This window comes from Lagenorhynchus albirostris, chromosome 9, assembly GCF_949774975.1.
Source record: "Lagenorhynchus albirostris chromosome 9, mLagAlb1.1, whole genome shotgun sequence".
In the NCBI taxonomy this organism is placed as follows: domain Eukaryota; kingdom Metazoa; phylum Chordata; class Mammalia; order Artiodactyla; family Delphinidae; genus Lagenorhynchus; species Lagenorhynchus albirostris.
The window spans coordinates 47,038,722-47,110,613 of NC_083103.1; the positions used below are offsets into that span (position 1 = coordinate 47,038,722).

Here is a 71,892-nt window from a genome sequence, read left to right on the forward strand (position 1 = left end):
TGTAAGGGAAATGAAGGGCTAACAGGGCTGGTAGACCCAAATGGGCTTAAATGTTTGGGTACGGAGGATGCGGAGTACATGGGACAGACGACCAGAGAGGTTACAATGGGATGGCAAACATGAACGAAGTCGGCAGGCGTGGCAGATGAAGAACCAGATGAGACAAGTTAGTTCTTACAGAGATGATCATGGATCAGACACCTTCCTTCCCCTAGAAGATAGGATGATACAGAAACCCCTGTCTCTCAGGAGTTTAGGAAAGAAAGGCGATGGAGAATAACAGGGATCCCCAAGACCACCCCCAGGTTTGACGACTTGCTAAGAGAACTCACAGGGTTCGTTATACAGTTGTTACTCATTGCTATCATTTATTATAGGGAAAGGATACTACGTCAGTGTCCAAAAGACCACCCTTAGGCTCAGTGATTCACTAGGACTTGGCAGGGCTCAGGGAAGCTCTTATCCTCCTAGTTATGGTCTATTACAGCTAGAGGATTCAGATTAAAATCAGCCAGGAGAAAAGGCTTTGGGGCAAAGCAAGAGAAATCACGTGCAAGCTTCCAGTGACTCCTCCCTGTGGAGTCACATGAGAGCACATGCGATTCTCCCAGGAACAATGTTGCCAACGAGGGATCGCACCCAAGCCTTGGTGTCCAAGGTTTATGATGGAGGGTTAAGTCATATTGATGCGCCACGCCTGTATGACTGACCTCAGCTGCCACAACAATTTCCCTGCCTCCCCAGAGCAGAAAGAGTTCACTACATAAATCATTTTCTTAGGATAAACTTATCTGGTCAGACTGGTGCAGCATGGCCCAAAGCCTCTTGTCAGCCAGCATATTCTAAGGGGCCAGAGGTTATCTCCAAGAAGCCAGGCTAAGGACCAGTCCTGAAGACAAAACTTTCTTTGGAATGTGTAAGGTTTGAGCAACCCAGGCCTGCTAAGTTAGTCCTTTCCTGCCCAGATGCAAAACAAAATCAGCAGAGAAAAAAGACACATGGGATGAAGCCTGGAGGAAACCAGGCATGAGCTTCCCCAGGGTCCTCTCCCAGTGGAGTCACACAGGACAGGCTAAATGCCCCAGCAACAAGTTGTGACATCTGTGAAATGCCGTCTACCGGAGAAGCTCGCTGAAGACTCAATGCCCAGGGGCTTTATTGGGGGCTGGTTCCTTAGGCACCCTTTGCCTAGCACATACCAAAAGTTGGAATCCCCAAAGAAAGCATAAACCATATTTTTTATAAACAGATTAGGCACAGTGAGCCATTCTTATCAGGAAATGGGGGGAACCCTCCTGAAATTCAAATTCCCAGATGCTAGCCAAGGGCCTAGCGTGCAAGCACACATTCTCAGACCTGCTACGTTTACTCTTTTCTGTGTAGGAGGAGAATCCTGAATTGACTATTCACCAAAGCAAGATAGAGCAACTTCCAGAAAAGCCTGACCCTGAATTGGCAAGATTAAATTTTGTCATTGGTAGAAGTGAGTATTAAAGGGCTGTTTGTAAGAGGAAAGGAGAAGGAAAGTTGTAATTTTGCTTACCTGAGCTTTATTACTATGGCATTTGTATTCAAATACGTAATTACAAATTGTATTAAAAAGCTATGATAAAGTAGCGAATGCTCTGAGAATGTAAGTGCAGGAAGGTGGGATTCGGGGAATTGGTCTAGTCTGATGGGATGCAAAAGGGCTTTCCTGAGGAAGTAACATTTGAGCTGGGATCTGAATGATTAACATAAGTTAATTAGGTAACGTTGGGGATGAGAACATTTCGGGCACAGAGCCCAGTGTGAGTAAAGGCCCTTAAGTGGAAAGAAATATTGTAAGTTTAAGAAAAAGAAAGGGGCTTCCCTGGTGGTGCAGTGGTTGGGAGTCCGCCTGCCGATGCAGGGGACACGGGTTCGTGCCCCGGTCCGGGAGGATCCCATGAGCCTGTGCTCCACAACGGGAGAGGCCACAACAGTGAGAGGCCCGTGTACCGCAAAAAAAAAAAAAAAAAAAAAAAAGAAAGGGTAACACTGGACCTGGAATCCATGGCCCAAGGTTGGTGGTGGAGGGAAATACAGCTGATGCAGAGGTCTGGAGGCAAGTGATGCAGACCCTTGAAAGCCACGAAGATTCTGGTCTATATCCTAGACCAGAAGTCTAGGATGGGAAGTCATTGAAGGATTTTAAGCAAGGTGGCAACTTGCTCTGATTTGCCAGACCTTGGGGTGGGCACTGAGAATGTGACATGGACTCCTCTTTGACTGGCTCACAGGTCACTGGCCTCTGGCCTCTCCCTTGGGTTCAGACCAGCCAACTAGTTTACCTTATTGGCCCTGGACATTGAGACGACTTGCCCCCATTAGAACTCACATCGACAAAGTAATATCATACCTTTAAAGCAGCCCCTCTCACAGTTTGCAGAAGGCTTCTCTGGATACTGCCTTCAGAGTTGGGCGATGGGTTAACAGATATTTGGTCCTGTCAAAGACATCCGTGAGAGATTTGGTCCACACCAAATGGTCCTTGATATTTTGTCATATTTGGCGCTGTCTAAAATGTCCATGGAGACTTTCGGTCCACACCAAAAGGTCCTTGATATTTGGTCCTGTCCAAAACCATCTGGCAGGGACCAAATATGCTCAAGGATGTTTTTGTTTTTTGTGCGATACGCGGGCCTCTCACTGTTGTGGCCTCTCCCGTTGCGGAGCGCAGGCTCCGTACGCGCAGGATCAGTGGCCATGGCTCACAGGCCCAGCCGCTCCGCGGCATGTAGGATCTTCCCAGACCGGGGCACGAACCCGTGTCCCCTGTATCGGCAGGCAGACTCCCAACCACTGCGCCACCAGGGAAGCCCAACTCATGGATGTTTTTGACAGGACCAAATGTCCTGCAAAGGGGCTAAGAGTCCCAGCTTGAGTTAGATGTTGCTTGTAACTCAGCAACATCAATGACATTGGCTGCTCCTGCTAAAACGATTCCATTGACTGAATTTCAGACTTAAATGTGATTTCCAGTGATGTTTGGAATGGGCCCAAGGGGCAGTGCAGTGGAGGTGGGAACCTGTGCATTCCCCTGAGGAAACGCTGATATGCAAAGATCCCTGTGTGCATCACTGCCTTGGAGTGCAGGTGGGGCTGTAGGACAGGCGCTCTTGGCTCAGAAGTGGCCAATGGAGGCACACTAGTAGCTTTGGTCAGCGCAGGGCACTGTGCCTGGTCCCACCGCAGTTGAAGGTGTTGGCTTCTGGGCCAAGACCTTAGCAAACTCTACTTACCTGGGCAGAGAACCCCAGAATCCTAGCCCCCTTCAGCACTGGTGGTATCAACCACCTCTACTGTTAAAAGTGTGTATCGGGCTTCCCTGGTGGCGCAGTGGTTGAGAGTCCGCCTGCTGATGCAGGGGACACGGGTTCGTGCCCCAGTCTGGGAAGATCCCACGTGCCGCGGAGTGGCTGGGCCCGTGAGCCATGGCTGCTGAGCCTGCGCGTCCGGAGCCTGTGCTCCGCAACGGGAGAGGCCACGACAGTGAGAGGCCTGCCTACCGCAAAAAAAAAAAAAAAAAAAAAAAAAAAAAGTGTGTATCACTTAACCCTCTCTCTTTCGTAACACATGCTTTAGATTGCAGAACTTCAGAAAGTACCTTCTGGCCTGGGCGTAGGAACCCTGAGCTCAAACCTTGCCTTTGCTTCCAAATCTCCCTGAGGCCTTGTGTAGGTTTCTTCCTCCCCAGGTGTGAGTGATACCTGGGTTGCTATGACAATAAGTGCTCTTGGAGTCAAGCCCTCTGCAGCAAATGCTGGTGGTGCCTTGTGCCCCCTCCCCAGACCCACCTGATTTCAGTACAGCTGTGGTGGAGAGTTCCTGTGCGTATCACCAGCATCCCACCTAAAGAACCTGCCACAGTGTTTCTGCTTTTCTGGCTCAGGAATTTCTCTTTAGGAAACACAGTGCATGGACAGCCACAGGTGCTGCCTGGAAGTATAAGAGAGTTATCCCAAGGCAAACACCCAGCTAATGGAGAACTGGTGGTTGGCCTTTCTACATGGCTCTTCATGGAGTCTTTGCAAGAGTACACCTTGGTTGCTACAGAGGTAACCAGCTCCTGTGCTCCGCAACAGGAGGGGCCACAACAGTGAGAGGCCCGCATACCGCAAAACAACAACAACAACAACAACAAAAAGAAACTGTTATTTTTTTGTAGCTTCAGGGCCAAGATTCCTGAAAATCAGAGACTAATCCCCTGGGTGATTGAGAGTATAATGCAAATTATATTCTCAACCACTCAGAGTCTCGTTAAAGAGATTGGGGTTGGGGAGGACCTGAAAACTGGGATGAGGGCACGTGAACAGATTTTGATGAAGGTGGGGGCCTTGAACCCCTAAATTATGCTGAGGCTCCGTTGCGGGTAGAAAGAGCTCTTCCTCTCCTGGTATGAATATGTTTGTGTATATATTAAGCGATATTTTTCCTTCACTTCTCCCATTCCCTTACCATCTAATACGAGACGTGTAAATAGTAATCTAATTTCAGGATTTAAGTTACATGATATCAAAAGGGGCATGTGACTCAGCTAGAAGGGATATCACTCAAAGATAGACAAAGGTCTCTGTCCTCTTTTGGAGAGTGTGTTCTCCTCTGCTTGAACCCTGTCTGATACACAGTTGTAGGCCCATGGAGAGCATATGTGGGAGCAGAACTTGAGGCTGTTGGGCTGGGACTGGGGTGGGGAGAATTTACTGACCTGGGAGCACTCCCCCATGATTCGGGATTGAATGCTCAGGCAAGGGCAACGGGAGCTGGTCTGACACATTTGCTGCGATCACTCCCTAAAGCTTGGATATGGTGATGGCCCTGCAGTGAGGTGTGTAGAGGACAACATTGGTGCTTTGCTCCGATCCTTTTGGGTCCCTTTTTCCTGTTCCTATGTGTGTCCTGCCCACCTTTCACTTTCACCGACAGCTTTTAGGTACTCTTGCTTCTAAAATCCAACTCCTGCACCTCTTCCTCAGAGGACTGCCTTCATACTATGAAGCTACACAAAGAGCCGTGGGTACCTAGGAATTTACTTCCACCCTGGGTGGCCCTCGCCTAACACCTTTTAGGTGCAGGGGTATGAAAGTGCAGCATCCTTGCCTTGGGCACGTACAACACGGAGGTGTAACTTGTGCTCCGGGGCCTCCCTGTGGTCTCTGAGATCACATTCTTGCTTTACTTCCGTGTCCTCCTGCACCCACTCCTTTCCCTGTCTCCTGCAGAGGCATCTCAGCAGCGTGCTGGAGCCGACCAGAACCAGAAGCCAATCGTTAGCATCTCTTCTCAACTCCATGTTCAGAAAGGTCCTGTTGGTAGCTTTAAATGGACCATGGTGGGAGCATTCACCACGGAGTGTTCATGGAAATGGGCAAACGCTACAAATCAAGGCTTTCTTTCCAAAGAGCCAGTTGTTAATCATTTACCATCACACCACACGTTGGCAGTTACTGAGTGTCGGGGGGCTCGGGGAGGTAGGTATGTTGGAATGGATTTATTACATGAGACCAGACAACCCACTATCTCTTTTTAGTTCTAAAAGCAAGAAAGGCATTTTCAGCAGGTTCAAGCTGAGGTCCCAGCTGCCCTGACTCTTGAGTTCTATGACCTGAAAGTCCAACAGTGCCAGAGGCCTCTGTGTTAGATGGGAACACTGTGTGGATGGAGTCTGTGGGAAGTTCCAAAAGGAGACCTTTCAGGTTTGAGAGCTAAGCCACGCCTTCTGCAGCACAGAGCTACTCGTTTGAAAAAGCAGCTCATGGTGTGCCACCAGGCCCAAGTACAGCCTGCAAAGACCTGAAAATGGGACATCAAGACACCGTACGACTAGAAATGCCCACTGCAGTCTGGGCCACCAGCCATAAGTTGGCCTAGTCATGAACTGGGCGATTATGTTCGCTAGTTCACCAGTCTTGAAAGGATGCTTCATTGTGTGATGACCATGGTACTTTTAGGTCAGGCTCAGAGGGCACAAGTAAGCTGCATGGAAAGGTGGCTTAGACTCCACGTCACATACCCCTGTTGCACCAACCTGCTCCCTCAGCTCACGTTCACGCATGTGGGGGGTTCCCGACCACGACAGCTGTAGGAGGAAAAAATCTGAACCTGGCATATGGATGGGTTGGCTTGACACAATGGTACAAACCAAAACTGAATTGCAGCCATACCGCACACCCACTTGGGACAAGTGCTAAAGGTGAGTGGGTGGTGAGGGAAACCCTCCTCGTGGGCAGTACACTTGGCCATCAACTTTGCATGTAGGGAGGCGTGGCCTGAGGTGAGAATATACATGGACTTCTGAGCAGTGGAGAATAACTCAACTGGTTGGTCAGAGGCCTGGATGAAGGAAGATTGGAATACTGGAGAAGGAAGTCTGGGGGAAAGGCGAGTGGATGGACTAATAGTAGAGGCGTCAGATTGGGCAGATCTTTGTCTCCAGTCACTGCTCATCAGAAAGCAACTGCTGCTGAAGAGGAGGCCCTCAACAACCAGGTACACAGAATGACGTGTTTGGTGGCTACCAGTTGGTTTCTATCCTCAACCAAGGAAGTGCTTGGGCCCACGAACAGAGTGGGAAGGTGGCAGAGATGGAAGCTCTGCATAGGCCCAATGACAGGGATTCCTCTCACCAAGGCTGATTTATTGATACCTACTGCTGCTACTGAACACTCATCGCAGAGGCTGGATCTCATTATGGTGTCATTCCTTGAGGAGACTACCCCAGCACTCGGCAAGTTGATTGCATCAGACTTCTTCTCCTTACTGGAACTGAAAGCTTTTCTGAATATGGATTTATCTTCCATGCTGTAGCGTTTCTCCAGTGACTTATAGAATGTCTCATTATCAACCTGGGATCCTGTAGAGTGAAATCTCAGCTGAAGGGTGTGTATCATGGTAAAGCACTGTGACAACGGTTCTGTAAAACAAGGGGTCTTACCATATACTTCGTTACCTGGCAGCAGAGGGTAGAAAGTGGGAATGCCCTCTTAAAGGCTCAGCCAGGGAGCCAGCTTTAGGATGACACCCTGTGGATTAGGACACTGTCCTCCAGGGTGCAGTATATGCATTAAACTATCAGCCGATATACAACGCTATGGCCCCGGTAGTTAGAATACACAGGGCCAAGAAGCCAAGGGGTGAAGTGGAACTGACCCCTTTCATCATCACCCCGGGGACCTCCTTGCAGAAACTGTTTGCCATTTCTGCGACTGGCTCTGTTATATTAGAGGACCTGACCCTGTGGGGGACATCTTCCCCTGGTTAACATGGGAAGCTTTCCATTTTGGGCTCCTCGTGCCAGTGGGCCATGAGGCAAAAAGAGAGTTATCATATTGGAGAGAGCAATCATCCTGACTGTCCAGAAGAGATAAGGATACTCTGCATAATGGGGTCAGGCAGGATTCACCTGACACCTGGGTGCTGGAGTGGCTCTTGGTGCTTTCAGGCCTGGTGATGACAGTGACTAGGCAATCACAGCCAACAAAGCCTGATGACGGCAAAGAAGCCAAGGGCTCAGACCCTCAGGACACGCAATCCAGACCAGCGCTGGCTGCCGGGTTTTGGGAAGGAGATGATGAATATTAATAGTGGCTTAGGAGCAACCACAGCAGGGGAACTATATTCCACTGACTCTCCTGTTGAAAGTTTTTTTTTTTTTAAACACAGCTTGCAACTGACCACTGCCTTTAAGAGTCAATGACAGAGTGGACTTATTGTGGGTCATGAGCAGATCTGAGTGATACAAAGGGTGTACCTTCACAGACACTTTCTGTTCCCTGTGCCATAGCCCATAACCTCCCCGACTTCAGCACAGCTGTGGTGGACAGCTCCTCGCACAGCGTTCACAGCCCACTGCAAGCTCTCCTTATCAGCTAGCGAAGTACGCTCAGCCCACCTGTAGATGCAGCCTGTAAGCATGAGGAAGTTAACCTCCTAAGAAATTCTCCAACCAACGGGAGAACTGGTTAAATGTCCCAGCCTTCAAGTCTTTCAGCGGGAGAATTCTCAGGGGTGTTTTACACAGCTCCTTAGAGAAGATTCTCAGTGGAATGGAAACGACCAGCTTAATACCATAGATTGTATGGCAGGCTTTCCTCCCTTCCTTGTCTCCATTCACTTCTGCTTCCTGGAGCATATTATGGGCTGGTTGTTTCCCTCCCAAAAGATATGTTGAAATCCTAAGCCCTGGTATCTGGAAACGTGACCTTATTTGGCAATAGGGTTCTGAAGATGTAAACAAATTAAGATGAGGCCCATAGGGCGAGCCCTAATCCAATATGACTGGTGTCCTTACAAGAGGGATGTCTGGAAACAGACCACGAGGAGAATGCCAGATGACAACAGGGGCAGAGACTGAAGTGCTGCAGCTGCAAAACAAGGAACAGCTGGGCTACCAGAAGCTGGGGAAGGCAAGGAAGGAGCCTCCTCCAGAGGCTTCAGAGGGAGCACGGCCCACAAACCCCTTGATTTCAGACTTCCAGCCTCCAGAACTGTGAGAGAGTAAGTTTCTGTGGTCATGAGACACCAAGTTTGTGGTACTTTTTTATGACAACCCTAGGAATCTAATACAGATTGCCTTCCCCAGCAACTACCTTCCCCACGAGTCCTCGTCACATGTTTTACTTTCAGGGGACCCACACTATGTATGTCCCCTCTCCAGCTGCATTTTGGGGTTTCTCAGCTAACCCTTACCTTGATCCATCTCTTGCACCCCAATCAGCCAGGTAGTCAGTCTTACCTGGGACTGTTGGGACGTGATCCTGCCTGGTACCATATCCTTTCTTCCAAGCTCCAGAGTTTGGTGAGGGTCCCTCACTCACCTGCCCAAAACTCTAGTAACATACAGAGAGGCCAGGCTCTTTCATAGGGTGCCCGGGACTATATATGAGCTTTGGTACCACTCCTTCCCTGGCTGGAAAGCCCCAGAAACTTCATTTTGGTGGTCAGGGCCTGGGTTTCTCCTGGAAAGTGGAAGCTCCAGGACTTTTGTATAGAAGGGCTTGTAGATTACAATCTGATTGGAGGGAGAGTGGGCCCTAGAAGATTTACTTAAAACTGTGTTTCCAAACCATGTTTTGAAAAGAAGTATGCTTATTTGGAGTGATATTGGGGTGGGCATAGAGTAAGATACTTGGGTGTCATCACCCTATGGCTCAAAGGTGACCAAGAGAAGAATCTCCAGCAGCTGTGGTCACTTACCGTGTACCCATCTAGCCTCTCCAAAGCAGAAGGTGCTTTTTCTTTACCAGGCCCTTGGAAAACTACTCAGAAAAAGGAATGTAAACCGGCAACCAACAGACTTTAAGTAGCGCAAGGGCGCCCTCTGGTGGCCACGACTCAGAAAGCCTCAGACATAGAGCAGTGCTCTCAGGGAACAAAGTGGCAGAGGGACCAACATAGTGGGACATGGAGACCATTATAAGACTGATGGCCATCATCATAAGACAGAGACATAAACACAGGACTGGCAACTCGAATAAGGTAGAAGATAGACCAGGAAGGATCAGACAGACCATCATGGAACAAACGGACTTAATCACAGCCTAGATCATCACCAAATGCAACTGTTTTCCCTTCTGGGAGACGTCACTGGGACAAAGGGGGACATCTGAAATTTCGCTAACCCTGTTAGAGTTTGCACTACTGAAAGTGCATGTATTCCTAGACATTACAGTAAGTGTAAGAGCAACTCAGTTCCAGCAGTTGGGCCCTGTTTGAACGTTCCTGGAAATGCTGACCATGGCTAGCACGTGGGAGAAATGCTAATTTCATCTATGCTTGGAACCTGACGTCACAGTCATACGCTGTGCCAAGCAAACTTGCAGTAAGAAAGGGCTCCTTGATTCTTCAAGGAGGCCTGAGTGAGACCTGCTGTGGAGTAGAGCCTGGCCATTGCTGGAAATTCTGTGGGTGCTGGAAGGTGAAAAGGTCTCTCTGCCTAGAACGAGCTGAGCAGAAACAAGCAAGACGCCAATCCCCTGCTGAAGCCCTTGCCTCAGACTCCCTGCCTCAGGGGGTAGGACGGCTCAGTTTACCTGTTCATCCTTCTTGACCAGAGCAAGAATCCAGTTAAGACCCCACACCTGCTGCCTTCAAGAGTCCACCAGTGGCTGTGGGCCATGTTCTTCACGGGATCCAGAGCTTCCTGGTCTTGCCAGAGACCTCTCCGTATCGGCCTCCCAGCACTCTCCTGGCCCACCAGGGACAAAGCTCTAAAGTAATTCTCTCTCTTGGGACTCCAGCAGAGCCCAAGGCCTCTCTTGCAGCCAAGGAGCCCACAGGCTCAAGAGAGCAGATAGGCTGGAGTTAGGAACAGGGAACCGTGTCCGGATTTCCACGTCCCTAGACTCTCCCGTGCTCTCCAAGGCTACTTTGATTGAGTTCATTTTTACTGGGACTCTGGTTTGGGCTGATGGAGGAGAGTTTTATGGTGATTATGGACCCATGGAGGGCAGAGGGGGATCATATTGTCTCTGGTCCCCTCAGCTTCCCACTCCCTCCCTCCACAGTGGAGAAAGGGCAAGAGGAAGCTGGGATTTACTCTCACAAAGGTGTCCTTCACATGCAGAGGTTGGATGGCACTGTGTGGGCTTCCCAGGTGACAATGTGTGCACAAAGTAGGGGACACAGATCATCCCAAAGAAATGGAAAGCCAGACATTCATGTCTGCACGCAGTTGTTCACCATGAAATGATGTTAGCACAAGACCGGAAACAACCCACAAGTCCAACACTAAAAAATTGTTTAGAGCTTGTCCATGTAATAGAAATTTATGAAACTATTCAAAATAAGGGTTTTGAAGGCTTAATGGCATGGATAATGAGTACTTTATACTGTTTATTTAAAAAATTATTTTATGAAATTTAGTTGAAATTTCAAAATACATAATCAACCCCAGGTTCAGAGAACTTGTGAGACACGCCAGACGACTTCTGGGGAGGATCTGAGCAAGCAGGTGACCCCACAGAGAAGGCAGGGCAACAGAAACTCTGTCGTGGCTGTTATCACAACTCAATTTTTACCTCTAGGCTGCTGCATCCTTGGAAACACAACTCCCTATAGACAGGCCATTGTAAAATTGAGTAATATTTTGATCTTCACCCCACTTTCTTCAAAGCTCTTCCTGTTTTGTGTCCAGTCAATTCCCAACGTCTTTCAAGACTGAATTCCCTCTCTAGTTCTCAGGCAGATTTAAGCATGCCCTCTACTGTGCCTCCCCAAGATTTGTTCCTATTTCTTTTACAGCAATTATTCCATTTTGTCACAATTGTTTATTTTTGTGCGTCTCCACTCCGAGACTGAAACCCATAGGGGGCAGAGAGCACAGTTCATCTACTTCTGTATCCCCAGAGTCCTACACTAGGTCTAGGGTACACTAAATATTTGCAGAATAAATGAGTTAAACAAATGACCTGTCTGGCGTGCTCCTTCCCTCCAGCCCCTCTCCAAAGGATCCCGGTGCCCCTGATGAACTTACTATGCCCAGAATGTCTCGTGCTAATTATTCTACAAGCCATCCATTCATTTATTCACATCCCATACATTTACTGAGAACCTAATCTGTATATGGGTTGCTCTGGGAGCTAACAGCCAAAAGAACAGACATTCCTTGCTCTCAGAGAGCTTGTGTTCTTACAGAGGATAAACAGACAAGTCCAAAATGGTGAGACAGATGCTAAGTAGGAGGAAGTTGTGGGATCGTGGTACAGGAGCACCTTCCAAGAGGAGTCAGCATCCAGACTAACCCTGAAGGAGTAGTAGTACTAAGCCAGCTAAAGGGGCTGTGTTCTAGGCAGAGGGCAGAGCAAAGGCAGCCCAGGCTGAGTGTACGGGGCAGAGCTGGAGAGGCAGGCGAGGCCACGATGAGCCTACAGGTTGTGGTAGATGTCTGACTTCACCCTGGCAATAAGACATCCCTGAACTTCATCTGAGGCGTGTGCTGGTCGGATTTACAAGAGCAGTGCGCCTGCTGTGAGAAGGGGTGGAAGAGGGGGATAGGGAACCTGTTTTCCTCTACTCCACGCTGACTACTCACATCAAACACTTCTGTGACCAGATATGCAGCTGATTTCCTCACACCAAGCAATGCCGATACCAGCTGAGCGTCCTCTGGTCTAATTCAGTTCTGCCATCATCTACCTGGAGACAGCGCCAGATCCTAAGGCTAAAGACTCAGTCCCACAAGATTGCTCCCCGCCCCCCCCATTAAGATACCAGTCACAAGGCCAGGTTGGCACCAGTGCTTCTCATCCACCGGCTATAAACGCGAGGCTCCCACAACGCCCTCCTCGGGTTTAATTAACTTGCCAGAGCAGCTCACAGAACTCAGGAAACGTCTACTTACCATTTCTGCTTTGTTCCAAAGGATATTAAAGGGTATGACTGAACAGCAGATGAAGAGGCACACAGGGCGAGGCCTGCAAGGGTCCCAGGCACAAGAGCAACTGTCCCTGCGGAGTTTGGGGCACGCTATCTTCCTGGCACGTGTCTTGCTCCTGGACACATTCTCGTTCACCAACCCAGCTCTCCAAACTTTGTCCTTTTGGGCTTTTAATGGAGGCCCCATCACACAGGCACAATTGATTAAACCTGTGGTCACTGTGATGCAACCTTCAGCCCCTCTCCCCACCCTGGGCGCCAATCACATGGTCAGTTCACATGGCAACCAGCCCCCATCCTGCGGTTATCTAGGAGCTTTCCAAAAATCACGTCATTAACATAAACTCAGGTGTGGTTGAAAGAGGCTGGTTAGGAATAACAAGAGTCTCTTGACATCTTTGTATGTCTTATCACTTACGCTTTGACAACTGGGGACATGGTTGCATCATCACCTGAGAAAGTGATTTGTGGGTGAGGAAGAGACAATCAATTCAATATGAAAAGTGCTGAATTTAAGATGCTTCTGAGACATCCAGGTGAGAGATATGATGTTCATTTAACTAGTCTGGAATCAGGAAACCAGTTCTGAATTTGGGCCGGAGCTGCAGCCTGGGCATCTTAATCAGTCCCAGGCTTCCCTGAGCTCCTCCAGGCAGAGGACCCAGGCCAGAACCCTGGGGTATGGAACCGTTGTGGGGAGAGGTGTCAGAGGAGGAGGGACCAGTTAGTTACCAGATGTCATGCCCAGACACACCCTGCAGTGTTCTCAGCACAGGCACAACCACATACAAAGAGAACGTGTGAACACACATTTCACAGGAAAGACAAACTTGTGCACATATAAGCAAAGGCTGGGGGAAAAAGCCAGCATCCTTTTAGGCACAGAGGAGTGTCTCTGACTTATGAACACCTCCACAGACATGAGTGGGCAACGATGAAGTGACACTGGTGACACTGAGCCTTTGCACACCCTATTTTCTGTGCATAGAATGCCTTATTTTCCTCTCTCTTCTTTTTCGGTCTCTTTTTCATTCTTCAAGTCCAGCTTAGATTTCATTCCCTAACTGGAAGCTTTCCATGACCTACAACACCTTGTGATTCCCAAGGTGATGGTCTCTTTACTTGTCTGTCCCTCCCATAGATTCTAAGCAGGGACCAGGACCTTTTGCTTAGCACACTGGTTAGCATTTGGTTAAATATTAACATAAACAAACAGGTAACTTGAATTCTTCAGCCTTTCCTCAAAAGATCTGGTGCGGTCCCACAGTTTACCAAATAAGTCACAATTATTTATTTGCATTTAAAACTTCATTTGGTAAACGACCCTGTAACCTTAACTCTGGACACACCTCTCTGCATACTCAGCTCCCACCACTCTTGAGTAGCCAGGGTTTCCATACACCACTACCCTCTCAATCACCTTTATCAGAAACCAGGCAACATCCTAGACTCGTCCCATCCCTCACCATCCAGGTGTCAACCAGACTCCAAGTCCCCCTGAATCCAAGTCTCCGTCACCATCCCCACTGCCCCTGCCTTAGTCTGGGCGCTCATCACCTCTCAACAATCACGGCGACTCTCTGTCTCCCTGCCTTCTGTTTTTCTCCCTTTCCCTCCTTCCTCTATACGAGGGCTTTCCCCCACGACTTCCAGGATAAAATCCAACCTCCACAGGCTGACAGCCTTACCGTCTGGCTCCTGCATACGTCTCCTTGGATTCTGAACAGGTTAAGCTTTTTAACATCTACTTCCTCTGTGCCGATCACCATTTCCTGATTTCCTGGTTTAAAAACAAAAAACACCAGCTCGGATATCACGTCCTAGGTAGACTCTCTCTGACAGAGCTGGTCAATCCTTATATATTCCTGTTATGTTGCATTTTTGCTTTATTAATTTCATCGGGCCGCTAAACTGTGAAGCAGAGGGTGGCATGTGAAAAAAATCCAGACCTGGATTCATATCCTGTTTCATCACTTACTAATTGTGTCGCCTCAAGCAACGTACTCAACTCCTCTGAACCCTAGCCCCTTTTGCAATATAAAGATAATTAAAACTGCCCCCAAACATAGGAAGAGCTCAAAAAATGTTAGACCCAGCACTGACTTTCTGTTTTTCAACTGATTATTCACTTTTCTGTTTTCCCTAACAAAACGGAGGGAAACAACCTACAGATCTTAATCCTACCTCCCTGGACCACCCGGCAAACAGCTCTGTCCTATGATTCAGGCGCTTTAAAAGACTGACCACACCCTTTACTCTTTCAGTTCAGGTTAAGTACCCAAGTCTCTCAATGATTCTCCCTCCATGGATTCTCATCTTCATTTCCTGTGGAAACCACATGACCCATCAAGAAATGGTTCACAGTACTGTCAGTGGACACCTTTCCAGGTTGAAAATCAAAGGAAAAAATTTGGTAAAGCACAGTTATCCTCACCACAGAGAAGGCTGTCTTTCCACCAGCACACACTCATGGGTCTCAGGGCAGAGGTCAGTATCCACTCCTTCCCTTCTCTCCCACCCCTCTCCCTTCACTAGCACACCTCCAGGTACTTCAAACTGCACAAAGCAACTCTTTATACTGCCATCCATTTAAGATGCTATGGAAGAAAAGTGGTAAAAATCATTTTTGGGGGAGATAGTTTGCTCTGAACGTAGGCAAAAGCGTGGGGAGCAAGTGCCCCTGTACCAGCAGGTTGCTGAGAAGGCTATCTGGTCTCAGGTCAGAAGCAGCTAAAGCAGCTCGGGCCGTGGGTGCGACTACCGAAGACGAGTGAGGCCACACACACAACCAACTTCCACCAGGGTACTCACTTCCTGGTTTCCGTGTGAGCTCCAGAACTGTCTTCTCCCTTCCACCCAGAGGTAAACTCACATAATACGGAATTCATTTACAAAAGGTAGGCTATGTTTATTTACAGTCACAAGCAGTTGACTGACTCAGTGTGACTCAAACCACAAAGAAACCATTTCTCCTTCACTCCATTCTGAGTCCCAGGGTTGGCTGGGGCCCAGCCTGGTAGAGGGCTGCTTGCGGACCATTCACAGGTTCACAAGTTTCTCATTGAGGGCAATCTGTGACTGCGTGAGATTGGCCAGGTACGTCACCATCAGCAGGTCCTGGAAGAGAAGGAATCAGGATGAGTGAGGGGCTGGGTAGAGTGAGCCGAGAGGCTGGTCTTGGCCAGCTGTACGATGGACACTGGGTGAGGGCAGTCCTGGGAAACAAGAGCTGGGAGAGGCTGAGCAAGAGTGGAAGGTGGAAGGCAGGAAGGAAATGCCCAAGAACACTTTCTCATCTCCGCTGATACACCCGAGCCACAGGAAGCAAGGAAACAGCAGGAGGGGCATCTCCGAGCACCTGTGCTCTTCCCCCGAGCCTGGACTGCAAGGGGGCCAAAGGCGGAGCCCTGTCTCCTCTATCCCCTCCAGGTCACCTTTCCCAACCCCCTCCACAGGTGTACGGCTGAGGTGGGGGAAGGCACAGGCTCCCAGAAGCCCAGGGAGGGCACTCACGTTGATGTTGCTGTTGAGCATGGTCTCGAAGTCCTCAGGAACTATTTTGGGTACTTGGTTAACCAGACTCATCAAGAAGCGGCCCACGGTATTGTCAGCTGACACCTTTCCAGACTGAGCACCAAAGAGTCAACGAGGAACAGTTAATTCTCACCACCGAGACCGTCACTTCACCAGCACATCCCCAGCCATCTCAGAGTGGAGATCATGCCCTCCTCCTTCCTTTTCCCTCCGCTGCTCACCAGCACGTCCTCCGCATACTGCAACACTGTGCTGAGGGCATCCTGGATGCGGGCCGATGCCCCTCCCACTTGCTGCAAGTCACTGGAGAGGCCGATTACCCGGTTGGGGCTAAAACAGGTCTTCATGATCAGGTCAACTGTGGGAGTGGGTTGGGGGTAGAAGTGACACAGAGAATTCAGTCATCCCATCAGGAAAGAGATCTCTAACCACCTCCCTTTGGACTGAGTCAGCTTCCCCAAACCCCCCTGCCCTGCCCTTACTCGTTTTTCTTTCTCTGGAGAGAGTTCAACTCCTACACCCAGTATGCTAATCACTGGTTCTGGTCTCATATGAATGGCCGTGTAGCCTCTGGTGCTGATGACTTCCCACCTCTAACAACTTCACAAATAATTCCTTGAGTCCCATTTCTACAGAAGAATGACTTCTAGTCGTCACAAACCTTACATCAACCGTTCCTCTTAACACACCCAAGGCCCTCCATCCTTGTTACAGAACAGAAACCCCCTCCCCTGAAAAATGCCCAAGACCTAGAAAGCGGGTATGGGCAAGTCACTCACCTCCAATGCGTTCAGTGTCATAATATGCGTATTTCACTGTCAGAGGGGTGAACATCACCCCCATGGTCCTCCCAGGAACACCCATTAAAGTGCTGGGGAGAGAAAAGCCAAGGTTAACAGATGGATTTGGGAGGGGGTTTCCTGTCTAGTTCAGGCTGGGAAAGCAGTCATACCAAGAGTATGGCTTCCACGGTTCTGAAAGAAGAGAGCTGGGCCACTTGAAGCCCAGAGCGCTAAAGGGAACAAGTCACTTTCTTCCCTTAGCTCATTCCACACACCAAACCCTTGGCCTGAGAGAAGGGACTCCGCTTTTGGACCAGGCCTGGACCCTTTATAGAGAGTTACTTCACACACTGAAATCTCAGTGTTGAGGACAGGACACTGGATTTCCCTGTGGAACTAGTTGCCTAGACATCCTTCCTCACAGAAAGAAGTGACAGGACAGGTCTTCTCTGGGACCGAGTTCCTCATCAGCACTGAAAAAAAAAAGTCGACTCTGGCCCATCAAGGTCAGACTGGGTGCTGTAAGTAATCTTAGCCAAGGTGACTGCCTTTACTGTGTCAACTATACTTTCACTGCATCTTGAGGAGTCTGAAATACCTGGAAAGGCTAAGGAATCAGGCAACAGCTAGAGGTTCGTGGTACACCAACTGGCCCATGAGGACTTGACATCCACCATCTTTGTCCTACCACATAATAGGTAACTGGTCACTTCAGTGTCACACACAAAAATGGCACAAAGTTAAAGTAAGAGATGTGCTAACAAAGGGCTTCATTCTAAGCAGAAAATAAAATCCTTCCAACGCCTACAGCCGCCCCTTCTTCGGCATGCCTCTAGAGCCTTTCCCAATATCTCCCATCAACCAGCATTCTAGCTGCTTAATGTGCCAACAGGGTAATGTTACTGTCATCCAAACTGTACTCTATCCCCAGTTAATAGACATGTTCAAAACAAGGACAGCCATTCTTTAATCAGTACCCCCTGTGTCCTATGCACAGTTTTAGTGATAACGACAAACTGAAGGGCAACTCAGAAAATCAGTGAATGTGGAGAAGAAATCATGGCCAGAACACTGTGTGAGGATCGGCTGTAGGAGTTGTGTAACAGTTAACTTCTAGGAAAGATGACAGGAAAAACGAGCTTGCTCAAATACCTAAAGGGCTGCCCTTTGAAGTCGGTTATAAGCAATGAGCAGAAATCTGGGTAGGCAAGGATCAGTGAGTGGAAATTTCAGGGACAGAGTTTGTTTCGGAATAAAACCTCTCCAGCGATAACTCCTGAAAGTGAGGAAGGGGCTTCCTTAGGCAGCGAGCCGCACACTGAAGGATGACACCTGCGGGGGGTGGAGGCGGGGGTGGCACCCAGGCACAGTATGAACGAGGTAGCTTTTCATGCCCTTGTTGCCCAAGACTCTGGTCACCTGACGTAGGCCTTAATGCTCATGCGGCCGTTCTGCAGGCTCGTGTCCACTGTGAGGTGAATGGGGTTGGGGGCTTCCCGGCTGTAGTACTCATGGATCAGCACGGAGTGCTCTGTGATGTCATGGCCCGTAGCATACCTGGAAATGGAACACAGTTGTGGACTCATGTCTACGTGCGACATCAATACCAAACAGGACGGTGGCATGCGTGTCTCTAGGTACCCAACACCCCTAGTTGGGGTGTAGTTATACCCCCAGGGACAACACATGCCAAAAAAATACGCACACTGAAAACTGTATCAAATCGAATAAGGGCTGCCTTAGAGCTCTTGAAAATTCTAAGTCACCAGCAAGGCAAAAAAGACTTGCTCAGTAAAAGCTGCAGTCCAAAATAAGTATTCTTGGCCTCACAGGATCAGAACCGCCAGTAAAACACACTGAACTCATAGCTCCTTGAGATAATACACTTTCAATACTCTGTCTCCAAAAGAGGGTGTACGATACCTAGTCAGGTGACAAAAGATGTTGGCACTCAACCACCGAGACTTTCCATCCCCTCGTCCCAACTTACCAGCCCAGGATGAGCTCATTTGGAGAGACTTTCTTGTGCAATTCATACATGTTCTTAGCAAATTCCATGTCAACAGCCACCTGAGAAGGAAGGCAGGAACGGAAGCTAAGAAGCCAAGAGTCCACAGCAAATGGATAAACAGGACAAGAGGCCACTCCCAACAGACAGAAGAGGCCCGGGAAATGTGTACAAATGGAACGAAGCTCTTTAGCTGCAGCTCTAGTTATGAGCACAGCACACTGTGGCGCGGGAGGGGCCTCACACAGACTCCAGCAAATGAGTAGCCACAGACCACACGGGGTCTCAAATTCCCACTCACCTCATCTTCTGACTCATTGTGCGGCACTGAAAAGCAGTTGGTGACTTCCACTGATTGCTTGTCCACGGTTCCTGTGAGAGAGTATTGTCCATGTGTTATAAAACCTTGGGCTCCCAACTGTCCCAAATGCTTTCAAGAGGTCTCCTCAAAGTCAGGGAAACAAAAACCCAAACTGGGCTCATAAGCTCCAAGTTCAGCCATGAGCACCAATGGAACCAGGATTTTCCAGAGAAATGAAACTCTGGAGCAATCTCCAACTCTCTTCTTTAACTATCAGCAAACAGGGTCTGTTCTTACTTCGCAAGGTCTCCTTTTGCCTGTCCGTCACTTCCTGCTACCAGCCCTACTCCAGATCTTCACTCTGTGACCTTCATTTTTCAGCCTCCAGACTTTCTCCTTAATATAATTTCATCTGCAGAGCTCCCTGGAAGATTCTAGTCACGTCTACAGAGACCACTCATACAGTAGCCTATCCCAAGAGCTCAATCTTAGGGAGCTTCCCCTGTACCTCCCTTCAGCCATGGTCCCACAGTCATAACCTTAACCCTACCATCAACCAGAAACCTTCTCCCTGTGAACCTTAAACATCATACCACAAACTTTTATTCTTCGAGTTCTGATGATACTTTTACTCCAGCTACCTTTGTTTCTTGTCCTCACTAAGACTGCTGGTCCCTTGACCTCTCCATTTTTTTCCTCATCTACTGGCACTGCCCACCCAGGCTTCAAGTGCTTCCCTCTCCACCACAGACCACAATGTTGCCTATACCCATCAGCGTCTGTTTAATTCCACTTCACTATGGTTTCTGCCCCCTTAGCTGAAACTATGCCCCCAAACCAAATGGATACATACTTCTTTTTCTTAATCGAAATAGTTGATTTACAATGTTACATGTGTACAGAAAAGTGATTCAGTTATGTATGTTTACACATACACACACACATATACATTCTTTTTCAGATCCTTTTCCATTTTGTTATTACAAGATATTGAGGACTTCCCTGCTGGCAATCCGCCTGCCAATGCAGGGGACATGGGTTCGAGCCCTGGTCCAGGAAGATCCCACATGCCGCAGAGCAACTAAGCCCGTGTGCCACAACTAGTGAGCCTGTGCTCTAGAGCCCAAGAGACACAGCTACTGAAGCCCTCGCGTCTAGGGCCGGTGCTCCGTAACAAGAGAAGCCACTGCAATGAGAAGCCCACACACCGCAACGAAGAGTAGCCCCCACTCGCCACAACTAGAGAAAGCCCGCGCGCAGCAAGGAAGACCCGATGCAGCCATAAATAAACAAATAAATAAGTAAATAAATTTAAAAAAAAGATATTGAGTACAGTTCCCTGTGCTATACAGCAAGCCCTTGTTCTTCATTTTATATACAGGAGTGTGGATACATACTCTTTATCCTATCTGACCTCTTGTCAACAGACTTGACCACTTCAAGCATCTGAAATAGTTAAGTCTTCTATATTTGCATGCCACCATAACACCCTTCTACTAGAGCATTTATCACATTATATTCTAATTATTTGCCTATAAGAGTATATCTTCATCTTGAATTTAAGGTTAAGAGTAGAGCTTGTTTGATCAAACTTTGAATTCTAAGTACCTAATAGTTTTATGGTACATAAAAGGCACCACTGATTTCATTTAACCAAATGGAATATGTCTCGTGAATTGATTTCTAACTGAAAATGTCTAAGTTCCTAGCAAGCAGAATCTATGCTTCATTCTTCAGTAAGCAATGCCTCTGTAACACCTAGCCTTGTACCATGACTCCATTCTGAAAGAGGATCTGAAAAATCTAGATTACAGTTGTTCTAACTAGGGTCACTAATATTGGGGGGCACTTAGCACAAACCTAGGGTGGAAAATTGTTTATTTCGTTAGTGAGTTTGGAAAATTTGACAGTGCAGCTGAAAGAGCAAGCTAGTAGTTATCGAGTGCCAAGTCAGTGACGCAAGAACCATTTACTACAGAAGCTCAAAGCAGGGCAGTCACAGAATGACGGCATACTTTGGAAGGTTAAGAATAGGGGTGAGGGTGGGGATATGGGATGAAGGACTGAGAGTGAAAACTTTTCCTGGGAACCTGGAAGATGAGTGAAACTTAAAAGATAAAATAAGGGAGAACAGGCAAAAAGAATACAAAGGCTTGATCTGAGCCAACTATGGCAATGCTTGAAAGACAATGGGCCAACTGAAGTTTCTGTAAAATGCTACACTCTCAAAGATAAAGAGGGAGACAATGTGTGTCTGTGTCAGGAGGGCGCCTGATGTGGTGGAAGATGGCAACCAACTGCTGTTTTGTACCTAGTCTGTGCCAGTAGAGTCGGACGCCTTCTGTGATCATTTAGTGCTCACAGACTAAATCTACAGTAGGCCCTGAAGGAAACAGACTTAGCTAATACGTGCTGGTGTCTGCCGACGACTATCGTCCTCTTCGCAATCCACCGACTGTCTTCTACGATGGAAACTATTACACGTTCAAGGGTAAGAAAAAGAAACGATACGTGCGACTAAATTGGATTCACAAGTGTCCAAATTCTGTGACCAAGATGGAGTGCCAATTAATCTGATGGGACCAGCAGTCCCCAGAGAAAGGGATATATTGTCAGAAATCCCTCTTTACGGCTTCTCAATTTTACTGCAACATGAAATATCAATTTCCCAAATTTGGAACATGGGCAGGGAAAAGGTTATTTATTCCTCCACGTGCACGTTAATACAAATAATAGATAATACAACTGTCTGTGTCCAAATGGAGAATCAGAGACTGCACTGGGGGAACGGGGTCCATATCTCACTGGAGACTAATATTAGGGAGACTGAGGAACAGAGGCTCAGGCGTAGACGTTTAGGAAAGCAGAACATTATTGACACCTTAAATGGGTTCCTGCCAAACCTGTCTACTTGGTGAGAGGGATATCTTTTTACAAGTGTCCCCACTCCAATGCCAAGTGGTTAGGAAAAACTTCTCTTTTAACACCTGGAAAATAAAGACGTTTACCAGTAGATAAGGGGGGAAAACGTGGTCACTGGGCTTAGGGAGTCAAAGGTTTTTGACGTCCTAGTCAGAGTTTGAATTCATTTTTCGTAGACTGCAACTAGTTATACTTGACGTGAAATGCTACTGGGAAGATTAAAGATAAAATGTAAATCACTTGGCACACACTATTTATTCAATAAATAACTACAATGGGGGTGGGAAGTGAGGGGAACAAGATAAACGGGAGGTGGGAAGTAGAAGAGAACGTCAATTTTCTCTGACCACTCACCCAGCAGGGTCCCGATGACTCGGGCAGCGCCCTCGTTGCGTCGCTCGTAGCTGTCCACGATGGAGGCCAAAATGACCGGGTGCAGCCGGACCACGCGGCCGCCAGGGAAGGGGCCTGGGAGAGCCGGGCCAGGCAGCGACTGTGCCGGGGCCTGCGCTGGGGCTGGCGCTGAGGCCGGGGTCTGGCCCGGAGCTGCGGTCGTAGACGCTGCTGCCGCCGGGTCTGAGGATGAGGCTGGAGCCGGCGCTGGAGCTGGAACCGGCGCTGAGACTGAGGCTGGGGATGGAGCCGGGGCCGGGTCTGAGGCCGCAGCCGGGGTTTCGGTTGGGGTGGCGGGAGGCGTGCTCGGCGGTACCGCCGGTGTGGCCATCTTGTCGAGAAGGAAGGAGCCAGGCGCGGAAGGGAGTGAGTTGACAAAGATTAGGAGCACGATAGGCTGAACCTGCACCACGTGAACTAGATCTTTGTGCTTATTGGCTTCTGATGATGCTACTCACGGCTACAATTTTCTGCTCTGAGTTTGTGCTCTTTGATTTCGGTCCGATGCGCACTCAGTGAGAAACGAGCTAAGTAGTTCCGAGTAAACTTGGAACCGCACTGAGAGGAGAGAAACAGCTGCCACCAGATGGAGCCAGAGAGCGGCGCAAGGGTCTCAATTGGTACTTCAATGGGATAATCGACATCAAGGTGCCTTTTAAAGGACTTTGTTCTTGACAGCATCCTAAGGTGTCAATGCAGTGAGTCATTCATTCAACAATTTGAATATGTGCCAGATGCTCTTTTGGAGCTTTGGGATATATCAGTGAACAAAACAAAGATCACTGTCCTTGAAAAGTATACATTCTACTGGAGAGAGACAAATAAGTACATTATAGAATGTATTAGGTGATAAGTGCTATGAAAAAGGAAAAATTAGCTGAAAATAAGGAGGAAATCAGGAGTCGTGAGGAGTTAGAGCAGGTCAAAATGGGAATGTGAGATTTGAGTGGATTTAAAGGAGACGAGGGGTATGACCATTATTGGGGGGAAGAACCTCCAGGTAGAGGGAACAGAGTGCAAAGACCTTAAGGCAGGAGCAGGCCTGGTGTGTTTGAGGCTATTTCATGGCTGGAGTGTTAGGATCAAGGCGGGGAGTAGCAGGACATGGATCTCTCCATAGGGCTTGGGGAGCAGATCATTAAGGACTTACCAGGCCATGTAAGGACTTTGAGTTTTAGTCTGAGTCAGATGGAGTTTTGAGCCGGGAGGGTCATGCTCTGTCTTAGTTTTAAAAGAATCACACTGGCTGCTTTGAGAAGAATAGAAAGGGGGAGTGGTTACTGGGCAGAGCGAGGTGAGAGAGAAAGAGCAGAGAGACACGTTAGATTGCCAGGTAATCTAAATGAGAAATGAGGGTGGCTGGGACCAGGACAGCAGCAGTGGAAGCGATGAGAGGTAGGGAAATGATGGACATATTTTGAGGGTAGAGGCAATAGGACTTGCTGAGAAATTGTATGTGAGGTGTGAGAGGAGTCAAGGATGACTCCAATTTTTTGTGTTGAGCGACTAGTATGAAGAGGCTGTTGTCAATTGAGATGGTGAAACCTACAAGTGGAGTAGGTTTTGGGGAAAAGATCCCAAGCTCACTTTGGGATGTGTCACCCTTGAGATGTCGATTAGACATGCAAGCAGAAGTGTGGAGTGATCTGGTGGAGATACTAGTCTTTACTATGGGAGAGGATTAAATGAGGTGATGCTCTGTAAAGTTCTTAGCATATGCCAGAAGTACATTAGTTATTAGTGTTACAAGGTTGCTATGCTCATTACTGTGTGTGGAAGGAGCTCCGATCCTAACTTCCTGTGTAACTTGGGGCAATCTACAGGTTGGTTTGTTTGTTTTTCCTGAGTCTCAGTTTCCTTCTTGGTGTGGTGAGGATGATAACATCTGCCCGTCAGGAGCTTGCCCACTCCCTTGGCTGGGTCAAGTGCCAGTGTCCAGCTGGCAAGGTCGATGGGTGACGTTGGATTACGTAGCCCTGACTCTCGTGCCCAAGAGCTGCTTTCTCCTAGGATCTACCTTTTCTAGTTAGAATTCGCATGATCCTGCTCCCCTGTCAGTACTCTGGGTGGGCACGCATTCTTTCTTTTCATTCCTCCAAACTCCGGTAAACAGCGTATCCAGAAAGGATTGAAAAGCGAGCCTTGAATTTGATGACTTGGATCTTTACCAACCCTGGTAGAGCCGTGCCAGTGGAACTGCGGGGAGCGGGTGGGCATGGAAACCAGAATTTGGGAGTTGACTCATGGTAGTGAGTACTGGCTACTCTCTCAAGGAAACTGCCTGGGAAGGAAAGGAGACATTTAAAGCAGTAGCAGGGGGAACAGTAGGATTGAGATGGGGACAATTTAGGCTGACTCAGAGTCAGGAGCTGGTTCATCTTTAGCACCTGGCTTGATCTTTACCAGGAACAGGCTCCTGTGACTTCGCCGTTCTCCAGTTTCCCTTTCCTTTCTCCTCTCTCTCTGTCCTCACCATCTCACATGGGGCCACATGAACACTCAGACATTCACACACACGGTGACTTTTGCATGTATACGTATTCTTACAAACACACGTGCCATTGCACACTGACACGCCTTCCCCACACAAAAATACACAAGCGTCCATAGCACACTCCCGTGAGCACATGGGGAAATAAGCATTCACTCACACCCCACGGACACCCCCCCGCCACAGAACATACCCTCATACACTCGTACAGATGGGCACGTGCACATCACACATGCATACACACCCTCATACACACGAGCAGCGGTCCCTCCCCATGCCCCTAGAAGTATAACTTTCAGAGAGATACAAGTTCTGGGGCACAGAAGATGAAACCAAAGGGCAGAGGCCGGAGTCTGTCTCTTTTTATTCCCATCTCACCCCTAACACCTCACTTGTATAGTGCAGATTATGGAGAAATGTACCGAGAGCATGTGCACGGCCTAGAGGAGCGGCAAGAAGGGGGCATCAGGGCGGCTACAACCAGCTGCTCCTGGTGGCCACGCCCAGCTCAGGGAGCCCAGCGTCATCGGCCTGTCTGCCCCAGCCCACTGTGGCTCTGTTACAGTGGAGGCTCTATTAGATCCAGGGGGAAAGTCCTCCCAGGTCCCACCCATAGTGGTGCTACAGGGGTCGGCTGGCATGGGAAAGACAACACTGGCCAGAAAATGGTATTGGACTGGACCACTGGCACCCTGTATCCGGGCCAGTTGGATGATGTCTTTTATGTGAGCTGCAGAGAAGTGGTCCTGCTGCCGGAGGGCAGACTGGACCAGCTCCTCTTCTGGCGTTGTGGGGAAAATCAAGCGCCCATCACAGAGACTCTGAGGCAGCTGGAGTGGCTCCTGTTCATCCTGGATGACTGTGATGAGCTGCAGAGGGGCCCTTTGCAGAGAGGGTGAAGAGGCCGAGGTCCAGTCCCACGGAGGATGTGCTGCATCTTCTGTTGGGGAGGAATGCTAATGCTCCCAGGTCCGCCCTTCTCGTCACCACCTGGGTGATGGCTTTGTGAAATCTGGAGTCCTTGCTGAGAGAACCACCCCATGTCCACATCCTCAGAGAAGCCTGAGAGGAGGAGGTATTTCAACTCCTACTTCACAGATAAGGAGCAAGCCAGAAATGCCCTTGACATTGTACAAAGAAATGATGTTCTCTGACAAAGCACGTCAGGTTCCAGGCATTTGCTGCGTGGTCTGCTCCTGGTGGAAGGGGCAGATAGAGCGAGGCAGAGAGGTCTTGGAGATGCCCGGTAATTGTACTGACATCTTCATGGCCTACGTCTCCACCTTCCTGCCCCACAGTGCCCCTGGGGTCTGCTCTGAGCCTACCCGGGACAAGGTCCTGAGGGGCTGTGCCCCTTGGCAGCTGAGGGCATCGTGTTTGAAGAAGGTGACGTCAGGAAGCACAGTTTAGATGGGCTCAGCCTTGCTGCTTTCGTGAGCAGCAACAGCTACCAAGAGGGACTTGACATCAAGAAGTACAGCTTTTACCGCATTAGCTTATAGGAATTTTTTCATGCCATGTCCTACCTGGTGGAAGAGGACCGGAGCCAGCTGGCGGGGGGAGAGTGCTGCAGAGAAGTGAATAGGCTGCTAGATGAAAAGAAACAGACAGGGGGTGAGGCGATGGCCCTCAGTATGCAGTTTTTATTGGACATATCGAAAAAAGAGGGCTCCTCGAACTGGGAGCTAAAGTTCTGCCTCAAAATTTCTCCCTCGATAAAGCAGGATCTGAAGTGCCTCAAAGAACGAATGGATTCTATAAAGCATTTCAGGACTTGGGATTTGGAATTCTCCCTGTATGAATCTAAAGTAAAGGGTTTGATAAAGGATGTTCAGATGAGTGATGTATTGTTTAAGATGGAACATTTTCAGTGAAAAGAAATTCCATAGAAGGAACTCATTTTCTGTCAAAACCAGCTTGAGTAATGGACAGTGATGAAATAAAATTTATACTTTAAGGCAGGACGAGAAAATTTAAACATAAAATTCTCTCTGCCCGTTTGGACCTCCTCCCTCCCTCCCTGACGTGTGGTGTGCATCTGCATTACATGTTAACCAGAGCTCCTCAACGGTGGGAATGCCTGCTCAACTGTAAAGATCATTTCTTTCCCTTCCTTCTGATGCTAGCAAGGTAACTTCTTAAAAGATTCGCTTTCTTTCCCAACTCTGTATGTGGGTCATGGTGGCTTACCGCTCGCTTTGTACATGCTTACCTGAACTACTTATCTTTGGTGAACTTTATGTAGAATATCAGTATGTCACTTTGATGTACGATCCTTTGTCTCAAAAATCTATGACTGTGCCTTCGACTTCTAACAGGTGGAACAGTTCTCAGAGCTTCTGAGAGCCTGTCTCGTGGGTTATAAGCTTCAGTTTGGATTAACTTGATTGTCAATTTTCATTGACAACAGAAAGGAGAAAAAATGTCCAATTGTGGGCAGAAGTAATAGAGCAGGGATCCAAAAGTCAACGTCTAATGGAAAAGGCAGAGGGACAGAGGAACTAGAGACAAGGAGATTAGGAGCAGCAGGACGTGGGGCAGAGAAGTGGGGACAGTAGAGATGAAGGGTCAGGAGAATGGTGGGGTGGAGGGACAGGAGGATGGGGGAAGACAGAGAGTAGGAAGGAATGGAGAGATGTGAGATTAGACTAATGCATACTGGAAGGGGTATAAGGACAGAAGAGCAAAAAGAAAGAGATTAGATAATAGGGGATCAGAAGACTTGGAACATAGGACATGGGGAAAGGCCGTGCGGAATGAGCCCTTAGGAACAACCACTTTTGCCATCAATGGCTCAAATTCACTTATTTAGCACCCATCCCCCCACTCCAGGCTGTTTCGATAGTGCAGAGTCTTATTTCAGTAGCTCCTCTTATATGTTAATGTCAGTGACCAAGCATGTGATTCTGACATTTGACTCTTTCCTGTGAAATAAACTCCCTAATATAATAAAATGTGGACTGTGCTCATTCCACAATATTGGAAAATGTGAAGCATATCAGTGCTAACATTTAAAACAAGTATTGGGCTTCCCTGGTGGCGCAGTGGTTAGGAATCCGCCTGCCAGTGCAGGGGACACGGGTTCGAGCCCTGGTCCGGGAAGATCCCATGTGCTGTGGAGCAACGAGGCCCGTGTGCCACAACTACTGAACCTGTGCTCTAGAGCTCGTGAGCCACAACTACTGAAGCCCGCGCGCCTAGAGCCCGTGCTCCAAAACAAGAGAGGCCACCGCAATGAGAGGCCCGCACACCGCAAAGAAGAGTAGCCCCCGCTCGCTGCAACTAGAGAAAGTCCACGCACAGCAATGAAGACCCAACGCAGCCAAAAATAAATAAATAAAAGAAGTATTGTACTGTGGTATAATGGAATGTCTCTTTGACTCTGTATTTGTGACTTACTGCTGCTTAAACAGTAGCTTCCCATCTTTCTAAAAACTTCTCAATTTTCCATGTTGGGAATGAGCCATGGCTTGTCACAGACCTTTAGTCCTGGAAGCTCTACTGTGATTCGATTTAGCTCCATGCTAATAACATGTCATGACTGTCCCCAGAGATGCCGTTAACTGACTTTTCTTTCTGGAAATGTCAGTCAGTTCTAAGCGCTAACTCTTAATCCCTTTTTTCTGCTTTGGTTCCCTCTGTAGAGAAAAGAAGAAAAACGGAATTCTAGATGGAGGTGTGGTCAGTTCCCATCCCTCATTTTACAGATGAGGAAATTGAAGGTCAGTCAGGAGCCCCATCAGTTTCTGGGGTTCCTCAGGGAGCTCTCTTAGCTCCCACACCTCAGCCCACCGTGTAGAGGTCCTCAAGGACTGTGCAGGCGCCGCAAACCTACCCCCACCCAGCAGTTGCTGCGGAAGGCTGATGCTGCCTCGGACCCTCAGTGCCCCTTCCTGTAACAGGAAGGTTACAGACACCCCTCTTTTTGTTTTTCACACAGTTTTATTGTTGTCATGACTTCTCACAAGTTGATTCCACGTGTACCAATTCCAGAAATCTGCTGGATGTGCCCAGATACCTGAATCCAAGGTAACTCAGCCTTGACTGATCAACTTGAGACCCCATGACACTAATTATGAACTCTTCTTCACACAGGAAGTTTGGTGTCTCCACATTTGATAATTATATACGTAGCCTGTTGAGCACGTAGATTGTGTGTATATACAGAATCTGTGTAAGAAACTGCATGTCTGCCCATGTACTTAATTAAAGAGCAATTTGTACTGGGTTACTGAAGAGGCTGGTGGAACCCACTGAGCTAGGCTGTGTTGTCCCCTAGAGAGCCTGAATGCTCCCAGCTGACCAACTCCTGAGTATCATAGAGATTTTTTTGCGAACAGCAAAACAGGTGCCCAGCCACATTGCTGGATTTTCATGGGGCCGAGGAGGTCTGTTTAAAAAAACATGGATGTAATATCCAGTTGATGTTTAGACATGTTATTTCACTTAGGATTCACATTCAAATCAAACACGATTAAGCAAAAATTAAATGACCAACTATATTCTCTTTTTTTTTTCTTTTTTTTAAGCTGATTTCTAGTTAGGTCTGTCTGGCTCTTTCTAACAATGTCATCTGGGCTTCCACTCTCTTCCCTCTGTTGCTCTTTCTATAGTTGCCTTTTGCTCTTATTTCGGAGAGTGACCCTTATGTGTAGAGAAGATGGCCATAAGGGGAGTCAACATAAACCACCCTTACAGCCAATAATCCCAGAGGGAGGGAATAGTCTTTATCTCCCACAGGGAAATTGGGGAAGGATTCTGACCTGACCCTGAGCAGGTGTCAAGCCTTGAACAATCTCTTTGGTCTGGAAGATGAACTTCTCTGGCTTGGGTGAATCTCATGGCCTAGGCCACATTCCAAGGGCTGAGTAAGAAAGGACCAGCACCTCCTAAAACACAGGGAATGGAAGAGTGGATCTCCAAAGGAAAGGGTTCTGAGTAGACAAAATAATATATCATACTGTATACAGATAACGTGTGTCTGATGGACTGCGGTACCCTGAGAGGGCTGGGTAAGAGGGAGAACCAATGGGATCCCCATGTGTAGAAGTCTTGAAGAATGGGCCCAACCAGGCTATGGGACCTGGTGGCTGGAAGGAGCAGTGATTCCAGGTGCAGAGAGAAGCTGGGCTCATCTGGTGCTTTTATTTATTTATGTTTCCTTTTCTATTCAGTAGCAGTGATTTCTGTCTTTCAGCTCACTGATCTTCTGTACCATTTAGTCTGTTATTGATTCTTTCTAGTGCATTTTTCATTTCAGTTATTGTATTCATCTCAATTTGGTTGTTCTCTATATTTTCTAATTCTTTGTTAAATTTCTTAACAAAGAAATTTCTTACTCTGTGCATCTGTTCTCCCTTTGAGTTATTTGATCATCTTTATGATCATTACTCTGAACTCTTTCTCTGGGCGATTGCCTATCTCCACTTCATTTAGTTCTTCTTCTGGGGTTTTACCTTGTTCCTTAGTCTGAAACATATTCCTCTGCTTCTTCATTCTAAGTTGCTGTTTGTATTTCTATGTGTGTGGTAGGTTAGTTATGTTTCTCGACCTTGGAGAAGTGGCCCTCTGCAGGAGGCATCCTGTGCATCCCAGCAATGCACTCTCCTTTCCTCACCCAAGCTATACGCTCTAGCGATGCCCCCAAGAGGGCCGTGTGGGTCCTTCTGTTGTGGCGGGTTGACTGTGTGGGTCGTCTGGTGGGCTTTGTTGGCCCCTAGTCTGGATGGCTGCCAGGCCCTCCCTCGTGCAGATGCTGCTGGCTGCTGTTTAGCGGGGCCTGGCCACGAGGTGGCTGGTCTCGGAACCCCAGGAGGCCCCGGGGCTAGGGCTGGCTCACTGGTGGGCAGAGTCAGGGTCCCGAAGATTCTGGGGCTGCTGCCCACCCACTGGCAGGTGAAGCCAGGGCCTGGGGTTAGTGCGGGACTACAGGCAGGCAGAGCTGGTTCCTGGAGTCTGGCTGCAGGACCCAGGCATCCCAGGGCCCATTTCAGATCCTTGGTGGGTGTGGGAGGCTGTTCCTGACACTGTTGGGTATGGGGTCGGGGGTGTCCTGAAGGTTGCATGGGCCTTCTGGTGGGCAAAGGCCAGGGCCCAGCTGGTCCCAGGGTAGGGTGTGGGTAGGGTCTGGCCTGCGTTGGAGAATCATAGTTTTCTGCTTCTGGTGTCTGCCCCTGGTGGGTAGAGCTGGGTCCTGGCCCTCTGGTGGGCAGGGCCGTGTCTAGGGCTGCGTCTACAGGCGGCTGTGGGCTCTTTAGTCCTTAGAGAGCCTGTGGCTGATGAGTGGGTTGTGTCCCCGCCCCCTTGGTTGTTTGGCCTGAGGCGTCCCAGCGGCACCTGCAGGCTGTTGGGCGGGGCCACGTCTTGGTGCTAAACGCGAGAGGGAGGAGCCCACACAATGGCGCCCGCCGGCGCCGCCTTCCTCACGGTAGAACGAGCTCCCAAATACGGCTGCTGCCGGTGTCTATGTTCCCAGGGTGAGCCGCACCCGCCTCTCCAGAAGTCTCTCCAAGACCAGCAGGTAGGTCTGGCCCAGGCTCTTATCAATTACTGCTCTTGCCCTGGGTCCTGGTGCACATGAGGTTTTCCGTGCACCCTGTAAGAGTGGAGTCTCTATTTCCCCTGGTCCTGAGGGGCTCCTGCGATTAAGCCCAGCTGGCCTTCAAAGCCAAATGCTCTGGGGGCTTGTCTTCCCGGTGCCAGACCCCCGGGCTGGGGAGCCCGACGTGGGGCTCAGAACTCTCGCTCCTGTGGGAGAACCTCTGCACTATAATTATTCCCCAGTTTGTGTATCGCCCACCTGAGGGGTATAGGGTTTGATTTGTTTGAGTTTCCCCCTCCTACCACTGGTCTTGGTTTCATTGTGGTTCCTTCTTTATGTCTTTAGCTGTAGAAGATCCCTTCTGGTAGGTTCCAGTCTTTTTCACTGATGGTTGTTCTGCAGATAGTTGTGATTTTGATGTGCTCCCGAGAGGAGGTGAGCTCTGAGAGCCTCTCTACTCCACCGTCTTGGCTGCTCTCCTCATCTGGTCTTTACTTAGCTTCCCTTTGGGGGGCAGGAGGTGTGAACCATGGGAAAGAAAAGGCTGTGGTCAAAAGGAAAAAACTGGGCTTCCCTGGTGGCGCAGTGGTTGAGAGTCCGCCTGCCCATGCAGCGGACATGGGTTCGTGCCCCAGTCCAGGAAGATCCCACATGCCGCGGAGCGGCTGGGCCTGTGAGCCATGGCCGCTGAGCCTGTGCGTCCGGAGCCTGTGCTCCGCAACGGGAAAGGCCACAACAGGAAGAGGCCCGCGTACCCGCAAAAAAAAAAAAAAAAAAAAAAAAAAAAAAAAGAACTCCGTCCCTAGATAACAGCTGTGGGAACCTCTTCTGAAAGAGTGGGGTTTGAGAGTGGCAGGTGGAAGAGGGTATCAGACAAAATACAAGATGCCCAGTTAAATTTGAATTTCAGATGGACAATGAATAATTTTTTTTACATGGGACATCCTTATATTAAAATATTATTTGTCGTGTGTCTGAAACTCAAATTCAGACTGGGCATCCGATATTTTTATTTGCTCAATCTGGCTGCCCTATGTGGAGCAGGGTGATGGTAGAACAGGCAGCAGCCATGAGTCATGTGGAGTAAGATATCAGCTTCCATAGCTCCAACTACTGCTGAAATCCCCCGCCTCTCCTTGCCTTCCCTGGGACTCTTAAAAGGAAAGAGGCCCCTTGTACAACTCATAAACTGGTGAGGATCCTGTAGCAGGTTAAAATGTGAACGCTTCTGGGTATTCTTGGGAATATTTGGGGAAGGGTTACCAGGAAAAGACTGAACTTATGTTAGTAAATCCATGGCAGCCTTGAGATTGGGTTGGTATGCTACACTTGACGATAGCCTGCACTGCCCAGTGACATCTGGGACATGGTTACCAGGTAGGGAGTGATTGGCAGAGAATACATGAAGTCAGATATGTGTGAGGTGGCTGGGCACTTACAAAGATCACCCAACTCTGCCTGTTTCTTGCTTTTAGTATGTCTTTTTCACATCAGCATGTGGACAGGTATGGATAAAACTGGAATTAAGTTCACTAGACCCAGGGTACAGAGGCAGAAAATTGGTTATAAATTTTGATCCCTCCCCAGATGTACAAAGGCACTGCCACCCATAGGCCTTCCCTCCTTAAATATAGTATGGGGATAACCTCTTTATCCTTTTCTGTTGTTTAATCCAGCTAAAGATTTTTGTCCACCTCTCTGAAGTGGGGTTTGCATTGTTGCTGTCATTTCTAAGGAGCCATTTTAGGGTCACTTTTGAAGCTCCGAACCTCATTCCTAGGACTACTTCTGACTCTCTTTGCCTAAGGTTTGGACTATTCCCCTATTACTCTTCGTATAGTTTTCTGCATAAAGCAACTGGGAGGTTTTCCTCCTGCTAAAATTTCTTGTGAAATATAGTAAGAGGTCTGGGGAAAACTGTGCTCCTCTTTTTATATGAAAGGTGGTTCAGGATTCCTGGAGGGTCAGAGATGCTAACCTTGGTCATTCCTTCCTTCCTGAAATTTTCTGTGACTACAGGGACACTATTGTCTAGTTCTTCTCATGTGTCTGATCAACTCCTTCGCGGTCTTCTGAGACTTAAATGTTAATGTTCCCTGTGATTCTCTTTTGGCCCCTTTCTCTCCTTACATCCTAACTTTAGGGGATGCTCCCTGTTGCTAGTGGTGTAACTGGACCTGTGTGGCAATGACTCCTCAAATCTGGAGTTCAGGAAATTCCCTGGCGGTCCAGTGGTTAGGACTTGGCACTTTCACTGCCGTGGGCCCAGGTTCGATCCCTGGTCACAGAACTAAGATCCTGAAAACCACACGGAGTGGCCAAAAAAAAGAAAAAAAAAAGAAATTCTGCAGTGATAGGAAATATATTAAGACAAGTACATTGAAGTTACCTTGTGGAAAGCCTGGATGTCATTACCAAAATGTTTAATATTTTCTAGTACGAATATGGTAACACTGAAAATTTAAGTGGGAAAAAGTCATTCAGATGATTTTATAGTTGGTGCTTTTTAACTTGAAGTTAAAACTTCTGGACTAGCTATGTAACTTTGAGCAAATACGTAACTTCTCTGGCTCTATTACTTTTCTGCTAAAATAAAGATAATGTTATTAATCTCACAGGGTTATGTGTTAGAACCAGAGGACTCAGTGTTCAGTCTACACTGAGTTGAATAGTCAATAAGATCGTTGCTTCAGTCCCAGCAGAATATAGGGATGAATGAACCTGCAGGCTTGGCTTTATCCAGAACTCTGATGATATAACCATGACCTGTGTTCCCTTTCTGTATTTCTCATCTCTGCTTCCTTAGGGTAGATTCCATTCTCAAGGAAACTCTCCCCTCCTAGAGGCAATAGGCTGTCAACAACACTTAGGGATACATTTTCTCTAATCTGTGTCTTGTGGGAAACATATCAGTTATCCAGCGGAACAAAGATTTTCATTCACAAAAACCCATTCAAGGACGCCTCCCATATTGTTCACTGTAGTGGGATCACCTGTGAAGCCACGAACAAGACACTGTGATGGTGACTAGAATGGGAAATGCTGCTCATATGCACTTCTCATGGCCCCTACTCCATAGCTGGGAATAGCATCAATCCCAGCTATGCATACCTGAAATGGTTTAATGAAAAGATTCCCCAAGAGAAATAAAGGTATTGTTAGCAGGGGAAGGAGGCCAATGAATGATGGTGAGTCAATACTCAAATGTCCCTATACATATGAGAAAGCACATTGTCTACTTTAAATTATTGTATAAATACAAGGAGGTAAGCTGAGACCCATTCAAATTTCATTAGTTGTTTTTGCAAGACGCTGGAAAGAAGTATAGATAGGGTAGAATGGATGGGAAAACAAGAAACCTTACAAACAGTTTCATTGATAGTCCTGAAGGACATGGATGTGGTGGGTGAAGAAGAGAGGATTTCAAATCTTGGTGAAAGGGAGGATGGGGAACAAATGGAAACAGTAAGGGAGGTCCATAAGTGAATCACTTCAAGGACTTTTCACACTTTAGGAGTTAGTTCCCAAGTCCAGGAGTGAGGGAGAAAGGGATACAAAGGAAGTCAAGGGGCAAATAGTCAGTCATCCTACTAATGAGAAGACCTTCTTGGAATTGACCATTCCTTCATTGAACAATCTGAGCGTCTGACTATAAAAGGCATTGCTAGGAACCCTGTGTGGATTTTCCAGTCACCTTCTATCATGGTAAGAAACCTGGAAGTGGGGAACAGGAAGTGTGACACAAAGATATTATTTTCTTCCTGAGTCTCTTACGAACTAAGAAGAAAAACAACAGAGTAAGTACCATCAGTAGCCACTTTTTAAAGGTAAAGATGGGGTAGTATTTCTGCCGGTGTTCCAAAAAGGGAAGAGAAAATTCTAACTTATCTGAGAAGGAACATTGTCAGTGACAATCATGACAAAAGTGGATGCAGAAAACCCTCAGTACAATGCCAGAGGGGTCTAGAGGCACATCAGCCATGATAGAACAAGAGTCTCATAAGTATTCATGATGGTGCTTCTGCCAGGGTTCAAGATTGGAGCAGTAACCCTCAACAAATTGGGTATAGAAAGAACATACCTCAACGTAATAAAGTCCATATGCAACAAACACAGATGACATCATACTCAATGGTGAAAGATTGAAAGCTTTTCTTCTAATGTCAGAAACAACACAGTGGTGCCCACTTTCACCACTCTTACTCAACATGGTACTGGAAGTCCTAGCTAGAGCAATCAGGCAAGATAAAGAAACAAAAGACAACCAAATCAAAAGGAATGAGTAAAATTGTCCTTATTTGCAGATAATATGATCTTATATATAGGAAATTCTAATGACTCAACCAAGAAACTGTTGGAACTAACCAACAAATTCAATAACATTGCAGGATGTAAAATCAACCTACAGAAATCAGTTTCTGATTCTATACAGTAACAATGAAATATCTGAAAAAGATATAAAGAAAACAATCCCATTCACAATAACATCAAAAATACTAAAATATTAGGAATAAATTTAACCAAGGAAGTAAAAGAGCTGTATAATGAAAACTGTAAGATTCTGATGAAAGAAACTGAAGAAGACACAAATGAAAGATACCTCATGTTCATGAATTGGAAGAATTAATTTTTTTTAACTGTCTGTACTATGCAAAGCCATCTTTAGATTCAATGCAGTCCCTATCAAAATTCCAATGACATTTTTTGAAGAAATAGAAAAACAATCCTGAATTTTATATGGAACCACAAAAGACCCCAAATAGCCAAAGCAATCCTAAGAAAGAACAAAGCTGGAGGCATCACACTTCCTGATTTCAAACTATAATACAAAGCTATAGTAATTAAAACAGTATGTTACTGGCATTAAAAATTGATACATAGATCAATAGAACAGGACAGATATCCTAGAAATAACACCCCACATATACAGTCAACTAGTACTTGATAAGGGAGCCAAGAAGACTCAATGCAGAAAGGATAATCTCTTCAATAAATGGTGTTCAAAAATGTGGATAACCATATGCTGAAAAAATGAAATTGGACCCCTATTTTACACCACTCACAAAAGTTAACTCAAGATGGATTAAAGACTTAAACATAAGACCTGAAACCATAAATCTCTTATTAGAAAACTTAGGGAAGAAATTCCTTGATTTTGATCTTGGCAATTATTTTATTTATTTATTTTGTTAACATCTTTATTGGAGTATAATTGCTTTACAATGGTGTGTTAGTTTCTGCTTTATAACAGAGTGAATCAGCTATACATATACATATATCTCCATATCTCTTCCCTCTTGCGTCTCCCTCCCTCCCAATCCCACCCCTCTAGGTGGTAACAAAGCACCGAGTTGATCTCCTTGTGCTATGTGGCTGCTTCCCACTAGCTGTTGGTTTTACATTTGGTAGTGTATATATGTCTGTGCCACTCTCTCACTTTGTCTCAGCTTACCCTTCCCCCTCCCCGTGTCCTCAAGTCCATTCTCTAGTAGGTCTGCGTCTTTATTCCCGTCCTGCTCCTAGGTTCTTCATGACCTTTTTTTTTTTTTAAGATTCCATACATATGTGTTAGCATACGGAATTTTTTTTCTCTTTCTGACTTACTTCACTCTGTATGACAGACTCTCTAGGTCCATCCACCTCACTACAAATAACTCAATTTTGTTTCTTTTTATGGCGGAGTAATATTCCATTGTATATATGTGCCACATCTTCTTTATCCATTCATCTGTCGATGGACACTTAGGTTGCTTCCATGTCCTGGTAAATAGAGCTGCAATGAACATTGTGGTACATGACTCTTTTTGAATTACGGTTTTCTCAGCGTATATTTGGCAATTATTTTTTGTATATGACACCAAAAGTACAAGCAACAAAAGCAAAAATGAACAAGTGGGCCTAATCAAACTAAAAAAACTCTACACAGCAAAAGAAATAATCAACAAAATGAAAAGCCAGCCTACAGAATGGGATAAAATATTTGCAAACTATATATCTGAAAAAGGGTTAATATTCAAAGTATGTAAAGAATGCATACAACTCTATAACAGCAACAACAACAACAGAAATCCAGTTTAAAAATGGGCAGAGGGACTTCCCTGGTGGCACAGTGGTTAAGAATCTGCCTGCCAATTCAGGGGACACAGGTTTGATCCTTGGTCCAGGAAGATCCCACATACTGCGGAGCAGCTAAGCCCGTGCGCCACAACTACTGAGCCTGTGCTCTAGAGCCCGTGAGCCACAACTACTGAGCCCATGTGCCACAACTACTGAAGCCCGCATGCCTAGAGCCTGTGCTCTGCAACAAGAGAAGCCACCGCAATAAGAAGCCCATGCACTGCAATGAAGGCTAGCCCCTGCTCTCTGCAACTAGAGAAAGCCCGTGCAGCAATGAAGACCCAATGCAGCCAAAAATAAATAAATAAAAAATAAAAATGGGCAGAGAAACTGAATAGACAGTCTTAACCATTGGACCTTCAGGGAATTCCCTGAAGAATTTCTTAATGGGGGAGGTCATGGTGGAATTAAGCCTCCTGAGTGAAGAGGTGTTTATTCCCTGTAGAAACTGAAAATGTTGCTCCAAGTTTGTGCAACTGAGCTTTCTTATGTCCATATGGGAAAATCTATAAAAATTGTTAGTAAGTCCTCCAGAGAAAGATTCTCCCAAGGCAAACAATTCAGTGTCATCTAATGTTATAAAATCAGTGCATTGAATCACTGAGTTGTATTTATGGGAGGGTTTCTTAACTAAAGAAGTGAAACATCTGTTTAAATGGGATGAAAATCAGAGGCAATCATTAGGTAAGGAACTGGAGATTCTGCTTACATACCTGTCAGTGAGTTTACCATTTATAGTTCTTCTTGCTGATAATTGGAGATGCCTATCAGTGCTCATGTAAGAATGCCAACTACTCGGCCTTTCACATTCACATCAAAGTTTGAGTAATAATTAGAGCTATAAGTAGTTTGCTTGCACTACTCATTAATTCATAAAAGTTTGTAGCTGGCGTGGAAAGTGGTCATAAATAAGGCCAGTCATGGAGAAAGATGAAACCCAGAGGAGGAAGTGATTTGCCCAAGGTCGTACAAAAAGTTAACATTAGAGCCAGAAGAACATGGCAGTGAATGTCAGGCCAGCATTTGTAGTTTGTGTTAAAGGGAAGAGGTGGGGCTTCCCTGGTGGCGCAGTGGTTGAGAGTCCGCCTGCCGATGCGGGGGACGCGGGTTCGTAACCCCGGTCTGGGAGGATCCCACATGATGCGGGACGGCTGGGCTTGTGGGCCATGGCCACTGAGCCTGCACGTCCGGAGCCTGCGCTCCGCGACGGGAGAGGCCACAACAGTGAGAGTCCTGCGTACCACAAAAAAAAAAAAAAAAAAAAAAAAAAGCCATAAAGGGAAGAGGTGGAGACTTTGGGTTCCGTTTTTTTCTTTTTTTTTTTTTTGCGGTACGTGGGCCTCTCACTGTCGCGGCCTCAGGCTCCGGACGCGCAGGCTCAGCGGCCATGGCTCACGGGCCCAGCCGCTCTGCGGCATGTGGGATCTTCCCGGACCAGGGCACGAACCCGTGTCCGCTGCATCGGCAGGCGGACTCTCAACCACTGCGCCACCAGGGAAGCCCTTTTTCTTGTTTTTTTAATCTCTCATGAAGACAGCAACTTAGATTTGTTTTCTAACTTTATCAGCCCCAGAAGTGTGTGTGTGTGTGTGTGTGTGTGTGTGTGTGTGTGTGTGTGTGTGTGTGTGTGTGTGTGTGTGTGTGTGTGTGTGTGTGTGTGTGTGTGTGTGTGTGTGTGTGTGTGTGTGTGTGTGTGTATTTTTTGGCCACTCCGTGCAGCCTGTGGGATTTTAGTTCCCCAACCAGGGATTGAACCCGAGCCCTTGGCAGTGAGAGCGTGGAGTCCTAACAACTGGACAGCCAGGGAATTCCTCAAGTTTGTATGTTTTTAATAGGATACTCAAAATTTTCTTATTTTCAAAACTAATTTGGTTTTATACACCTGGAGCTTAATACATACTTTTGTCTACTAGAAATGGTCCTTAAAAAGGGTTGTTTTTTTTTTTTCCTGTAGAGTTCACTTTACTAATTTTGGGAGATTTTTTGATATCCAAAATATAACTATTAAAGTTAATATAGATATTTGATTTTAATATATTGCTATGACCAAATTCAGTAAATCGACTTACCTTTTTATTCTTTGCTATTGTCCTAATGATCTGAGCTCAAGACAACATTACATTGTCTTCCACTTGCTTGTCCTTCTGTCCTCCTGGCTTCCTCATGTAACTACAGTGAAATTCTGCTAGTTTTCAAAGCACCCTCCAAAGGCCAAGTCGAGTACTAAAATGTCATGGAATACTTTTGATTTCAGCAAGCCAGCCTTCCCCCTTCCACTTAATGGCCCTTCTAACCATGACATCCTGCGCTTATGGTTGTTCACTCTCGCACTCCATTCAGAAGTAATATTTCCCTGTTTAAATTTCTAGAATACTTACTCTGACTCTGGTTTCCATTAAATGGCAGCCTGAGAAGTGGGTGTTTTATTTTACTGATAAAAGGAGACTCTGAAGGTTCGGGGAGGGAGGATGATCTTATTTTGGTTGAGGTATGAGGGATAGGTTGGAGGAGAAGTTACAAAACCTGGAGAAGCCAGTTAGGAAAACATTTAACAATGGGGGGAGTTTGAAGGGGGAGGAAAAGAGGCAGTGAGCTGGAGCAGTGTCAGTGGTGATGAACTTGCTGAGCCCAGAGGGACTCCAGATTTTAAAGATCCAAGCGTCCAACAGTGAGTAGGATGCTGGGGACAGGGGAGAATTGGTTTGGGTGACTGGAGGGGAGATCAGGGGAGAAGTGAGGTGCTTTGCCCAGAGAGGGGCTCAGGAAGAGCAGCTGAACTGGTAGGAAGATGGTCAGCTCTGCCTGGGGCTGACTGGCCCCTAGGACTCAGGCAGCACGTGTGCCTTCTACGTGCTGCCCACCCACCACTATTCCAGCTTTCCTTCAGCCTGGCTGCCATATGAATGGAGGGGAAGCCTTGTAGCCAGCAGTTTTCCCTGAATAAATCAGAGAAACACGCATGTCAGAGCCAGAAGAGATGTCCTGGGTTATTTTCCTGCCCGCAACCACACCGGGGAACCTGAGTGCAGAGAGAAGCAGAGACTCACCTTGGAGGTATTAGCAAAGTCAGGACTAAAGCTCAATCTGCCAGTCTAGTGGCAGAGGCCCCCCCCCCCACAGGGGGCCTCAAACTTCTATAGAAGCCATGGATTAATTCTGGGACTCTCTATTTCTTTGAATTTGATTTATTTTTCCTTCAGACACTGTATTCCTTAAGGGCAGATTCTGGGTTTTCCTAATTTTAATATTTATTATTCCATCTCTTCAATAAATATTGGTGTAGCGTCTATTATATAAGTTAGTATCTACTCTAGGCTCTGAGAATACAATGCACACCTGAACAAAGTTTCTGTCCTCCTGGAGCTTACATTCCAGAAGGGGGGGGGTTAAATAATAAGCATAAAACTCAAATAAATATGTGTTATTTCAGTTGGTGATGAGTTATGGCAAAAAATAAAACAGGGAGATGTGGGACTCAAAGAATGCTGGTGTAGGGGGGAAGAGAGAGAGTTAAACCACAGGATCAGAAAGATAGAAATGGCATTTTTATAGCCTTGGTAGCTACTTTATGGTCACAAGGATAGTCCATGGAGAACTGACCTCTGAACTTTCCCATTCAGGCAAATTTCAGTATAATTAGGCAAATCCACTCTGACCAGAAACCAGTGTGCTTAAAGCAATTTACTTATGTTCATCTGAGATAAGTGCATTTAAATTCAACCCCTTTTTAGTGTTTCTGTATTTGTTGGGGTGTATTATTCATATATTTCATTCTAAACAAAGTATTATAAATGCATTTTGAACCTTAACATTTATCGTAAATACTCACCACATTTGTTTTAGTTTTGAATTATTAGTTGTAATTTTTTCTGGATATTTTTTGCTTTTTGTTTATTTGAAGCACTTTATTTGAAAATTCATATATAAACATACAATTGAAAAGAACAGAGATGCATACATCAATGTAATAGACAATAGATTCTAAGTAATATAATGTCTGTTTGTGTTTTAAGGAAAGGATTAATTTTCCACCTGGCAAAAAAGTTGCCAGAGAACACCTGCTGTTATTTTGTACTTTTGAAACAAGATTTCTGAGCCAAAATTCTTCACTTCTTTATTTGTGTTTGAAAGATTCACTATTCCAGTAACTGGCCATTCTCAAAATTTTCAGGTTGATTTGTCAAAATGAACTCATCATTATATCTTCTGTCAAGAATATCAGACTTGAACTCTCAGCTTTTGGATTGTTACTTTATAATTTACGTACATGGTCCATAAAAACAATATACACTCCACTGCTGAAATGAAAAGGCAAAACCAAAGCTCTGTGGTTGAATTCATCCTCTCGGGCTTTTCTAATTTTCCTGAACTCCAAGGGCAGCTCTTTGGGGTTTTCTTGGTTGATTACCTGGTGACTCTGATGGGAAATGCCATCATTATAGTCATCATTTCCCTGGAACAGAGCTTATACGTTCCCATGTATTTGTTTCTCCTGAACTTGTCTGTGGTGTATGTGAGTTTCAGTGCAGTCATTATGCCTGAAATGCTGGTGGCCCTCTCCAATGAAAAAAAAGTATGATCACCTTTGCAGGCTGTTTTGCACAGACGTATTTCATTCTTCTTTTTGGTGGGACCGAATGTTTTCTCCTGGGGGCAATGGCTTATGACCAATTTGCTGCAATCTGCCGTCCTCTGAGCTACCCAATGATTATGAACAAAGGGTTTTCATGAAATTAGTTATATTCTCATGGGTCTCAGGGATCATGGTGGCTACTGTGCAGACCTCATGGGTTTTTAGTTTTCCCTTCTGTGGCCCCAATGAAATTAATCATCTTTTCTGTGAGACTCCCCCAAGGCAATTAATCATCTTTTCTGTGAGACTCCCCCAAGGCTAGAGCTTGCATGTGCAGACATCCTTTTATTTGAAATCTATGCATTCACTGGCACCGTTTTGATTGTTATGCTTCCTTTCTTGTTGATACTCCTGTCTTACATTCCAATCCTCTCTGCCATCCTGAAGATGTCATCAACCACTGGGAGGCAAAAGGCCTTTTCCACCTGTGCCTCCTATTTCATGTCTGTTACCCTCTTCTGTGGCACAGCCAGTATGACTTACTTACAACCCAAATCTGGCTACTCCCCAGAAACCAAGAAGCTGATGTCCTTGTCTTACTCACTTCTTAACGCCTCTGCTGAATCCACTGATCTACAATTTGAGAAACAGTGAGCTGAAAAGAGCTTTGATGAAATTATGGCTAAGAAAAGTGGATTTATATACATTCTGACTATGCTGAGAAGCCATGTGACATTTGGTCAATGCTGGACTGAACTTTATTTAAATTTAATAAATGGTAGAAACAGTTTGCATTTCTTGGTACGAATATGTTTGATTTTTTGAGTTCTACAAATCTGATAATATATTAGGGCATCTTTATATATTAATGTTTTTATTCTTTTTTCATAGATGCATAATATTCCTTAATATTAGGTATAACACAGTTTCTTCAAAAAATTGTTTATTGGTGGCCATATGGGTATGTGTTAACTTTTTGTCTCTTTAGAGAAAGCTAAATAAAGAAACTAGTTTTTTACATTCAGAAACATTGTTGCTTTAATTTCTGCAGAATAGGTTCCAGGCTTTTTTCCTGCCCATAGACTCTGACCTTCCTTTTCTCAGAGCGCTTTAGAAAACTTGTAAGCACACATTCTTTCTCTTCCTCCTTTGAAACTACCCCTGTCATGAAGATACGAGAAAGTTTATTTTTCCTTTGGGTAGCCATTTAGCAAGCACAAGTATCTTATGGTTTTCCTCCTTCCAGCTTTTAAAACCCTCCTTCCAGGGTTTTGATGGATCAAATAAACTGTGAGTTTGCCAACTTTCATCAATAATACCAAAATTACTTTAAAAAATGATGTTAACAATTTCAGATTGATTTGGAAAACCCACTCTGCCCCACTGACTGGTTTGAGCTCCAGGAAGCCAACAAATAGATGAGCTTTTTATTTTTTGAGTGAAAATATGTCCATGTGTAAGTTGAAAAGAACAGCTATTTATTGAGAGGACCACACTGGTTCTATTCAAGGACCTAAAGACATTATAATCCACAACTGGATTTCATCTGGTTATTTTAGAATATATTCGTCCATTGTGTTACTATTTTTGAGGGTCATTTATCATACTGCTTTTACACTTATAAACCATTGTTTTGGAAATCTGGTCAAATTTCTGTTATACGGCAAAAATGCCCTCAACATTTGTCAAACAATATATGAATTTTTTTCTTGTAGAACATAAATATGATAAATTGTGCCTATTTTCTATTATCCATGAATCGTTTCAATCTGTGTGTAGCTTTCCCAGAAAGAATAGACACTGTGACAAATATAATACTTCATTCTTGCTTCTTATTTTAATATTGCTAGTAGGCAATAGAAAGTATCCAACTCATTGAACCTACATCAAAGGAGCACCACCATTCATTTATGCTTTGGGTGAGATAAAAAAGAGGTTGGAGCATTTTCTCTTTATGAAACATTCCTTTTGATGGAAAAAAACTTTTTTCTTTATATTCATACCTACCCCTGCCAAAAATGGTAGTGGAGTGCAAATCTGATTCAACTTTCAAAAAAATCAAAACAAAACAAAGAAATTACATTAGCAGATTTCCTTGTGGAAAATATCTGAATGCTGTATCATAATGTTCTCAGTTAGACATCAAAGGAGCATCAGCAAAAAACTTTGATTGAATCTCATCCCTTGATATCCTGAAATTTCTTTCTCATAGCTCTTAAAAGGACCAATTAAGTAAGGCTTATCTAAAACAAACAAGCAATCAAGTGAAACTAAATAGTTTCCTTTTAATCATTCTTTAGTTCATTTGTTCATTTATTGATTATATAAACCAATTTTTCTTTTTAAAATGCCTGTATTTTAGTCTTTTTCCCAGTTTTGAGATATAGTTGACAAATAAAATTGTATGTATTTATAGTGTACAAAATGATGATTTGACACACATATACATTGTGAAATGATTACCACAATCAAGTTAATTAACACATCCATTACCTCACATAGTTACCTTTTTGGGGGGTTTGAGAACACCTGAGATCTACTCTCTTAGCAAATTTCAAGTATACAATACATTATTGTTGACTGTAGTTACCATGTGGTACATTATTCACTTTGTAACTGAAAGTTTTTACCCTTCCACTGAAATGCCCACGATCGCGAGACCCCTCCACAAGACCACCAGAGTCGAGAGTCAAAGCCAAACGGCAAGGGTCATTTATTGCAGGTTCGAACCTGGACCTCTGCGCACTCGTTGCCGGTGGCGCTAAGAGGTCCCGATGGAGTTTAGTTCAGCTCTTTCATAGACAGGTACAATCAAGTTCGGGACTTTCCAGGGGTGGGGAGTACTGATTGGTTAACCTTTAAACAGAGACACTAGTCGCCGTCTGATTGGTTGGATGATTACAAGGGGGGGTCAGCAAGCGTAGTTACAGAAGCGAGAGCGGCTGGTTAAGGTTCGGTTTCCTGAGGTTTCGTTTCTCAATTGGAAATACTTAAGACGGGGCCATGGTTACAAAAAGAAATAGTGCAAACAGGAAAACGGATGCAGCCCTAACAGCGCTGCGGCCTCCACCAGCCCAACGGCAGGGCGGCGGGAGGCTGTGCGCCCAACTCCAGGCGGCGCTCCCAAATGTGGCAACCCAGCGCCGCGCCCTGGAAGGGCCCTTTCTCGGCCCTTCTCCTCAGAAAAGAAACTCCAGGAAAAGCACAGACTGAATGCAGGGCGTCAATTCAGTCTTATTCCCACCAAAGTAGAACGCAGTCCCCTCACCACCAAAATCTCCCCATCTCCCCACAACGTCCCCCTTACCCCGCCCCAGCCAGCCCCTGGCAACCACCATTCTACTCTCTATTTCTATGGGCTAGACTTTTAAATGACATGAATTCTCTAACCAAGATGGCCTTCACAGTCCCCCTCAGCTTGAGTAAACTTTAGACAGGCTTTTTTCCTGCCCATAGACTCTGACCTTCCTTTTCTCAGAGCGCTTTAGAAAACTTGTAAGCACACATTCTTTCTCTTCCTCCTTTGAAACTACCCCTGTCATGAAGATACGAGAAAGTTTATTTTTCCTTTGGGTAGCCATTTAGCAAGCACAAGTAGCTTATGGTTTTCCTCCTTCCAGCTTTTAAAATCTCTCCAGCTCTTTGTTTCAGCAGAGGTTGAGTCAGTCTCTCTCCCCTGTTGCAATAATCTTGAATAAAGTCTCTTTTGCCTGTTTAACTTTGTCCAGTACAGTTCTTAGTTTGACAGCTCTTTAAATATTAATTTCATATAGAATGAAAACTGAAAGAACTGAAACTACCACCCCACCAGGCAGCTTACAGTATACCTGTACCCAGTTTTATTATTTCACTGTCTTCATAGCATAACTTTACTGTTCCCGGAGACTCTTGACTGACAGGGCCCCAGGCAAATAACTTGATTGTTCAGTTCAGTAATTTCCCAAAGACCTACTAAGTCTTCAATAGGGAGCATGAACAAACAGTGGATTCCCCAAGACTGTTCCAACCCCTCTTCTCAAAACTGAGACACCACAGTAGGTGAACAGTCTGGAAGGCCCAGTCACTCAAGCCCTGAGGCCATGAGCTGGTACAGCTTCAGTTTCACAGCGTTCTGTTGATCAAGCAGGGACAGAGCTCTTTTATTTACTTATTATTAATTTACTTTTTATTGATTGATTGATTGATTTGCTGTGTCGCACTGCTTGTGATCCTGACCCCAGATTGAACCCGGGGCCGGGCTGCAGCAGTGAAAGCGCCAGGACCTCCAGGAAACTCCCAACTGAGCTCTTTTTAAATCATTTAAAATCCTTCTGAGGTTTTAACAAAGGGTTTTACCACCACTCCCCAGATTTGATCTTTGCCCTAAAGCCATTTCTTTCTTTGAACATTGTTTTTTGTTTGAGACTGGAAGTGAGAAACAGTTTTATTTTTGAATCTAGCAAGTCCTGGCTCCTTTCTGTTTTCTTTAAATTCTGCTGAAAAAGTTAGTAGTTTGTCCTTTAGTCCATTTTTCTCTCCTAGTATTTTAATATATGCGGCTGAAAGAAACAAGTTAGCACTTCTGATATTCTGCCTGGAACTCTCCTTAGATTTGCTACTTTATTGGTATATTTTCTATTTTCTACATGGTTCCAAATTACAGTTTTGCTAACTATTCTGCCAATACATCATTTGGGTGCCCTTTTATCCAATGTCCAATATCATTTTCCTCACTGTCTTGTTGTAACTGAGCAGGACCCCATGGGGGCCTTCTTGGGACAGGCCTTCCCCCATATCCTCTGCTTTAGCTCCTCTCTGAAGTACCTAGATAATAGTATTTGATGCACATTTCCTGAGTTGTTTTGCAAATGTATAAAACTCCCCTCTCCAACAAATGGAAGATGTTAACTACTTGATGACCATGAGCACATAGCCCCAGGCCTCCTGGAGCCTAAGGACTGATAATGTTAACCTCTGTGACACCACTCTGCTACCTCACCATCAGCCAGTTAGAGAATTGTGCACAAGCTGATCACATACCCCACGACTCCCCTCCCTCGCCTGGCTTTTTAAAAGTGCTTTGCTGAAACCCTTTGGGGGTTTCGGGGCTTTTTAGGGCATGAGCCACCTCATCTCCTTGCATGGCCTTGCAGTAAACCTTTCTCTGCTCCAAACTCTGACATTTCAGTTTCTTTGGGCTCACTGTGCGTCAGGCACACGAGCCTGTGTTAACTTTGTTAAAAAACAAAACTTCACTTGAGTAAATTTGAAGAACTAACTGTTTTTATCCATCCGTTCATGAATGGGGTAGCGTCCCATCTAGCAACTAGAAGGGCACTCCGAGGGGTTGTACAAAAAGGATAGTTTTTATAGGAAAAAGAGTGGAGCAAGGGAGCTATTAGCAAAAGAAAAGAAAGGATTATTTTTAGGCCAGGACATCTTTTTTTTGGAGGAAGGGAATAGCAATGCACATTGCCTCTTTTTCCTCGGCAGGAGGTTGGGATGGAGAAGGCCCATATGACAGATAACCTCTGTGGACTTAAAGAAAAATGCACAGCATGAGAGCTGTGAATTTAAATTTTATTCAGGGTCTTACTGAGGACTCTAGCCCGGAGGCACTCAGTAGCTCTGAGTCAACTGCTCCAAAGAGGTAGGAGAGAAGCCAGTATATGTATGACTGTTTGACTAGGAAAAACATACGGTCAAACATACATCTGGGTAAAAGATTACTGCTAATCACAAAGAACGAATATCTCAAGTTAGTGATTTTAGTGCTTTTCTGTGTATGGGAAGATGCAAGAATCTGGGGTCATTGAAATTCCTCCTGAGGTACACGTCTTAACTATCTAGGGGCCCATTTATCCAAAGCACGGGATATCTCATCCTGTTCTTTCCATCCAGAATTCCCCTCAGGGTGCACAGGGTCGGTTGCAAAGTTGCAGCAAACAACCCTTTATATAACTGGATGAGGAGTGACACTCTTTGTTCTTTTTGTGTTTACATCTCATAGGTTCTGACCAGAAAATCCAAGCTGGCTGATTAAGATTGCGTTTCCGGCAAAAGTCAAAAGCTGCAATTAAGTTAGGTATTAAATCTAGGTTTGTTTTCATGGGCTTTAGCTAAACTGATGCCATTTTAGGCCTGTGGCTTTTCTCTTTAATTGTTAAGTCCTACCTGAACAATCTCCCTAAAACCCTTCAAACCCATTAGCAGTATCCTCAAGACACCTTTTGATTCTGCCCTTTGCTCCCATCCTGGAGCCAATGTCAACTTCTAGTGTTTCATTATAGTTGCATTGATGATGTGATATTTGAATTAAGAATGGAAGGATGAGTGCTATCTTATTTGTATAGGGCCAATTTTGAGTGTGGGAAGCTTATACAAAGATACTGGTGGGAGGGAGAATGACCAGTTTGAGAAAGGGAAAGAAAGCCATTAATATTTATTCACCAACAGTTGTTGAATGACTTCTATGTAACAGGCACTGTGCCAGGTGCTGGGAACACAAAGATAACAAGATAGTGTAATGAGAGAGACAACTATTGTAGGGAAGCAGAGTTTGTCACCCCAAAATATGTCTCTTTGGCATATTAATTATTTTAAGCTGGTTATTTTCTAAGAAACCGCAGATAGGGGAAAAGCTGAAAACCCAGAAGGAATTACTCTTTTGTAAGAAACATTTGTAAGGGAAATCTCCATCTGTTAGGGTGCTTTCCTGGCTGTACCTGGAAGAAGAGGATGACCGAATCTCTAGAAACTCTTATAATAGACCAGGCAAGGATTTAAATCTGCATAACAATGCAACCCTACCCTTGTTTACTGTGCTTTTCCTGGTAAGCTCCCATAACTGACTCTCCCCACGCTCAACATCCTTTTTTGTCTTTAGCTGAGGATGGTATTTAAGAGGAGGGCTTTGGCCATTTTGATGAGTTGCTCAGTTCTCCTTGGGTCTCTCCCATGTATATATGTTATTAAATTTTTGTCTGATTTTCTCCTGTTAATCATGTCAATTTAATTCTTAGACCAGCCAGAAGAGTTTAGAAGGGTATAGGAAAATGTCTTCCTCCCGACTCTATTAAACAAACTTGCACTTTAAAATGTCTTTCTGGCTGCTAAGTAGATAATTGATGGGAAGTTTTCAAGAGTGGAAATAGGCAAGGAAGAGGCAATTGCTATAGCACAGGCGAGAGTGATGTGGCTTGGGCTAGGACAGTGGCAGTGGGAATGGAGCAGTGTGAAGGATTGTACCCATATTTCAGAAGTCAAATTGCAGGATTTCGTAATGGATTGTATGTGGGGGGCGGAGGGGTAGAACAGAAAGAGGTGTCAAGGATGAACTCATATTTCTGGTTGGAGCAGAGTGGATGAGGGTTCTGTTTTTTTGAGATGTGGAACACTGGAAGAGAAGACTTTTTGGGGTGAAATCCAGTTTTGGATGAGTAAAGTTTGAGATGCCTGTGTGAAATCAAAGTCAAGTAGATAGCTTATAGGGATATATAGGTCAGGCTCAGAATGGAGGTCTGAATTAGGGAAACAGCTACAGGGCACCAGATAGAGAGGAATTCATGATTCAGGGAGGGTCTTAAAATGGAGAGACTGCAGAATCAATTTCCATGGAAAGAATCCAAAAGAGAAGGAGATATACTGAACCAGTGTGGCTCAGGCTTTGTGTTGATGCGTTTCTATTTGAGGAAGAGATAGACACAAATGGATAAAGTAATAACATGGGTAACAGAGAAAGCGTGAAGTTACAGGGATTCCAGGGACCAAGGAATTCATATTAGGAGGTTGGGGGACAGGGAACCTGGGACAGAGGAGGTGGATCTAGGAAGCAGCCTCCAGGCACTAAATGAATGAAAGCTCCAGGAGAAATTGGGTTAATTATGCCAAAAGATGGACTAACTTCTCACTGTCATCTAGTGACTCAAGCATGTAATTGCTATAATCTCAGCCCTGAAGGTCCAGGGAGCTAAGCTTGTTCATGGTTCATCAAATCATCCCTAATGAACTCACAGAATGTAATAGAATCAATCACATCACAGTGGATTTGGGCAGACAGTAAATGCAGTGACAAGTTTCATGTCTTTAGTAGGTGTAGGTGTATCTATCTTATTGTTAGGCTTAGGAGCAGAAGGGCTGAGGTTCATCCTTCCTCCTTCCCCTCTTTTCCCACCTCCTTTCCCAATCTTGCGCTCTTCTTTTCGCCACCACCACCATGACCACCACCACCACCAGCATCGTATCATCACCATCATCAATACCGACACGTTACACACTCATGGATTGTGCCTGTTATCTCATTTGAGTATCTGTTCATAAATTAAAAATCTTATTGGGTAGCCAGCATGTGCCAGCTGACGTGCTAGATGTTAGGCACAAAGATCAGGTACAGTAACTCATTTCTAGGGGCTTACAATCAAATACTGAAGCAGATAAATTAACTTTTACCACACTGTGTGGTGTTACAACTGTGGTTAACACTTGTACTGGGTTAAGGAGTTCCTTGCAAAAGAAGAAAGTCAAATACCAGAGGATGAAGTGTTTTTCTACAAGTATTATAAAAAAGTTGCTAGTGTTCAACTGAAACAAAAACAGAATGAAATGAAGAAAGTATAGAAGATGTGGATGATGAGGAATTTGAAAAGATGATTGACACGTTTGAAGATGATAATTGTTTCACCTCTGGAAAGGATGACCTTGACTTTGCTAGCAACATGAAGAAGAAAGCAAAAGGAGCTAAGGATGACTTAGAAGATGAAGATTCAGAAGATGAGGACCTTGGTAATTTGGATGATGATGAAGTTTCCTTAGGAAGTATGAATAAAGAATTTAGTGAAATTGAGGAAGATGGAGGAACATTCATGGATGTGTTAGATGATGAAAATCAGGGCATTCCAGAACTTGATGATGATGTCAGCTTCAAAGTCAATAGTAAGAAAAGCAAAAGAAAAGGTGCAAATGATTTTGACTTTGCTGGGTCATTTCAAGGACCAAGAAAAAAAAAAAGAAATTTCAATGACTCCAACCTATTTGTATCTGCTGAAGAGTTTGGCCACCTGTTGGATGAAAATATGGGATCCAAGTTTGATAACATTGGCATGAATGCCATGGCTAACAAAGATAATGCAAGTCTCAAACAGCTTAGGTGGGAGGCTGAACGTGATGACTGGTTACACAACAGAGATGTGAAAAGCATCATCAAGAGGAAGAAAAATTTTAGAAAGAAGAGGCCAAAAACCACTCAAAAAATTAAAAAGCAAAGAAAATGAGTGTTTTCTAAGTAAATTACAAGTTAAAATTCTACTTACTCCTAATTTTTGCTGTTCAGCCATTTTTCTTGATCTTGCTCTCTGATGCCATACATTCCAGAGTGTTCAATGGATTTGTAATAAACTATAAATAGAAATAGCTGTCATTTATGAAATCATGTAAAAGTGTTAAAATTAAACTATATTGAGAAAAAAAACAAAAACAAAACAAACAAAAAAAACAAAACACTTGTACTGGGTAAGTCAGGGAAGGCTTCCTGGAGGAGGTGACTATGATCATAGTTTGTAGGACTAGTGTTAGTTATATGGCAAAATCCAAAAAGAGGACTCTACATTTAGAGAAAACCTAGTGTCTAAAAAGCATGCTGTATTTTAAGTAGAATTCTATCTGAAGTAGAATTGTGTGATGGCTCCGTAGAATACTTGAGGAGTGGCAGGAAGTGAAGCCCGACTGTGAATGACTTTATGAGCCAATGGAAGGAGTTTGAATTCAATTTTGAAAGTTATTGGGGAGTCACTGAAGGATGTTACATAGGGGAGAAGCAAAATCAAATTTGCTTTTTAAAAATAACTAGTATTTATTGGACACTTATTATATACCCAGCTAAGTTCCCTGCATGGATGAGCCCATTTTATTCTTCATAATACCATTTAATAGAAGAGCTGAGAGATACTAAATAATCTGTTCAAGTATTCAAAATTATTTGGTGGCTGGATGGGATTAGAACACAGGTTTCTTGGACTTCAGAGTTCATGCTTTCTGCCCCTGTGCTTGCTTTACTGAGTCTCCTGTGACAGGACTTAGAAATACGCTCAGATCGGGTTTACGTGCCCCAGGCATTTCTCCAGTGGCCATGCACTGAGCTGTTGTCTCCACCGTACATCCCAGGCCGGAGGACGCTCCTGGAGGTGGCCACATCTGATAAGACTGTCTGCTTGGAATAGGTCATGAGCAGAGATTGTGGGTAGGATCGTTTAGATCAACACTGGCTGTTCTTGCAGGAGAGACACACCACCCGAGATCATCGTGTATCTTTGTGCAGCTCTTCTGGGATCAAAATGATCCCATCAACATGAGTCGTGTGGGTGTAAGATACAGTTTCTTTGGGGAGCTAAAAAAGGCAATTCTTAGAGAGTTCATGTTCCCCCTTTATCTGACTTCTCAACTAGGTCTTAAGAGGGGAAAACCAGGCATTCATTGCCCGTGAAAATTCTTTCAACCTTTGTTATTACTGTTTCCAAGTATTATGTGCTTTTTTCCCCTAACGTTGTAGACTTTGTTAACACTATGGATTTATGATATTTGGCAATTTACAGAATATTAAGTCATGTTTCAAAATAAAATTATAGCAAATCTGTTTTTGGTGTTAGGGTTTCTATATGGGCTATTTCTCTGCTTTTCTCATTATCATCCAGAAATGGGGCAGACCATCTTAGGTGTCATTATAAGGATGTCCCAGCATCAGGCTGGAACTCCTTGTAGGTTAGGATGGCCTAAATATCAAGAATATCAGGAATAGTGCAATAACTATCAAGAATAGGGCACAGACACTTCCATCTTAATAACTGCAGCTTTTCTCTTGGTCTCTAGTTTTGCTTTATGTTTCAGATATAAAGCTATTCAATGACCATTTTTTACTCTGATTTTGTTTAGAGTAGTGGTTCTCAAAGTTGCTTTGTGGACTTTAGGGAGACGCTGAGATCTTCTTAGGTGTCCTGTGAGGTCAAAAATTATTTTCATAGTAGCATTAAGATATTATCTGCGGGCTTCCCTGGTGGCGCAGTGGTTGAGAGTCCGCCTGCCGATGCAGGGGACACGGGTTTGTGCCCTGGTCCGGGAGGATCCCACATGCAGTGGAGTGGCTGGGCCCCTGAGCCATGGCTGCTGAGATTGCGCGTCCGGAGCCTGTGCTCCGCAACGGGAGAGGCCACAACAGTGAGAGGCCCGCGTACCGCAAAAAAAAAAAAAAAAAAAAAAAAAAAAAGATATTATTTACCTTTATCTCTTTCTCTCAGCAATGTAGAGTTTTCCAGAAGCTACATGATGCATTATCTCATATGTAATATATACGTTATATTTTATAAGACTGAGTGCAGAATTCAGTTGCAGAATTGTATGAGAATTCAGCTGTATCCTATTAAACCAGACATTAAAGAAATTTGAAAGAATGTAAAAGTGCCACTCTTCTAAATATTTTTTGAAAATATAATGATTTTCTATCAAAATATGTTATTTCTCTTAACATGTAGTGGGCTATTATTGTCATTTTAAAACAAATTAATAAATATTTTAAAATGTCAGTTTTAATTTCTAATATAGTAAATATCAATTACTATAATCTGTATGTATAAACAAAAGCTCTCTGAGGTTCTCTATAAACTGTCAGAGTGCAGAGGGGTCCTGAGACTGAAAAAGTTTGAGAATAGTGGTTTAGAGAATTCTGTAGACAGTTTCTCAATGATTTTAAGAGGAGGATATATGTGCTGACTTACTGGGCACCAACCCCCTCTTGCTAAAAGAAAACAAGAGACAGCAGAAATACATGTGTTTACAGGTCCCTGGGCTCTTGATGTCAAACATGCCTCTCTGTACAGTTCATCTGTTTCCTTGGTAACTCGACTGTAGCCACCACCTGTGGCATATTAACAGCCTTCCCCGGCTGGCTGGATTTCACAAGGCAATGACTGCCTGGGAATAATTAGGGAATTTGGTAAGGAAGTTTCCTCAGGCAGGAAATTGGTTCCTCAGGAACTTGTTAAGCATTAACTCCACAGCCAAGATCGTGAAAACATTTATTGAAATTAGTAAGAGTGTTCAGGTCCTCTGGGGAGCACTTACCAAGGGTGAACAGTGTCAGGAGTCAGAGACTATGAGTTAATTCTTAAAGGTTTAGGTGTCAATTTTAAGCAGTGATGAGGGAGCAATTAGGTTAAAATGACTCCTGAGTTTCTAATGAAGCCACACTTTTAAGCCCCTCCCTGGGGTTAAACGTTGGTCTAGAGCAGGGTTGTTTGTGAGCTGTAATTAGTCTCCTTTAAATCCAATGTTCCCCTTTACTGATCCCCTTTTGCCATCACAGACTTTAGTAAGAGTAACACAGGCTATCAAACTTGGAGAAGTTGGCCCACCTTCAGACAATCTCAGTCAATCATGAGTTTCTGACAACTTGATCAGTCTCAACTCTTAAAAAGAGATAGGGTTGGGGCTTCCCTGGTGGCGCAGTGGTTGAGAGTCCGCCTGCCGATGCAGGGGACACGGGTTCGTGCCCCGGTCCGGGAAGATACCACGTGCCGCGGAGCGGCTGGGCCCATGAGCCCTGGCCGCTGAGCCTGCGCGTCCGGAGCCTGTGCTCCGCAACGGGAGAGGCCAGTGAGAGGCCCGCGTACCGCAAAAAAAAAAAAAAAAAAAAAAAAAAAAAAAAATAGGGTTTTCCCTAGCTAACACTTTGAGGCTTTAAGACTGGTCTAATGTAAGCACATGGATGTAAGGTAAAAACAAAACAGAACAAATCTGTAAGCAGAACACAGCTATATTTTCCTTGGAAAAAAAAATGCTGAGAACTCAACAGAAGTGAAAGGAATGAACAAAGGGTAGAGCATAGAGGCCTCCAGCTCAATGACACATCCTGTCACCCCGAGGAGGATTCCCTGCTTGGGTCTGCAGCCTGTGGATTCAGTTCTGTACCAGCTAAACCCAGTGCCTTACAGAGAGTGGCAGCTCAGACAGATAGAATGGTGGTGCTGACCTCTCCTCTTCCTGTCATTCAGATGCTTTTCAGATGACCTGAAGTGGAAAGCAGTTTCAGTAGCACCTAAAAGATCATCAAATTACATTCAAAAGAGTATGAGCAGATAGGGAGTACATGTCAGTAGAAAAATTTCACAACAATAGAAGGAGAAAAATATAATAAATTATACTTTGAGTGCATACTATGAGCTGGGCACTGTGCGAGTGCTTGGCACTCTCTCAGTTAATAGTCTTAGCAGTCCTGTAGCTTGGGTTTGGCTCTGACCTTCATTTTACTCGAGGACACCTAACTGTGGAGGGCGAACACACATTGATGGTCCAAGGGTAAGCAGCAAAAGTGGAAATAGGGCATCTTTCCCTTTAACTCCAAGTGCCGAGTTTTTTGACCCTCGCCTACACTCATCATGTGCCATTTACTTATTCATTCAATTAATGTTTACTGAGGGGTCACTCCATGCCAGACCTTAAGATAGGGAGACAAAACAGACATTGTTCCTGCCCACATGGGGCTTATGGTAAATAGCAAAAGACCTAAATCAAATAATACACAAATCAGCATATCATTAGAAGTCAAGATATGTGTTTGAAGGAATATATAATGCAAATGAGTTATATGTATGTAATGTACATACATTTTATATATGTACACATGAACTTGACCTAGGCTGGAGAAGTCAAGAAAGGCAGCTTCAAGAAAGGGATATTTACATTAAAATCTGAAGTTTGAGTAGGAATTAGCCAGGGAATTTGTGGAGGGTAGGTGGTGGAGAGAGTGTCACGGACAGAAACAACAGGGACTCTGGCAGCAAGAAGCAAACTCCAGAAAAAGAACACAAAGAAGTTCAGTGTGTGGTATATGACTGGAGAGGGAGCAGGGATCAGGCATGTAGAATCTTAATGCCGTGTTAAGGAAGCTATTGAAAAGGCTCTCTTGCTGTATTTTATTTTGAGGTTTTGTTTGTTTCGAAATTTTCTGGCTGTTTTTCTTGTGTGAGAGATTTTTCACATGCAGAGTATAAAGAAGAATGTTAAGAATATTCATGTAACCACTATCAAATTAAAGCATTATAACTGAATCATGGTTTTAAATAACATGAATTCAATTACACTTGAAGTCTCTTGTACACCCCATTGAAAAATTTTAAGCCGAGGGCAGACATGACCAGATTTGTGTTTTGAAAACATCTTTGCAAAGTTGGGGGCATAGAGAATGAATAAGAACGAAATGATGTGGATGCAGAGATTCCCTTTAGCTGATTACTGAGGCTGTCCACATGAGGGGTGTGGTGGGCTGGGCTGGGGTGGTGGCAGAGGGACAGGGAGAATAGACAGATGGGGAGTTATTAGGATGCAAATGGCATGACTGTGAGTGATGGCTTGGTAAAGAGAAGTAAGGGAGTAGAAGGGGGGCTGAAGATAACTTCTGAAATATCTTTCATGAAATGAATTAACATTTCTTGGGGGAAAATTATCTGTCCTTAATGATTATCTCCAGAATTAAGAAAGAAGTGCAATCAAATTAGAATGGAAACAGAGTAAGGTGATGTCGAAGGCAGTACAGTTAGATTATGTATATTTAAAATTTTTCTAGATAATGCTCAAATGTATTTCAAAATGGTTGTAGCAGTTTACATTCCAATGTAAATTGATGAGTTAGGGTTTTTTTAAAAAATTTTTATTTTATATTGGAGTACAATTGATTAACAGTGTTCTGTTAGTTTCAGGTGTACAGCAAAGTGATTCAGTTATACATATACATCTATCTCTTCTTTTTCAAATTCTTTTCCCATTTAGGTTATTACAGAATATTGAGCAGAGTTCCCTGGGCTATACAGTAGGTCCTGTTGGTTATCTATTTTAAATATAGCAGTGTGTACATGTCAATCGATGAGTTAAGTTTTTTGTTTTTTTTTTTTGCGGTACGCGGGCCTCTCACTGTTGTGGCCTCTCCCGTTGCGGAGCATAGGCTCCGGACGCGCAGGCTCAGTGGTCATGGCTCACGGGCCCAGCCGCTCCGCAGCATGTGGGATCTTCCTGGACCGGGGCACGAACCTGTGTCCCCTGCATCGGCAGGCGGACTCTCAACCACTGCGCCACCAGGGAAGCCCGATGAGTTAAGTTTTTGAATGAGTTAAATTTTTAAAAATTTTAGCTTCTATTTTAGATTGATGTGTATAAATAATCAATATCTCCATGTACCATGTCCTTCTCCTTCAATGAGATCTGGATTTAGGCTTCTATTACATTCACCACACTGATCATTCAGTGGGACTTTTGAACTTGAAGATTTTGTTCCTTCAGCGGTGTGAAATTTTCTTAAGGTTATCTTGGACTATTGCCTCTCTTCCACTTTCTTTCTTTGCGTTTCTTTGCTCCTTTTGGAACTCCTTTTAAATAGGGGCTGAGTTTCTGCATGTATCTTTCATATATCAACTTTTCTCTTACGTTTTCCAAACCTTTTTTTCTTTTTTCTCCGTATTGCTTTTACTTTTTTACTTCATTTATTTATTTTTTGGCCACAGCATGCAGAATCTTAATTCCCCAACCAGGGAGCGAACCGTGCCCCTTGCATGGAAGCGCAGAGTCCTAACCACTGGACTGCTAGGGAATTCCCTCTCTGTATTGCTTTTAGGGGAGAATGACTCAATTTACTTTTGTAGTCCCCCCCCCCAATCCCTTCTTCAACTATGATTATTCTCTTATTCAGCCCATTCTATTTCTTATCTGTAAGTTCAACTATTTTTTTTTCAGTGATCATAATCTAAAGTATTTCATGTTTAATGGAAGGATCATCTTGTAAAATGTGTGGTCATATTAATTGGAGTAATTTTAACATCGTTTTGTAATATGTTTTGTAGGTATTCTCTTTTCTATTTATGAAATTGGGCTCTTTTTCAAAGTATAGGTTTTGCTTAACGTTTGGTGGTTCTTGATTGTCATCTCACCGTTGGATTGAAAATCGCTGTTTATTTATCTGGATATAGTTTCTGATGAGCTTCCTTTTACTGTTTGGAGGAGCAGAACATGCTGCCACATGGAGTATGTCAATGGTTTTTAAATTTTGGGGGATTTTTTTGTGTAATACATCCATCTTGGTTTTTCTAATCTATGTGGAAAACTATCATGAGTCTCTATTCCCAGTGTCCACATTCTCTGCTTTAGTCTTGAGATTGTAGCCTGCTGCTCAGCATAAGCAGGGGAAAAGGGACTGGTCAACTTTTGGAAATTCCTTGTTAATCATTCTGATAATCATTAATCACTCACTGATTCCAAACTACTTAGAGTTCCACTGAACCACTCCTAACTCTTCTGCTTATGGTTTTACCGGGGGGTGTTCCCCATTGTTTTTCCTCCGTCATCTTAATTAGATAATAATATCCACAAAAACTGATAATTCTGATCATCTGTCTCCTCCTTTTAACATTTCCTTCCTCATTGTCTCCCCTGGCCCTTGCCTTTGCATACTGCATTGACTGGGACTTCAAGAACACAGCTCCCAACCAGTCTACCATAAATGGGTTACAGATGTGTTGGAAAGGCCAGAGTTTGATTCCTAGTGCCTCCTGGCACAAGTAAAATTTTTTACACCATTATGTCATAAACATGATCATTTTTCAAATATGCTATGATGTGAAAAAGATTGGAAACTACTGCTCTAGAACAACATGAAAAAATAAACCGCTTAAAGAATTTTTACAAAATGGTACATATGGTATCATATTGAACCTAGTGAATTATTTTTATCTCCATTTATATATCTTTTCCTCATTCTAATTTTGTTTGTGGTTTCTGCTCTTTCTACATCTTTCTTTTCCTTTTCTTTTTTTAAAAATAGATATTTCTCTATATGAGGTTTCTTTTTAAAAAATATTTATTTTATTTATTTTGGCTGTGCTGGGTCTTAGTTGTGGCACACAGGATCTTCGTTGCAGCATGCAGACTTCTTAGTTGCAGCATGCGGACTCTTAGTTGCAGTGTGCGGACTTCTTAGTTGTGGCATGCATGTGGGATCTAGTTCCCTGACCAGGCATCGAACCTGGGCCTCCTGAATTGGGAGCATGGAGCCTTATCCACTGCACCACCAGGGAAGTCCCTCTTTTTTTTTCTTTTCTTTTCTTTAAAATTCTCCATTGGGCAGAGTTGCCCAGGAGGTGCCAATTATGTATTGGTCATTTCAAAGTAGATTTTTTTCCCTTTAAGTATACTGTTTTTCTGTAATTCACCTAATTCATGCCTTTATATGCTTTAGTTTATTCTATTCTTTTGCTATATTTTTGTTAGTATTTTCTAGCCCTTTTGGTTGAATATTTTATTTTGTAAATCATTCTCATTTTAAAATAATTAGTGTTAAGGCTACAAATTTTCTCAGCTTACCACATTGAGTAATTAGTTACATGCAATGTTTTCATTTGATGTCAATGACTCATTTCTAATTATGCCATAAGATAGAGGTTATTTTTAAAAACTCAGGTCATTTATGAGTTGTATTTATTTCCAAGAGCTTAAGACCTTTGTTTTTCTTTGTTTTCTGTTATCGATTTTTAGTTTTATTTATTTTGGTAAAATGCTGTATTCTGTATGATTTCTATTTTTTGAAGTTCATTGAGATCTTTGTAGCCTAATATATGATCAACTTATGTAAGTATGTTATAGGCATTTGAAGAGCATATGTGTTCCCACTGGGATCTAAAGTTAAGCACAGACACTCATACACATGCATTCATGCATACATCCAGTGTTCCTGCTTCATCATAATGGCCATGCATCAGTCTGCTTGATCAGTTGTTCGCTACCTCCTGCTGGCCCAGCAGGAGCTCCGATGCTTTTGTCCTGCTGTTGACCTCCAGACAGCCTCTCTGACCATCTTGGCCGACTGCAGCGCCTCACTGGGGTTGCTGCCGTTGCAGAGAGGCCTTGCTTGCTGCTGGAACCTGGATAGTCTGAGCAGTTCAAAACAAAAATGGAGTCATGTGGAGAGATTCTAGAAATGTTAGCTAGAATTGCTAAAACTTAGTATTTGATAGGTCATGGGGTATTAGGAGGAAGGAGGAATCAAGAATAATATATGATTTATGACCATTATGGAACCAGCCAACTTACAGAAAAACTATTTCTAACAAATTTTTTTAGTCAATTTTCTTGGACTTCACAGGCACCATCAGCAAGTAATAATAATTTGATGTTTCTTTTCAATATTTAGTCTCATAAGTCTGATGATAGCTAAAATTGCAGAGACTTTTCTAGGTCTCAAGGAGTTAGAGGAGCCCTGCTGAGATCTGGGTTATAATGGCAAGTCCCCTCTGACTCTGGGTGCTTCCACTGTGCTGGCATTGTGGAGTTTAGTGCCATCCAGATACAGCCTGAGCTCAATGACTTACTTCCTTGGAGTTCATCTAAAGATGATTAGGGAGATAGATCACCTCTAACAAAGATCATTCTGATTGGCGAGAATTTCCCACCAAACCAACTCAGGGGAGATTGCAGCCCCTCCATGTTGGAGGTCATCAAAAGGACTTGACAACCAGCTGACCCTGTTCCAGAGAGCTGGACGTTGGCAATTGGAAGCTCTTCATCTCCTTCCCATCCTTGGAATGTACATTCCGCCCACTGTTCCCACAGTAGGAGCCAGTTTCAAAGACGTAGCCTTGAAAGAGCAATGTGTTGTTGAGACCATCTGGACGGTATATGTGACTGAACCCAACTAAGGCCTCTATATAAACTTTTAAGACTGTGGCAGCCCAAGACAAGCCTCTTATGTAAGTTCCCCTCCTTGTTAAAACTGTCACCTACCAATCTGAAGTGGTCTGCCTCTTTCTTTGGCCTCTCCTTTCCATCATGTATGAGGGCTAGTTAGCGAACAAACACTTGCCAACTTTCAATACCCTTGGGTTCATCCACTCTTTTAGTCTTGCAGGAAATAGAAGGCACATTCATGGGGACTTTTTGTTTTTTAAACATCTTTATTGGAGTATAATTGCTTTACAATGGTGTGTTATTCATGGGGATTTTGAAGAGAATTGAAAGAAGGGACTATTTACCAAGGTAAAGGAAGGTTAAGGGAACCCACAAAAGATGTTGAGATTCAGAGCCTAGTAAAAGCATTAAATAAAAATAAATCTATTAACACCTCTAGACAGGAAATGGTAAAAAAGGAATGAGAGTTACCAGAGAGCAGTGAAGGCTGGAGCTGTAGAGCTGTGGCAGAGGTTCCCTGACAGGAGTGCAAGTTGTAGTGGGACCAGGCACTTCCAGAACCATAGTGTCAGGGCAGGGAGGAAGTCAGACACACCTATGCTGGCCTGTCTTTCCCCAACCCTCTCATCGGCTGGATCCAACCAGAAACTAGAGGCCGGAGCCTGAATGATGCAGTGTGTGTGTGTGTGTGTGTGTGTGTGTGTGTGTGTGTGTGTGTGTGTGTGTGTGTGTGTGTGTGTGTGTGTGTGTGTGTGTGTGTGTGTGTGTGTGTGTGTGTGTGTGTGTGTGTGTGTGTGTGTGTGTGTGTGTGTGTGTGTCCACAGCCCACTTAGACACAGAGCAGAGCAGAGAAGAGCAAGAATAGATTGCTGTGAGGTCATAAAGAGAATACCCGGGCTTCCCTGGTGGTGCAGTGGTTGAGAGTCTGCCTGACGATGCAGGGGACACGGGTTTGTGCCCCGGTCCGGGAAGATCCCACATGCTGTGGAGCGGCTGGGCCCATGAGCCATGTGCTCCGCAATGGGAGAGGCCACAACAGTGAGAGGCCCTTGTACCGGAAAAAAAAAAAAAAAGAGAATACCCAGTGCATATACTGGTGTTTGTTTCAATTAGTTGGGGCCAGGGTACAGGATATGTTTTATATAATATACCGTATTAAAAATTGTAGTACCTGAGCAGAAGAATCAACCCAGGACTGATGTTCTCTGATGGGGGGGATTGTGGATGTGAAAGACACTAACTAATAGAGATACAATTATAGTTAAATTTTTATTTTACGTAAACTTTATATATTTATATATTAAGAACATTAACCCTTCATTTCCTAACAAATCTGTATTTTAACTTGCATTTTATTTTTAATTTGGCTATTTTCCTTAGCATATAGAACATTTTAAGTTATATTGTTATATCTGTCATTTTTACCTTCATGATTCTACCTTTAATACCATACTTAGAAAGTATTTTCCTATCCCTAAGTATTTCTAAATTTCACCTAGTAATCTGGTACTTTGTGACTTTTCTAAAAAAATCTACTGTGTTATTGAAATATCCATAAATTTATATGTATCCGTGTATATCAGTTTATAAATATTTATGTCAGATATATATTCATATATAGATCAATTTCTTTTCCATTTATATGCTTATTATTTCCCTTGGCCAGTATACCCCCCTATTTTAATTATTACATTGTTATTTTTATGATATATTTTTAATCTAATAAAGAAAAGTTACTTTCATTACTCCTTTTTTCTCTTTAAAATTTTTATTTTGCAAAATTAACAGAGAAATATTTGTACATTATTTTAAAAATCTAGAAAATACAGCGAATCAACATAAACATGGAGAATATCCATACTCCCACCAACTTAGAGAAATATTGGTACTATCTTAGAGAAATATTGATAATTGGGCGTATGATCTCCCAATCCCCCTTTTTTGTTTATAGTCTTTCTGAATTCTAGGCATACATATTTTTATTTACATAACTTTAATTCAGAAACTTGTCTGAATCCTCTCTTTAAAATTTAATAAAAGACCATGGACATCTTTCTATGCAAATACAGATAGTATTCCATTGTATAGATGGTCCTGAATTTATTTATACATGTTCTTAATGTTGGGCAATTAAGTAGTTTCTAATTTCTTTCTCACTATTTTACAGAAAATTGCAGTGGATATCCTTGTTCTTTGTACTAGTTAGGGTTCTCCATAGAAGGAGAACCGACAGGATTGGTTGATTGATTGATTGATTGACTTATTAGAATTGGCTTATATGTTGGCTCATATATTTTCATGGAGATTGAGAAGTCCCAAGATCTGCAGTCAACAGCCTAGAGACCCAAGAGGGAAGATGGTGTAAGTTACAGTGAGAACCAGAAGGTTTAAGAACCAGGAGAGCTGATAGTGTATGTTCCGGTCTGAAAACTAGCAGGTTTGAGACCCAAGAACTGATGGCTCAGTTTGAGTCTGAAGGAAGGACAAGATTGCTATACAACCTCAGAATAGGAAGAGTTTTCTCATTTGTGGGACGGTCAGCCCTTTTGGTCTCTCCAGGCCTTCAACTGATTGGGTGAGGCCCACCCACATTAAGGAAGACAATCTGCTTTACTCACTCTACCAATTCAAATCTTAATCTCCAGAAACACTCTCACAGACGCACCCAGAATAATGTTTGACCAAATATCTGGGCATCCTATGGCCCAGTCAAGTTGACACATAAAATTAACCATCACATGCTTGTATGACCTTTTTCCTTAGAATAAATTCTTAGAAGTGCTATTTTTATGTCAAAGAAATTATATTTTTAGCTTTGATAGACATTGCCAGATTATTCTCCAGGAAGGTTTTACTCCTACTGTTATGAAAATGCTGTTTTGCCCACAGTCTCACCAGCATTAGTGGTTTTTATTTTAAAATTTTGGCTAAAATGGGTGATGGGTGAGAATGAATATTTCACTATTATTTTGGTTGTATTGTTTTGGTCTGGAATAAAGTTGAACCTCTAATCCTATATGTATTTTCTTTTTTTATGTCATGTCTGTGTTTACATATAAAATAATAAACATGCAATTAAAATATGTAGATGTATGATATATTTTATATTTTTATATATTTATATATAAAATATATAATAAATTGGATACTTATTATTTTATTGGCTTGTGAGTACTTTTTATACAATATGAATAGCAAATTGAATTGCATAGACCAGATATTTTTCACAACTGTTGCCTTATAATTTCTTTATATTATGTCTTATATATATGTAAAACACGTAAGTGATTCAAACACGTCATCATTTTCCTTTATGAATTCTAGTCTATGTGTCATCTTAGGAAAAATCATTCCTACCTAAATACATTGAAATATTGAATAAAGCTTTCTTCATTTGCTATGCCCTTAGAACAATTTCCAGAGACTTTAAGTCATTTTTTAAGAAATTATTTTCACCACTTTTGCTGGGGAATGGGCCTTTGGAGCTCCACATGCTGTCATGCAGGAAGTAGAACCCTCTCGTTATTGTAGTTTTATTTGCATTTCCGTGATAGCTAATGATACTAAGCACATTTTCATATGCGAATTGTCCATTTGCATACTTTGTCAGATAAATGTCTGTTCAGATCCTTTGCTTATTTTAAAATTGAGTTATTCATCTTTATTTTTCAGTTGTAAGGGTTTTTTTTAATATTTTCTGGATACAAGATCTTTATAAGATACATGATTTGCATGTATTTTCTCCTATTCTTTGGTTGCCTTTTCATTTTACTGATAGTGTCCTTTAATCCTTTAATGCACAAAGGTTTTTAGGTTTGATGATGTCAACTTTATTTATTTATTTATTTTTGGTTGCTTGTGCTTTAGGTGTCACAGCTAAGAAACTGTTGCCTAATCCAAGGTTGCCAAGATTTACACTTAGGTTTTCTCCTAAGTTTTCATAGTTTTAGCTCTTGCGTTTAGGTATTTGACTCATTTCAAGTTAATGTTTGTACATGGTGTGAGGTAGAAGTCCTAGTTCATTCTTTTATATGTGAAGATCCAGTTATCTAAGCATCATTTATTGTAATTTTACTAAAATTATTTAAATCTCTAAATTAAATCAATAAGAATTATATATTGTAATATTACATTTTCTCATTGTGGAATATGATATGTTGTCTCCATTTGTTCATAGAGAAGAGACAGTAGATAGGGTCTCTTTTTGATAAGTCAAGAAAATAGTGATGTAATAAATAGAGTTTTGGGGTGGCCAATAAAAGTACTAAAAGGGATTTATTGCTTTTTAACTTCCTACTCTGTGGTACTTTTGCAACTCTTGAAACCATGTGCTTGGTTTAGTCTTTGAATTAAAATATGAGGCAATACATAAAAGTGTATATGCTCTGTGACTTAGCAATTCTACTTTTAGGAATCTTATTCCAGAACATTCATTATCCAACTATTTACTACAACAATATTTGTAACTGAAAACATGAAAAATTATTATCAATAGGCAAATGATTAAATAAATTGTGGTACTTCCATGTTCTATCCTGTGTCCTGTGTAGTTGGAATCATTTAGTCCTCCCCACCTTCCTGCCTTGGCCCAAGAAATAAGAATATTCATCCTTTAAGAAGTATGGGAAAATGGTTTCCACATTTCCCTCCATCTCCTAATGACATTTGGAGGTATGAGAAGAGGGATGATTTATCTGATTGGTGAGACCAGAAAAGACTGGATTAATCCTTTATTTTTTCTTTCTTAGATCTATGCATGTTCTCCTGTATCTCTGCACTAAGTCTTCTAGGGGAAGCTCTTTCATGGTGGGAAAGAACTGAAGAGGTCTAGTTGGCTGGGTATATTTAGTTGGGCTTCTCTAATTCAGACTTATAAGTAGTTCAGATTCAAATTTGAGTGAAAAAAGCATATGTATGTTTATGTATACATATTTATAGATTATATTAGATATCATATTTAAGAAGGATTATATTTGCATATGAAGTACATATTTATATAAAGCAGGAGAGATTTGGAAGTATGAGTATCAAATTGTGAACTCTTTTTTTTTTTTTTTGAAGTCTAGTTGATTTACAATGTTGTGTTAATTTCCGGTGTAAAGTGATTCCGTTTTATACATAAATATCTTCTTTTTCAGTTTCTTTTCCCATATAAGTTATTACAAAATATTAAGCATAGTTCCCTGTGCTATATAGTAGGTCCTTGTTGTTTATCTACTTTATATATAGTAGTGTGTATATGTTACTACCAAATTCCTAATTTATCCCTCCACCCCTTACCTTTCCTCTTTGGTAACCATAAGTTCGTTTTCTATGTTGTGATTCTGTTTCTGTTTTGTAGATAAGTTCATTTGTATCATTTTTTTAGATTCCACATATAAGTGACATCATATATTTGTCTTTCTCTGTATGACTTACTTTACTTAGTATGATATAACTAGGTCCATCCACGTTGCTGCTAATGGCATCATTTCATTGTTTTTTATGGCTGAGTAGCATTCCATTGTTTATAAATACATCTTTTTTTTTTTAACATCTTCATTGGAGTATAATTACTTTACAATGGTGTGTTAGTTTCTGCTTTATAACAAAATGAATCAGTTATACATATACATATGTCCCCATATCTCCTCCCTCTTGCGTGTCCCTCCCTCCCACCTTCCCTATCCCACCCCTCTAGGTGGTCACAAAGCACCGAGCTGATCTCCCTGTGCTATGCGGCTGCTTCCCACTACCTATCTACTTTACATTTGGTAGTGTATATATGTCCATGCCACTCTCTCACTTCATCCCAGCTTACCCTTCCCCCTCCCCGTGTCCTCAAGTCCATTCTCTACATCTGTGTCTTTATTCCTGTCCTGCCCCTAGGTTCTTCATGAACTTTTTTTTTAAGATTCCATATATATGTTTTAGCATATGGTATTTGTTTTTCTCTTTCTGCCTTACTTCACTCTGTATGACAGACTCTAGGTCCATCCACCTCACTACAAATAATTCAAATTCATTTCTTTTTATGGCTGAGTAATATTCCATTGTATATATGTGCCACATCTTCTTTATCCATTCATCCGATGATGGACATTTAGGTTGCTTCTGTGTCTTGGCTATTGTAACTCTTGTAAGTAATGGTAGGAACAAGTAAGAGGAAGTTTTACTTTTTAATCTCAATGTATTGTTAGAATATTTTAATTTTTACAACAGTGTATTAATATAATTTTTAGAAAAATTAAAAAATTGAAGAAAAAAGCCCTGGAGGAAAATACATGAAGGTTTTTTTTTTTTAACATATTCATTGGAGTATAATTGCTTTACGTTGTTGTGTTAGTTTCTGCTGTATAACAAAGTGAATCAGCTATACCTATACATATATCCCCATATCCCCTCCCTCTTGTGTCTCCCTCCCATCTTCCCTATCCCACCCCTCTAGGTGGTCACAAAGCATAGAGCTGATCTCTCTGTGCTATGCAGCTGCTTCCCACTAGCTATCTATTTTACATTTGATAGTGTATATATGTCAATGCCACACTCTCACTTCTTCCCAGCTTACCATTCCCCCTCCCTAGTCCTCAAGTCCATTCTCTATGTCTGCGTCTTTATTCCTGTCCTGCCCCTAGGTTCATCAGAACCATTTTTTTTTTAAGATTCCATATATATGTGTTAGCATACGATATTTGTTTTTCTCTTTCTGACTTACTTCACTCTGTGTGACAGACTCTAGATCTATCCACCTCACTACAAATAACTCAATTTCGTTTCTTTTTATGGCTGAGTAATATTCCATTGTATATATGTGCCACGTCTTCTTTATCCATTCATCTGTCGATGGACACTTAGGTTGCTTCCATGTCCTGGCTATTGTGAATAGAGCTGCAATGAACATTGTGGTACATGACTCTTTTTGGATGATGGTTTTCTTAGGGTATATGCCCCATAGTGGGATTGCTGGGTCATATGGTAGTTCTATTTTTAGTTTTTTAAGGAACCTCCATACTGTTTTCCACAGTGGCTGTATCAATTTACATTCCCACCAACAGTGCAGAAGGGTTCCCTTTTCTCTACACCCTCTCCAGCATTTATTGTTTGTAGATTTTTTGATGATGGCCATTCTGACAGGTGTGAGGTGATACCTCATTGTAGTTTTGATTTGCATTTCTCTAATGATTAGTGATGTTGAGCATCTTTTCATGTGCCTCTTGGCCATCTGTATGTCTTCTTTGGTGAAATGTCTATTTAGGTCTTCCACCCAATTTTTAATTGGGTTGTTTGTTTTTTTGATATTGAGCTCCATGAGCTGTTTGTATATTTTGGAGATTAATCCTGACTGTTGCTCCATTGGCAAATATTTTCTCCCATTCTGAGGGTTGTCTTTTCATATTGTTTATGGTTTCCTTTGCTGTGCAAAAACTTTGAAGTTTCATTAGGTCCCATTTATTTATTTTTGTTATTATTTTCATTACTCTAGGAGGTGGGTCAGAAAAGATCTTGCCGTGGTTTATGTCAAAGAGTGTTTTTCGTATGTTTTCCTCTAAGAGTTTTATAGTGTCCAGTCTTAATTTAGGTCTTTAATCCATTTTGAGTTTATTTTTATGTATGGTGTTAGGGAGTGCTCTAATTTCATTCTTTTACATGTTGCTGTCCAGTTCTCCCAGCGCCACTTATTGAAGAGGCTGTCTTTTCTCCATTGTATGTTCTTGCCTCCTTTGTCATAAATTAGGTGACCATGTGTGCGTGGATTTATCTCTGGGCTTTCTATCCTGTACCATTGATCTATATTTCTGTTTTTGTGCCAGTACCATACTGTCTTGATTACTGTAGCTTTGTAGTATAGTTTGCAGTCAGGGAGCCTGATTCCTCCAGCTCCATTTTTCTTTCTCAAGATTGCTTTGGCTATTCAGGGTCTTTTGTGTTTCCACACAAATTGTAAAATTTTTTGTTCTAATTCTGTGAAGAATGCCATTGGTAATTTGATGGGATTGCATTGAATCTGTAGATTGCTTTGGGTAGTACATTCATCTTCACAATGTTGATTCTTCCAATCCAAGAACATGGTATATCTCTCCATCTGTTTATGTCGTCTTTGATTTCTTTCATCAGTGTTTTATAGTTTTCTGAGTACAGGGCTTTTGCCTCCTTAGGCAGGTTTATTCCTAGGTAGTAAGCTTAACACTTTAAAATAATAACCCTCTGTTACTTTTAGTTATGATTCATAAACAATAAAGAAAATATATTAATATTTGTTTCTCATCTTAGGGAATTGCTACCCTCTCTTGACTTGTTTATTACATTTGGGAAAGTTTTAGTGTTTCCATTATAATTAACATGTTGCTGTTTTGGTTTTTGTTCCAATTATATTAACCTAGTTTTTATTTATTTATTTATTTTTTATTTTTAAATTTTTTTTCGGTGCGCGGGCCTCTCACTGTTGTGGCCTCTCCCGTTGCGGAGCACAGGCTCTGGACATGCAGGCCCAGCGGCCATGGCTCACGGGCCCAGCTGCTCCGCGGCACACGGGATCCTCCCAGACCGGGGCATGAACCTGCATCCCCTGCATCGGTAGGCGGACTCTCAACCACTGCGCCACCAGGGAAGCCCCTAGTTTTTATTTATATTTAACCCACTGAAATAACCTTACCTGATCATGGTGTTGAGTGTTTAATATGTTGTTGAATTCAAGTGCCACATATTCAACTTAGGAGTTTTGGGTCTAGCTTGTGTGTGTGTGTGAGTGTGTGTGTGTGTGTGTGCGCTTGGTAGTGTCATCAAGGTTATGATAGTCTCAAAGAATAGATTTGGAAACTATGTAAATGATACTGCTGCACCTCCCACACTTCTGCTGTTTTTAGCAGTGGGATATGATTAGCATTATGCATAGTTCAAGTGCCAGGCACTGTGTTCTCATATTCCTGTTAAACTGTTAGTTCCTATTATACAGCCTCTTCCTATGTAATAGTGTCTTTTCAATTATAACTTTTTCTTTGATTAGATTTTCTAGAGGTGTTCTTATTTACTGAAGTTTTAAATAAAAAAACCCAGCTTCTAGAATTATTTGTGTATTCTATCATTTTCCTATTTTCTAAATAGTTTCTTCTTTTCTCCTAACTTCTGACTTACACATTTATATATTTTGTTGCTTTTCAAACATTTTGAGTTGAATGTGCAGTTTATTTATTTATTTATTATTTTCTAGGTTTTATAATAATAGCTTAAATAATTATGCAGTTTTTCTGAGTACTGCTCTGATCAGAGGGGACCCTTATTTCCTTATTGTATCCATGATACAACTTTGATTTCACCCCAGTAAGGGGGTAGGAATGGAGTGAGGTGTACATGTATAAACTAGATCTAACTTGTTTGGCTTATACATTTATGGTAAAATTATTTTAAGTATTGCTTTTTTATGCTCTCCATATTGAGATTCTATTTTTCTATTTTATTTTATCTTATTTATTTTATTTTCTTCAAGATTGCACTGTCAGATCCTCTGAGAAGATGAGATACATAAAAAATATATCACGGGCTTCCCTGGTGGCGCAGTGGTTGAGAGTCTGCCTGCCAATGCAGGGGACACGGGTTCGTGCCCTGGTCCGGGAAGATCCCACGTGCCACGGAGCGGCTGGGCCCGTGAGCCATGGCCGCTGAGCCTGCGCATCCAGAGCCTGTGTTCTGCAACGGGAGAGGCCACAACAGCGAGAGGCCCATGTACCACAAAAAAAAATCTTATCATTTCTGCCTGCATCTATCTAGAGCAGTTTAAATACATGGTGGTTGCCACCATTGTTATGACACTCCTAGTCCCACTTCTTGCAGAAACCAAATACTTTTAATTCTCAAATATTTAAAATATGTACTAAATGAAATATATTCACTGCACATAAATTAATACACAAATGTTCCCTGCATTTCACAAACAAACTGTGTGTACTTATCTTTGTCTCAGTGTCTGCCTCTAGGGAACCCAACCTTCACTTTATATGAACTAATGGTACAATACAGAGTGAAGATGTAAAAACCATTAATATTGTTCTATTTTTATTATGGAAAAGTTCACAGTGATCCAAAAATAGACAGAATGTGGTAATGAACTGCTATTACACAGCCCTCAGATTCAACAATTACCAAGTTAATAAGTAAGAACACCTGTGGGCCAAAATACATAGAATCAAAGTATATAAAGCAAAATATCAAAAATGGGAAAGAGGGACTTCCCTGGTGGCACAGTGGTTGAGAGTCTGCCTGCCGATGCAGGAGACGCGGGTTCGTGCCCCGGTCCGGGAAGATCCCACATGCCGCGGAGCGGCTGGGCCCGTGAGCCATGGCCGCTGAGCCTGCGCGTTTGGAGCCTGTGCTCCGCAGCGGGAGAGGCCACAACAGTGAGAGGCCCGCGTATCGCAAAAAAAAAAAAAAAAAGGGAAAGATGTCAGAATAATGGTGAAAGATTTTAATATAATATTTGACTCATGAATTAGCCAAAACCAAATAAAGATATAAGTATCTTTGAATAATTTAACATTTATTCTTTCAATAATTTTATAAAAGTATTTGCCATTCAAATAGATAACACTCCTTTTTAAATATTTTTCTAAAAATTGGTAATGTAATAGCCATATAGAATATGTAATTAATTCCATGAAGTAGAAGTGTGACACATAACATACTCTCTGACTATAATTCAATAAAGCCAGATTTATTAATAAAATGTTAGTTAAAAACAATCTAACCACTTGGAAATGGAAGAAGATTCTTCTGGTTTATTTTTGGTCAAAAGGGAAATAAAAATCCCAATAAACTATTTTAAAGTTATCATCAATGCTAGAAATACAAATCAAAGTTTATGGGCTGAGGCCAAAAGTATTCTCAGAAAAAGAGTTTGTAGCCATATTTAATAGACACTGGTTATTCTTTTTTGGCCTTTTGGCATCTAAATCCCCTTCCAATGCTTTGGAAATTCTGGTCTTTCTCATTGTACTGGGAGGAAGAATACACCTTCCACTGAAGAGGTGGAAAATGCCAGGTATTTTTGTAACTTCCTATGCTGTTAGAGCCCAGACGTGCATCCTGTGTTTCCTCAATCAAACATACCTTATGCAAACTTTGCATCAGAAGTTCTTAATACAAAGACACAGGGTAGCAGAGGATTCACTCAC

The 71,892-nt window shown here is 43.4% G+C and overlaps 3 protein-coding genes across 3 annotated transcripts; 2 read left to right on the top strand and 1 right to left on the bottom strand.

Annotated features, from left to right (window-relative positions):
• Positions 1-15,279: 15,279 nt before the first annotated feature.
• On the bottom strand, positions 15,280-22,706 carry EIF3F (eukaryotic translation initiation factor 3 subunit F). Its single transcript, XM_060159754.1, has 8 exons — positions 22,298-22,706; positions 19,022-19,092; positions 18,703-18,782; positions 18,132-18,269; positions 16,710-16,801; positions 16,152-16,288; positions 15,910-16,023; positions 15,280-15,513 (listed from the first exon to the last, which is right to left on the bottom strand). The coding sequence occupies exons 1-8, from the start codon at positions 22,665-22,667 to the stop codon at positions 15,436-15,438; spliced, it is 1,080 nt and encodes a 359-aa protein (XP_060015737.1). The 5' UTR covers positions 22,668-22,706; the 3' UTR covers positions 15,280-15,435.
• Positions 22,707-25,153: 2,447 nt separating this feature from the next.
• On the top strand, positions 25,154-27,385 carry NLRP10 (NLR family pyrin domain containing 10). The gene is given in 10 exon segments (XM_060160841.1): positions 25,154-25,292; positions 25,295-25,378; positions 25,381-25,485; positions 25,488-25,705; positions 25,708-25,880; positions 25,882-25,978; positions 25,980-26,169; positions 26,172-26,692; positions 26,694-26,758; positions 27,238-27,385. Coding segments are annotated over 10 exon segments (1,740 nt in total).
• A 14,403-nt stretch (positions 27,386-41,788) lies between these two features.
• On the top strand, positions 41,789-42,770 carry LOC132525264 (olfactory receptor 10A3-like). Its single transcript, XM_060157801.1, is given in 5 exon segments — positions 41,789-42,052; positions 42,055-42,205; positions 42,208-42,340; positions 42,376-42,664; positions 42,666-42,770. Coding segments are annotated over 5 exon segments (942 nt in total).
• The last annotated feature ends 29,122 nt before the right edge of the window (positions 42,771-71,892 follow it).

Bases quoted from the DNA above. Each gene is read 5' to 3' on its own strand.
- EIF3F (XM_060159754.1), bottom strand. From the start codon at position 22,667: ATGGCCACACCGGCGGTACCGCCGAGCACGCCTCCCGCCACCCCAACC. The intron at 16,024-16,151 runs GTGAGCAGCGGA...TTTGGTGCTCAG, and splicing joins AGTATGCGGAGGACGTGCTG to TCTGGAAAGGTGTCAGCTGA. The intron at 15,514-15,909 runs GTGAGTGCCCTC...CTTCTCTTCCAG, and splicing joins TGCTCAACAGCAACATCAAC to GACCTGCTGATGGTGACGTA.